At 36.2% G+C, this 72,089-nt stretch overlaps 2 protein-coding genes, 1 long non-coding RNA gene and 1 pseudogene across 6 annotated transcripts; 3 read left to right on the top strand and 1 right to left on the bottom strand.

Annotated features, from left to right (window-relative positions):
* The first annotated feature begins 20,669 nt into the window (after positions 1 to 20,669).
* Positions 20,670 to 21,423, top strand: LOC127122191 (uncharacterized mitochondrial protein AtMg00810-like). The gene is made up of 2 exons (XM_051052570.1): positions 20,670 to 21,020; positions 21,289 to 21,423. The coding sequence occupies exons 1-2, from the start codon at positions 20,670 to 20,672 to the stop codon at positions 21,421 to 21,423; spliced, it is 486 nt and encodes a 161-aa protein (XP_050908527.1).
* A 2,026-nt stretch (positions 21,424 to 23,449) lies between these two features.
* LOC127118417 (uncharacterized) lies at positions 23,450 to 25,487 on the bottom strand. Of its 4 annotated transcripts, XR_007802208.1 has the most exons (5): positions 25,274 to 25,486; positions 25,078 to 25,139; positions 24,771 to 24,814; positions 23,902 to 24,400; positions 23,450 to 23,697 (listed from the first exon to the last, which is right to left on the bottom strand). It is a non-coding gene; the product is annotated as an uncharacterized LOC127118417 (long non-coding RNA). The 4 variants fall into 4 exon arrangements; XR_007802206.1 differs by having other exon boundaries at positions 24,771 to 25,139; positions 25,274 to 25,487; XR_007802207.1 differs by lacking the exon at positions 25,078 to 25,139 and having other exon boundaries at positions 25,274 to 25,484.
* A 16,828-nt stretch (positions 25,488 to 42,315) lies between these two features.
* On the top strand, positions 42,316 to 42,415 carry LOC127124306 (uncharacterized; annotated as a pseudogene).
* Positions 42,416 to 69,647: 27,232 nt separating this feature from the next.
* On the top strand, positions 69,648 to 71,288 carry LOC127122192 (uncharacterized). The gene is made up of 3 exons (XM_051052571.1): positions 69,648 to 70,172; positions 70,302 to 70,583; positions 70,626 to 71,288. Exons 1-3 carry the CDS (start codon positions 69,648 to 69,650, stop codon positions 71,286 to 71,288), a joined length of 1,470 nt encoding a protein of 489 aa, XP_050908528.1.
* Positions 71,289 to 72,089: the final 801 nt, after the last annotated feature.

The following is a 72,089-nucleotide window of genomic DNA, read 5'->3' on the forward strand; positions in this document are numbered from 1 at the left end:
ACCAAACACAATCCTCTAAAGAGTTAAACCAATAACACGACCACTTACGAAAATTCTTCCTCACAAGTAAAGTTTCACTTAAAAGCAATAAGCCAATATCAAGTGAAAGAAATATTTTCTAGAGAGAGAGAAAAAGAAATTAGAGAAATAAATTCCAAAAAAATATATAAAAAACGTTCACTACTACAAATATTACTTTTTATGACAATGTTTTCACCTCATGTAACAAAACAGTGAAGTATAGTACCTTAATGCACCATGTTTTTTTTTCTTTTTAAAATGAACAAACTACTCTCTCAGTTTTCTAGAAAAACTAAGAGGTAAACTAATCGAGGTTATCCAAGCAACTTTAGTTTATGCTTCGAATTAGTTTACTCATCAATTTTTATAGAAATTGAGGGATAAACTAATTCAGGGTATAGACTTCGAATCCCAACAACTTCAGTCTCTCTCTCTCTCTCTCTCTCTCTCTCTCTCTCTCTCTCTCTCTCTCTCTCTCTCTCTCTCTCTCTCTCTCTCTCTCTCTCTCTCTCTCTCTCTCTCTCTCTCTCTCTCTCTCTCTCTCTCTCTCTATCTATATATATATATATATATATATATATATATATATATATATATATATATATATATATATATATATATATATATATATAGCTTAGCTTGTAGCGTTCAGTTTCACTTATCTAAAAAACATATACTAAAAAAATACCCACATGATCTAACGAAGAGCTCTAGACAACGAGAGCCTTAAACACATATCATCTTACAACTCCTGAAAAAACAAGGAAATACTAAGATGATATGTATTTAGGGCTCTTGTTCGCTTTTTCTTCTTCTTCTTTTTCTTCTTCTTCGTATAAGTGGTATGTCTAACATCACTATTCATGCTACATTAGTGTTGTTGTTGTTGTTGTTTGTTGTTGTTGTTTTTTGTTGTTGTTGTTGAGACCCAAAAACTTAGAGGTTTAATCTTGTTTTTATTGTTGTTTAAACTAATATTTATGTTATATGTTGTTGTTTTTGTTGAGATAAATATGTTATAAGTTTATTGTTGAAGTTAATATGTTTTTGTTGAGAGATTGTTTTTTTAGTTGTTGTTTAATGTTAGTTGTTGTTTAGATTGAGATCATGTTAATGTTATTGTTATTTATTATTGTTTTTGAGTTACTGATCTTATTGTTGTTGTTGTTGTCTAGTTGTTATACTTAGCAAAGTTTTGAAATCTACATGTTTAAGGTTTAGTTGTTGTTATTGAGTTTGAGTTTGAGTTTGAGTTTGAGACTAAGATTATATTTTTTGTAATTCTTTGTGCAACTCTCATCTTGTTCTTGTGAATATGTCAAAAGGACATTATAGTAACAAAAAATACAATTGAGTTTATTATATCTTATGTCGATTGCTTATTTCACTAACCCCTCTTTGAACATATAATATATTAAATTTATTTTAGAAATAATAATATGAAAAATTATGTTGTATTTGAAAAACATCTAACATTAATCAATATTCTTCGAGCATTCTATAACTCATCATTCATCTCACGTTCTTTAATGGTTAAGATATCTCCAATACTTCTAGTTTTTGTTCAAATTTCTTTCATACTTGTTCATTGAAAAAGTATGGAAGAAAATTAAACGAAAACAAGAAGCATTGGAGAGATTTTAACCATTAAATAACATGAGATGAATGATGAGTTGTGAAATGCTCGAAAATAATTAACTAGTATAGTTTTTTCTTCAAATATTGCCGTTTATATAATTATTTTGTAAACCAATTTAAAAAGTTATATGTTAAGTTAAGGCAGAATTTTATAAATAACTCATATTAGATATAACAAACTCAAGCTTGTTTACTTGTTCATTATATTTCAAAAGGGATATGTGTTTTCGCCATTTAAAAATTACAAAAAGGATTCGTTTGGGGATCGAATCCAGGACCATTTCAACTATTCCCTAAGTTATTCAGAAACCGAGGGGTAAAGTGACAAGTTTTCATGTCATCATTCATTACCTCGCCTGTGTAACAAGGGTACAATCTACTTAGCGTGTTTTTTATTGTAGTGGTTGGAAATGGTGTAAAATAAATAGGAGGCGAGCCTCCTTTATATAGGAGTTGGAAAACTAAAAAAGGAAATAATTCATGGGATGAATTAATGAGTCAATCGATTGGCATAAAGGTTCAATTGATTGACCAACACATTTTTAATCAATTATCAAGTCCAAATATAAAATATTGGATATAGAGTCATTCCATATCATTAATATGTGACCATATTCTCTTGGTTAATCAATTAGAACTTCTTCAATCGATAGGCAGGCTCATAAAAGTTTTTCCAATCGATTGACACAACTCACCAATCGATTAGTTAGTTCAAAAATAGTTTGGAAAAAGTTTGGGCATATTTTAAATCACTTGGCTTGACTTAGAAAATAATTTGCAAGATAAAAACATTTGAAAATATATTTTTAGTTGTGCATGTGGGTGTGGGTGTGGGGGGGGGGGGGGGGGCGTGTATGTATGTATGTGTCTTTGTGTGCGCGTATGTGTGTGTGTGTGTGTGTGTGTGTGTTTGTTTCTGTATGTGTATGTGTGTGTGTGTGTGTGTCTGTGTATATGTGTGTGTGCATGTATGTTATGTGTGCGTGTGTGTATGTGTGTGCACGCGCACACATGTATGTGTTTGTTTATGTGTGTGTATGTGTGTATGATAGAGAGAGAGAGAGAGAGTGTGTGTGTGTGTGTGTGTGTGTGTGCACGCGTATGTGTTATATGTGTGTGTGCGCATGTGTTATGTGTGTGTGTGTATGTGCGTGTGTGTATGTATGTGTGTGTGTTGGGGGGGGGGTGAAAGTTCGCTTAGTACTTCTAATATACTTCCTTACTTTTACAATACTCGGGTCACACAAACATACATACATACATGATCTGGTGAGCTTTTGCACTTTATTTGAGGCTTCAAGATTCCTTGTTAGATTGCCCATGATCATATAATACATTTGATCTTGAGTCTCCATTTATTGATGAGGTATGTGATATTTCTCTAGTTAGATCATCGCCATCAGGGTTAAAAAGTTGTTGCTATCGACTTTAATAAGTATTGTCATCATCAAAACTTCAGATGTATCTTTTACGAGATTTTAAACTTTATATATGCAAGAACGTAGATCAACAACCACAATAATATCGTGTTGTCTCCCAATATATTATCTCCATGAAAACACTTATGTTCGAGAGGAAAACATCTATCAATTATAACATAAAATAAATTACTCATAGATTCCATAAGTCGATTGCGCCCTTGTATTTGTTGTTAAACTGATCAGCATGAACAAATATGTGATGGGTGGTGTTCTAGATGATTTTACACAGTTATTTGTGGATCTATGTGGTTGTAGGTATAAAGCTGATAATCCCTTAAAAATATCCTTTCTGAAGTTTTCATGACGACGACACCAATAGAGTGTCAAACATGGGCGGGGGACAATCCACTAGCGATAGTAGGCCAACATCATCTACAAGTGTCCTAACCTTCTCCAACATCTGCACCGCCAAGAATTCATTCAACTTCTGACCATGAGTGGGGACCTTTAATGGGTCGCATTCCTGTAATAATTAAAGCATAAACCATTAGTTACTATCAATTAACCACTAATACGTAAAATCAACTTAAATTAAAATATTTATATATCTCAGTCATACTCTGAAGGAAAAGTGATCGGCTTACTTAATTAGAAATGTAAGTTTGGAGGGGCCTCTAAGGAACCCCTCATCTGCGAGAACATCATGATCACCGCTTGCATCAGTCTGATTACACACTTTTGTATCCTCCTTTGGCCAAAGATAATCAGTCACAATAACTTTTTCCTATTAACCCTGTAACGGCCGACTCTACCTTATTTATAGCAGTGAGTATGTGGTCCACGAGAATATTTGATCCTAAGAACCGGTGTGAGATATTATACCAGTCATAGTGCGTAAATAATCATCCCCATCATCCTTATTGTCTCCGTTAGAGCTCTTCGTAACATCCCTAATAGGTTTGTCGCTCAATCTTTATATGATTCCACCATCTCTTCCTCTTGTCCGCACTAAAAAAATAAACCAATTAAAAAATTAAAAGAATTCTACCATAAAGTTTTTAAAATATCCGTTTGCATATGGTAAGTACTCACCAATTTTTTTGAAAATGATGGTATAAATCATATGAATTCTACCATAAATTTTGAAAACAAATGGTATAACTTATGAATTTATACCGGATATTTCTTTAAATGCGGTAAAACATAAAATTTGATATCAATCTTTCTATCCGGTATAAATGCATGCATATATGCCAGATATTTCATGAGTATCTAAAAATTCGATAAAAACTTATCAAACTAAAAAAAACATGTTTACTTGTGAATATCCAATAAAGTCTTCAAAAATCCCAAACTTTACTATATGTTTTGAAAATTTTGAAATAGTAAGTTTTAATCTTACAATTTTATTTATTTTTTGTTCAAATTTAAGTTACCCAAGATATAAGGTGCTAGGTTGAAAGCAAGTCCATAAATCCAATTAAGACATGTGATAAAGATCACATCATGATCTACCAGAAGTGTTACCCAAGACAATTTCCCAATTAGGATTTTCATCTAAGAAATCTTAATATTCCTCTTATAAATATTAGATCTCATAGCTCATATCTAGGTACACATTTCTTAAAATCTTTCAGTCACACTTTCCATTAGTGACTTTAATTATAAGTGCTTGCAAATATTTTATCTCCTATATAAAGGAACCATCATGTTAGAAATAATTCATATTCAGTAGTAGTAGTAGTAGTAGTAGTTTTTGTTAAACTTAACTTAGCTAATGTAAATTAGCATTTTGTCTACGTGGTATTATTGTTGTGTATATATAAACAGTGTAGCTGTCAATAATAGTGTGGGCAGTGTACTGAGTGTGTGCATTATGTACAATGAGTGTGCATAACCATTTGTTGTAACCATTTTGTAAGAGTAGTGAAAGTTTGTTATTTTCTCTCTTATCTCTTTTCTTCCATCTTCATCTTCTTTACAATGTGCGCCAATAATTGGTACCTAAAGCTTCGGTTCAGATCCACAGGGAAACACTGGGAAAAACGAGTGAACGGTAAGGCATTATATGATTGATTTCGTTTCTTAAATTTGTGTTGAATTATTTATTAGAATCGTAACAGAATCATATTTATTGATTCCGTGGGATTGGGAAACACTAGTTTTTGGTGAGATCTGAGTGATTTGCACAAGTTTGAAGATGAACGGAAATAGTAATCTGAATACTAAGCTTCCAGTGTTCGATGGCAAGAACTGGAATCGGTGAATGATTCAGATGTATGTGTTGTTTGGCGCTCAAGATGTTCTTGATCTCGTCAACGAAGGTTATGTTTCGGTTTCACTTCCAGGAAATGCAGCGGATGCAGAGAGGAATGCTCATCGTGATCTAAGGAAGAAGGATCAGAAGGTGTTGTTCTACTCCATCAATGTGTGGATGTGAACGTGTTTGAGAAAATTGTTGATTCGACGACAGCGAATGATGTGTAGGACCCACTGGTACGGTGTTACGGAGGTGATGCATCAGTTAAGAAGGAGAAGCTTTAGTCTCTATGTAACCATCATGAGAATCTCAGTAAGAAGAACAATGAGAAGGTACCTGGCTACATCTCTAGAGTGATTCTGATCATAAATGAGATGAAGTCGTGTGGAGAAACTCTATCTCAAGAAAGGATCATTGAGAAGGTACTTAGATCTCTTACTCCTCAATTTGATTACATTATTGTAGCAATTTAACATTCTAAGGATCTTACCACCGTGAGAATTCAAGAGATGCAAAGAAGTCTAGAGGTACAAGAGTTGCGTCTGACTAAGAGATACTCTAAAATAGAGGTAGAGCAGCAGGCTATGAAAGAAGCTTCTGGTAATAAATATCATAAGCAATCTTGGTTAGAAGCCAGGAAGAAATTTAATGGTGTTTAGAATTCATAAACCTCAACTTCTGAAAGGCAGGACAGTGCTCAGAAGAGTAAGGAGATGTATGAAAAGAGGAAGGTCCAGTGCTACTGTTGTAATAAATTTGGTTACTTTGATGCTGATTATTGGTCAAACAAGGAAAGGAAGTCAGAATCAGAAAATGTAGCCATGGGAGATTCTAAGGATGAATTGTGCTATTGATGGCTTATGAATTTGAAGATGCGTATTTCACAGACTGGTGGTATATGGACACTGGCTTCTCAAATCATCTTACTGGAAACAAGAAATAGTTGGTTGATTTTGACTCTAGAAAGTGGACAAAGATCAGATATGTTGATTGTTAGAACAAGATTTTGATTCTGTAATATATCTCTAAGTTTTGATGATAACAAAGATGAAACAATTTGGTACCCTAATAATTTTCTTAAGCGTGCAGGATTCTAAGTTAAAATGACTCTAATGAAACAAATATTTGACATCTTTATTAGTCCATAAACGCTAATCCAGCACAAAGAGAAATCAGATCTAACTCTGAACAGAATACATCTGAAGAGCAATAAATTGAAGAATCTGACTATGTAGCTCAAGCTCTGATTCTAAAGACTCTGCAAGAGATATCTAAAGACTCTACAAGAGATATCTGAAGACTCTCCAAGAAGATATCTAGAGACTCTAACTTTGAATACTCTGATCATGCTCACTCTGACACATGCTCAGATACACGCCATCAGATACCGCCTGATCAGAAGCTTAGGTTGAAAGCATTCAAATTGCAGTACAATTCTCTTTAAGGAAAAAAAATATTATATTCTAATACTACTATGGAAAGGATAAAAAATTTACTACCTTTAACTCCCTCAGTTTGCACGAAATCTCTATTGATTTCCCCCTAACGGTATCATCTCAAGTGCTATAAAAAGGAGTCTTTACAACTTACTAAATAAAAAAAACTTTAACACTGCAACATTCTCATACTCGAAATATTTTCACCATCATTGTTGTAAGAAATAGGTTCCATACAAGAGTTGTTGCTCAATATTGTGTGGTTGTCTCTTTTTGTTCTTAAAGTGTGTTTATACTGCTTATCTAGAAGCATCTAGTGAAACACTTGTAATTCTTGAAATTGTTTGTAATTCCTCAAGTGACTTGTTTAGGTCTGTAGACTTGAGAGGGCTAAGAGGTTGTTAAACTCTTAGACTAATTTTGTAATTTGTTGAGATTAGTGGATTAAGTCCTTATTGAAGGTGAAATCACCTTAGCCGGGTGGACTGGAGTAGCTTTGAATTTCAAGTGAACCAGGATAAATCATTTGTGTTCTTATTATTTATTCTGCGTGTGTTATTGCAAAAAGATTTTAATTCTTGGGAAAACAATTCAAACCCCCCTTTCTTGTTTTTCTCTACCTTCAATTGGTATCAGAGCTTCGACTTTGTTATTGATTTTTGAATCAAACACTTAACCGTGTAGAGAGACTCAGGGTAAGAAAAACTTTATGGCTAACACAATAGAAAGAGATAGCTATAACACAAAACCTCTAGTTTTTTATGGAGAAAAATTTGACTACTGGAAGGACAAAATTGAAAGTTTCTTCCTAGGCTACGATGCTGATCTCTGGGATATGGTTACAAATGGTTATGAACCACCCATCTCTGCAATTGGTATTCCTATTCCAAGAAGTAGAATGAGTGACAATCAGAAGCGTGATTTCAAGAATCACCATAAATCAAGAACCATTTTGTTAAACGCTATTTCCTACAATGAGTATGGGAAGATAGCCAACAGAGAAACAGCCAAAGAAATTTTTGACTCCTTAAAAATGACGCACGCAGGCAACAATCAAGTTAAAGAGACTAAGGCTCTGGCCTTAATCCAGAAGTATGAAGCCTTCAGAATGGAAGATGATGAAGCTATTTAAGTGATGTTCTCAAGGTTCCAAACCTTGGCTGCAGGACTCAAGGTTCTGGATAAAGGATATACTACAACAGATCACATCAAGAAGATAATCAGAAGTCTTCCCAAGAAGTGGAGACCTATGGTTACTACTCTGGATTTATCCAAGGATCTAAACAACATAAGTCTTGAAGAACTTATCAGCTCCCTCAGAAGTCAGGAAATAGAGCTAGAAGAAGACGAACCTCAGAAGAAAAGAAAATATGTTGCTCTAAAGTCTAGATTAGAAAGAAGAAAGCCAGAAAGGAACAAAGCATTTCAAGTTTAAGAGGAAGAAGCTGATGACTCTGAGAATGAAGATTCTGATGATAAATAAGAATTATCTCTTCTTTCCAAAAGAATCAAACAACTCTAGGGAAAAAACAAAACAACTTCAGAAGGCCCAGACAGAAGGGAGATCGTCCAGATTCAACCTCCAAAGGCAGACCCAACAAGGAAGTAACGTGTTATGAATGCAAAGAGCCTGGACACTACAAAAATGATTGTCCAAAGCTAAAGAAGGATATCTCCAGAAAAGAAAGCTTCAAGAAGAACTCATTCAAAGCAAAGAATAAAGGACTCATGGCAACATGGGATGATTCTGAATCTGAAGCTCCAGAATCTGATTTTAAAGAGGAGCAGGAAAATGTAGCATTCATGGCCACCACCTATGGAAGTTCATCTAAAACAGAGTCTAACTCTAAAGAGGTATTCTCTGAATTTTCTCGTTCTGATCTGGAAGCCTGTTTGTTAGAATCTCTAAGCTTGTATTAGAAGCTTCGACAAATATTCAAGAACCTGAAAAAAGTTCATGAAGAAATTGTTGAAGAATGTGATAAGCTTGAGAAAGAAGTTTTTGAACTTAAAGAAAATAATTTTATTCTTGAAAGAGAAAAAGATTTTTCAACTAATAAATGTTCAAAACTTGAGGAAACTCTTTCTAAAGCTCCATTTACTTCTGACACTATCATATATAAATATGATAAAGTCTTTTAGAAATTTCTGAACAACAGCCTAGACAGAAACAAAATGGCTTCTATGATCTATGGTGTAAGTCATAATAGAAAAACAGGAATTCGTTATGACTCTGATGACGATGATCAAAAACCTACTATAGAAAACAAACCAAAATCTCATTTTTCTTACCATTATACACCTACACACACACATAAGTTCAGTAACACTAGAAAACCTAAAGTTTTCGGAAACTCTGGGAAAACTAATCCTAAAGGACCCAAAAGATTTTGGGTACCAAAAGATAAAATAGTGTATGTTACAGATATCCTATGCAGTAGAATTAAAACACCAGTCATGGTACCTGGACTCTAGATGCTCACGACACATGACAAAAAGAAAGCATATGTTCCAAGATCTGGAGCTTAAAGATGTTGGTTTCGTAGGTTTTGGAGGAAATCAGAAAGGAAGAATCAGAGGACCTGGAATAGTTGGTAACGAATCTCTTCCCTCCATTTATGATGTTCTTTATGTTGAGGGATTAATGCATAATTTGTTATCCATAAGTCAATTAAGAAGTATGGAATTGTCATTTTTGATGACTACAATCGTTGGACATGGGTGAAATTCTTAAGGCACAAGAATGAGTCACATTATGTGTTCACTATTTTCTGTTCGAAAGTGCAAAATGAATATGACTCTAAGATTATCAGAGTCAGAAGTGATCATGATGGCGAATTTGAAAACAAACTTTTTGAATAGCTTTTTGAATCTAATGGAATATCCCATGATTTCTCCTGTCCTAGAACTCCACAAAAATATGGAGTTGTAGAAAGGAAGAATAGTACTCTCCAAGAAATGACCAGAACCATGATCAATGAGACTAATGTGGCTAAGCACTTTTGGGAAGAAGCTATGAATACAACATGTTACATTCAGAATAGAATCTCTATCAAACTTATTCTGGAGAAGACTCCTTATGAACTGTGCAAGGGAAGAAAACCCAACATTGGTTATTTTCAGCCTTTTGGATGCTCTTGTTTTATTTTGAACACTAAAGAAAATCTGAATAAGTTTGACTCTAAGGCACAAAAGTGTATTATGTTGGGATACTCAAAACGTTCTAAAGGATATCGAGTATAAAATACATAAACACAAATTATGGAAGAATCAATTCATGTCAGATTTGATGATAAGCTTGACTCTGAAAAGTTAAAGCTAGTTGAGAAATTTGCAGATTTGGAGACCACACTTGCAGGTTCTGACGAAAAGATAAATGATTCTAAAGAAGATAAAAGAGGAACTTCAGAAGCACCTGAACGCATAATCAGTCAAAAAAGACAAAGAAATAGGAAGAATGTTTCTGCAGAAATGATTCTGGGAAACAAGGATGAACATGTCAGAACAAGATCAACATTCAAAGTCTTTGAAGAAACACTTCTAGGACTAGTATCTCTGATAGAGCCAACATCCAATGAAAAGGCTCTTCAAGATACAGAATGGATTCTTCCAATGAAAGAAAAACCTGGTCGGTTTTCCAAAAATGATGTTTGGGATCTTGTACCAATACCCAAGGGAACCCATATGATTGGAACTAAATAGGTCTACAGAAACAACCTAAATGCAAAGGGTGAAGTTGTCAAAAACAAAGCACGACTGGAGGCACAAGGTTATAGTCAACAAGAAGGGATCGACTACAATAAAACCTTTGCTCCAGTCGCGAGATTAGAATCTATTCGTCTCCTTGTAGCCTTTGTTGTAAACTATTCCATTAAATTATATCATATGGACGTCAAAAGTGTGTTTCTGAATGGTTACATTTTTGAAGAAGTGTATGTCCATCAACCTCCTGGCTTTGAAAATTCAAAACTTCTAGAACATGTTTTCAAACTTAAGAAATCTCTTTACGGTCTGAAACAAGCTCCCAGAGCTTGGTATGAAAGACTTAGTTCATTTCTTCTGGAAAATGATTTTATCAGAGGCAAAGTGGACTCCACTCTCTTTTGCAAAAACATCAGAAATGATCTTATGATTTTTCAGATTTATGTTGATGATATAATATTTGGCTCTGCTAACCCCTCTGTTTACCAAGAATTTTCTGAGTTAATGCAGGCAGAATTTGAGATGAGCCTAATGCAAGAATTAAAGTTCTTTCTGGGCATCTAAATCAATCAAACATCAGAACCCACGTATGTCTATCAAAGCAAATACATATAATATCTTCTGAAGAAATTTGACATGTCAAAAAGCAAGTCAACCAAGACTCCCCATGCATCATACTTGCATTCTAGAGAAGGAAGAGGTAAGTCAAAAGCTTTGTCAAAAACTCTATTGTTCTATGATAGGCTCTCTCCTTTATCTGATTGTTTCTCGTCCTGATATATTATTTAGCGTATGTCTGTGTGCTAGATTTCAGTCAAATCCAAGGGAATCTCATTTAACTGTTGTTAAGAGAATCATTGGGTATCTTAAAGGAACATCTAATCTCGACTTGATGTATAAGAAAACATCATAGTACAGGCTTTCTGGGTATTGTGATACAGATTACGCTGGAGATAGGTTAGAATGCAAAAGTACATCTGGGATCTGTCAGTTTCTGGGAGGAAACCTCATCTCATGGGCAAGCAAAAGACAATCAACCATTGCAATGTCAAATGCAGAAGCAGAGTATATCTCGGCTTCACTTTGCAGCACTCAGATGCTCTGGATGAAGAATCAGCTTGAGGACTTTCAGATCTATGAGAATAACATTCCTATATATTTTGTGATAATACTGTTATTATCTGCTTAAGTAAGAATCAAATTTTACATTCCAGAGCGAAGCACATAGAAATTAAACACCACTTTATTAGAGATTATGTTCAAAAAGGGACAATTATTTTAAAATTTATAGATACATATCATCAATGGGCTGATATCTTTACAAAACCCTTAGCTGAAGATATATTTCTCTTCATTCTAAAAATTTTTAATATGGCAGATTGCTCATAATGACTCTGAACCTGTGCTTCTCATCTCTGATGTAAAATTAAACTCTGACTCAAGCATATGATGTTTATCTAGTTCTGATTCTGATACTTTTATAAGTTAGAAGATATCTTTATCAGAAACCTCTCTAGTCAGAAAGCTTTTGATATTCTAGACTCCAGATACATCAACATGTGGTCCCTCAAATGTGTGGCTCTGGCTCTTCTAGATACCTGTCTAGCTCAGAACTCAAGGGCCAAACTGTTGAGATCCCCTTGAATAGTGTGTAAATCTTGAGATTAGACCCCCATCATTAGTTGCATTTAATTTCTCCCATGATTGTCAAAACTCGATTTTAGCAAAATAAATTTTTGTGTTCCCTCTCAGCTAACGATGTCGTTTTTACAATCTTTTAACTTGTGTATAGATACTCCCATGACTCCCACATTCACACTTTCACTACTCACTACTTACACAACCCAAAACCTCTAACTTTCTCTGTAACTTCTCTTCATCTCCTTCACAATAACTTCTTCATGAATCCTCAAGAACAACATGTCTTTGAATTCTCTCAACAAATGAACGCCATTGAACAACAGGTTGAATCCTCTCAATAAGTTGCATCTACAACAGGTATTCCAATAACAACTCCATACCAAGAACCCCATGTTCTTAATCGTCCTACCCATATAAACCTTTCAACTCTATTTGAACAGGTTGAAGTTCTCTATGAGTTACTGGTGGACTTTGACAACCTCAAAGCAAATGATATGGACCTAACACCAGAACTGAAGAATCAAAGGTGGCTCACATACTTCAATTGTCTTTATGGCTCTATCTACACAAACCTGGTGAAGGAATTCTGGAGATTCGCTGACTACGATGATCACTACATTGTTTCTCATGTTCTGGGCATCAAGATAGTAATCACTGAGAAATCCATAGTTGCGCTTCTGAATATGGAAAAGTTGGGGGAAGAAGAATCTACAACATAAACCCTAGGAATAAGTACATGTCCTAGGAAATCATCCCCATCATCTTCTCTCAGAACCCTGAAGGAAGAACATCCAAGAACCAAGAGCTTCACCAGAATCTGAGGGTGTGGCTCAAGATCATTCTGGGATGCATCCACCATCGTCCTTCATCCACCTCTTCTGACTACGTCAACACAGATCAGAAGTGCATCCTCTACTGTCTACATAAAGGTCTGAAACTCAACCTACCTTCTCTCCTCTTCAAATATCTAAGGGATTATGTCAGGGACACAAGGAACAACATGAAGCCAAGGAACTACATCCCTCTGGGAAGATTGATCTCAGATGTTCTGATAGAGAGTGGTCTAGTAGATCCTCTCATCTCTCTAAATCTGATGGAAGACATCAATGTGGATGTTGGGAAGCCTCACAATGGGAGGAATCTGAAGAGCATGGGTATAATTGACAAAGTCCGCATCAAACCCACCAGAAACACCTCTTGGGAAGCATTGAATGTAACAACCCAATTTTAGCATTTAATTATTTATGTTATTACTATTGTATTTTATTTTTTTTATTTGGAGTGTTAATTAATTAATTGGTTATTAGGAGTATAACAATTGATTATATTAATTGATTTAGTGTGTTAATTAATTATTTAGTGATATGAGATATAATTGAATAATTAATTATATTAATTAACTTGGTGTATATTGAATTGGTTTAATTTATTTGAATTAAAATAGAGATATTTAAATATTATGTCTTATTGGGCCTATTAATTAAAGGAGAGATATCACTCTTTAAGCCCAAATATAATACTATAAATAAGAGATAGGAGAGTGAGAATTATGATTCATTTGATCATTTGAGGCAATAGAGAAAAAGAAGAGGAAAAGTAAGGAGAAGCTAGGGTTTCTAGAAAATTGAAGAGGTAAGGGGGGAATCCTTATTATTATGGGTTAGTATGATTGGGTCAATGGATAGATGTATGTTTAGGTTAAAATCCCTAATTTTGTATGGTTGTTTGGAATTGTTAGGTTTTGATGAGTATGCTTGATTGTGGTGATTGATTGTGCTAAAACTGCAAATTAACGTTATATATTTATAGTATTGTGTGAGTTATAATTTTCTGAATGTTTGGCTTTTTACGGAATTGAAATCGGAGGTCCGAAGGTCCTCCGACGATGAAAACCGCAGAAAATTCTGCATGCTGTCCATCACAATCGCGGCCCTTTTTTATGTTTTATTGTCGAAATCGTTTTGGTCATAACGTTTGATCCGTAAGTCCAAACTGAGTGTCGTTTGAAGCGTTGGATAGATGAAACAGAAGGCTATAACTTTGTTTCAGGAATAAAATAATTTTGGAGATTATTTCATGGACGTTTTTGGGGTTGAAGAAGATGAAAATTATGTTGGAAAATTTAGAAAACAACAACTTTTTAGTAATGCCTTCGTACACGGTTTTATTCATAACTTTCAACTCGTGAATCATTTTGGGTTGGGGTTTAAAGCATTAGAAAGGTGACTCTAATAGATATTATGTGAATGGTGTATTTGTTATGAATGTGTATATGTACCATTGGTGGATTGTGAATGATATATTGTTATGAATGTGTATATGTATCATTGGTGGATTGTGAATGATATATTGTTATGAATGTGTGTATGTACCATTGATGGATTGTGAATGATACATTGTTATGAATGTGTATATGTACCATTGATGGATTGTGAATGATATATTGTTATGAATGTGTGTATGTACCATTGGTGGATTGTGAATGATACATTGTTATGAATGTGTATATGTACCATTGGTGGATTGTGAATGATATATTGTTATGAATGTGTATATGTACCATTGGTGGATTATGAATGATATATTGTTATGAATGTGTTTATGTACCATTGGTGGATTGTGAATGATATATTGTTATGAATTTGTATATGTACCATTGGTGGGTTGTGAATGATATATTGTTATGAATGTGTATATGTATCATTGGTGGATAATTCATAGAGTTGAATTATGGCGATATGTGGAATGTTAAGATGGTAGAGATGATCTTAATTGCATATGTATTGGTATCTGTACATTCATTCATGGCATGCATGGTCGGCTTCATAGTGGAAGCGGTGAAACTGTGGGTTCACATGGTAGCACACGTTGATCCTTGATTGGAAATAGGCGTGGTAGATAGACGTTGATCCTTAATTGGAAATAGGCGTAGCAGATGTTGATCCTTAATTGGAAATAGACGTGGTGGCTTGGATTCTAGATGTTGAATCGGAAAGCGGTGGAACGTTGGGTCCATATAGACGTTGATCCTTAATTGGAAATGGGCGTAGCAGACGTTGATCCTTAATTGGAAATAGACGTGGTGGCTTGGATTCTAGATGTTGAATCGGAAAGCGGTGGAACATTGGGTCCATATAGACGTTGATCCTTAATTGGAAATAGGCGTAGCAGACGTTGATCCTTAATTGGAAATAGACGCGGTGGCTTGGATTCTAGATATTGAATTGGAAAGCGGTGAAACGTTGGGTTCACATTAAGGTACCACATGCATAGAGTCACATGTCTTGCATTGAGTCACATTAGAGTCATGTGATAATTGAGTGTATGCATTGTTGTGATTGTGATGTGTGTATGAGATATGGAAATTGAATTTGGTGATGTTTGGATACATAACTTGGAAAAATATGTGATTATGTGATAATTGTAGTTATGTGTATATTTGGGAATATAGTATTGAATTTTAATATTATACTCTTTGAGTTTTGATGTATGTTTGAACATGTGAAATAAATATTGGTTAGTATTATTTACATGGTTATACGAAGTGTGATGAATTCCTTTAATTGTTGATTTAATCATTGTGCCTTGTTATACTTCTTCATAATGATTTGAATTCTCACCCTTTCTGTTTGAATGTTACCTTTACATGGGTATCGTGCAGATACTCAGGAGTAGTATCGCTGAAGTAAGTGAAAGGTAGCTCATTCGAGAGTTAGCCGGAGAGCTTCCGTATTCTAGTTTGGAGACTAGGTAGTGAGTCGATGCTCTGGTCATGTAACACTGGGTAGATTAGTAGTATTGAACTCATATCTTATTTGGATATGAATCATGTTATTACTTGTTTTATTTTATCTTATGGTGATTATTGAGAGATGAGCATGGTATGGGACATGGATCATTTTATGAAATACATGAGTATTCATTATTTTCCGCTGCGAACGCATATTCTTGAATATTCATGAGAAGTGAAATGTGTTATTTTAAATGACCAGGTGTATTGTATATTGATGATGAATGGTGTTGGTTTTTGAAAGCTTTTAGTTTTTGAAAACGTCGATGTGACGCCCTTTTGGTTATACGCGTGCCTATTTACTCTGATTATATGTTAAGTATTTTGGGGTAGAAAAAAGGGGTGTTACACTGAAGGACCATAGAGAGAGAGAGAGAGAGAGAGAGAGAGAGAGATAGCTAATGAGATGTATCTCTTCTCAAAGATTGACCCTTTAGAAGTTATAGCTTGTTATCTGCAAGATATGGAAGCTCAAGGCTTAGACATCTCTAGTTTCAGCTTGGACTGGCTCCTAGATCAGCCTCCTAACTTCCTGAAGAGAAAGAGGTAACCTTCTTAGAAGACGAAGAAGAAGATTCTCAAGCTGGGAGAGTATTCAACGACCCATAAGAAGTCAGTGCCTCTGACCTCTTCATCACCTTCTGGTAAGTCATATATCTCAGAAGCTCCTCGTCCCTCTGACTCTAGGTAACTTGCCTCATCACTCCCTCTACCACCCCCCACACTCTCAACCACTGTTACAACATCCTTCATCTCACCTTTCACACATACTATAGCTCCCAAAGCAAAATCAAAATATCAACAACAAACAACCTGACTCCCTTCCTCATTTGAACCAACACCTTTTATACCAATCCTATTTGAACCAAACCCATCAAAACCCCCAACCTCTGACCATATGACATCTTCATCTCCCTTACCTCTCTTCAACCTTCAAACAACATCCATCCCTCACTCTGAAGCCATCATGTTCAACGAACCCTTATCATCATCCCTCTCCTCTAACCCTAATTCCCCTTTTTATTATGAACTCACTTCTAACTCTGAACACTCTGATAACCCTTATCCAACCTCCCTAAACCATGAAGAACTTCATGCCACAACTGACTCTGAACATACTCCCCATGCACCTGAACCATCTGTACCTGAACCTTCTGTACCTAAACCCTCTGAATCCATTACAAAACACTCTGAACCCATTCTCGAACCCTTTGAACTTGACCTTACTATACTTACCTTTGATGAGGCACTAGCCAAGTTCTCAGAGAGTTCAACTTCCAGGTTCAAGAAGCTCTCTGATGAATCCAACATTAGTGACAATCCTTTTGAAGTAAGGACCAACTGGAACGGATTCATCAGATGGATGACTTTTGAAGTCTTCAAGTCGAAGGGCCTATCTGAACAAGTCAGAAATGACTTCATCAGAGGTGCTTAGGAGAAGCTAGAGGCTCGTATGGAGAAGGAAGAAACTGAGAAGGCAGAAAGGGAAGCTACGAAGAAAGCTGCTGCAGAAGCTGCTGCCAGGGAGGCAGCTGAGAAAGCTGCTGCAGAAGCTGCATCCAGAGAGAAAGCTGAAGCTGAAGCAGCATTGGCCTTTGAAGTTACTCAGAAAGTCGTTAAAGATAATGAGAAGACAATTGAGGTTGCTCTGACTCAAGAAGAGTCATCAACAACTGATCTTGCTCCTCTAGTCATCAAGACTTTGGAAAAGTTGCAGAAGGAACAACAACTGGTCAAAGTCAGACTCGACAAACAAGATCAAGTCAACTCCAGCATTCAAAGTCTGCTAGTTGAGCTACTTCAGAGGATACCTCATCCACCGAACCCTTAGACACTCTAGGATTTCTTTGTTTTTTTTTTCTAAGTGTTTTTGCCTCTTAGGTTTTATCTTTTGCTTCTATCTGTACTATGTAAGTTTTTCTCTTATTTATGAAATTTTGAGTTACTTACTTTTTGAGTCTGACAAAAAGGGGAGAATTAAATAGAAGTCTTTTGATGAATTAATTTATCTAACTCTCAGAAATGCACTGCTTACATTCTAACATAAAATTATTTCATATACTAAGTCATTTTTTCAGGATCTATCTGAACCAAGGGAAACTGAATCCATATCTGAGAAACTACTAAATTAAATCAAGCAACCTAATAAAATCTGGTAAGAAAATCTCTACCCCAGAAACCCATATCTGATACTAAATATCGTTAAAAAAAATTAAGTATCAGGCTTAGGGGGAGATTGCTAATCTCAAGGGGAGTCACTCTCTATCGACTCTGATCATTTTCAATTTAGTATCTCTGAAAGTACTTATTATTTCATCAAAATTCTAATTTTTATCATCATAAAAAAGGGGGAGATTGTTAGAACAAGACTTTGATTCTGCAATATATCTTTAAGTTTTGATGATACCAAAGAATGAAACAATTTGGTACCCTAATAATTTTCTTAAGTGTGTAGGATTCTAAGTTAAAATGAATCTGATGAAACGAATATATGGCATCTTCATTAGTCCATAAACGGTGACCCAGCAGAAAGAGAAATCAAATTTGACTATGAACAGAATACATTTGAAGAGCAATCAACTGAAGAATCTGACTTTGTAGTTCAAGCTCTGATTCTAAAGACTCTGCAAGAGATATCTGAAGACTCTACAAGAGATATCTGAAGACTCTGCAAGAAGATATCTGAAGACTCTAACTCTGAAGACTCTGATCATGCTCACTTTGACACATGATCAGATACACGCCATCAGTTACCACCTAATCAGAAACTTAAGTTGGAGGCATTGAAATTGTAGTACAATTCTCTTTAAGGAAACAAAAGATTATATTCCAAGACTGCTATGGAAAGTATAAGAAATTTAATACCTTTAACTCCCACAGCTGGCACGAAATCTCTATTGATTTCCCCCCAACGGTATCATCTCAAGTGCTATAAAAAGGAATCTTTACAACTTGCTGAATAAAATAAACTTTGACACTACAACATTCTTATACTCAAAATATTTTTCACCATCATTGTTGTAAGAAATATGTTCCATACAAGAGTTATTGCTCAATATTGTGTGGTTGTCTCTTTTTGTTCTTAAAGTGTGTTTATATTGCTTATCTAGAAGCATCTAGTGAAACAATTGTAATTCTTGAAATTGTTTGTAATTCCTCAAGTGACTTGTTTAGGTCTGTAGACTTGAGAGGGCTAAGAGGTTGTTAAACTCTTAGACTAATTTTGTAATTTGTTGAGATTAGTGGACTAAGTCCTTATTGAAGGCGAAGTCACCTTGACCGGGTGGACTGAAGTAGCTTTGAATTTCAAGCGAACCAGGATAAATTGTTTGTGTTGTTATTATTTATTCTTCGTGTTTTATTGCAAAAAGATTTTAATTCCTGGGAAAACAATTCAAACCCCCCTTTCTTGTTTTTCTCTACCTTCATTGATGATAAATACATTAATGCTGAAGGTATGAGAAATGTCATAGTAGTTCTGAATAATGGTAAAATAACATTGATTCGGAATGTGTGGTATGTTCCTAGCATGTAAAGTATGATGAGTGTAGGTCAATTAACTAAGAAAGGATTTTCAGTTACCATGAAGGACAATCTTTTGAATTTGTATGACTATAATCAGAAGTTGGTTATGAAGTTAGAATAAGGGAGGATTATAACATTCAAAGTGAATGTTAAAATTGCAGACTGTTAATGTCTTAGTGCAATAAGTGTTGTAAAGGAAAGTGAGTTATGGCACAAAAGATTTGGCCATCTGAACTTCAGAAGCTTAGGGAATATGAATTCAAAGAAGTTCGTACATGGAATTCCTGCAATTAAGAAGCTAGAGAAGTCATGCAATGAGTGCATGATAGGGAAGCAACCAAGATTGCCATTTGCATCTGAAATGCCTCCAAAAGCAAAGCATGTCCTGGGTGTGGTGCATTTTGATGTGTGTGAACCATTTCCAGTACCTTCACTTAGAGGGAATAAATACTTTGTCATTTGTTGATGAGTTCACAAGGATAATGTGGGTATCCCTTATAAAGTTCAAACACAAGGTGTTTTCTGAATTTAAGAAATTCAGAATCAAGGTTGAGAATCAGAGTGGCCAAAAGCTGAATGTTCTCAGAACTGATGGTGGAGGCGAGTATAACTCTACAGAGTTCAGAAAGTTCTGTGAGGAGAATGGAATTGAGCATGTGGTGACTGCTCCATACACTCCTCAACAAATGGTTTCAAAGGACAAGAAAGCCATTAGCGCCAGATGGGTTTTCTAAGTGAAACTGAAGCCAAATGGATCAATAGGAAGACGCAAAGCAAGGTTAGTGGCAAGAGGTTTTCCACATAAAATTGGGTTATACTACTTTGAGGTGTTTGCTCTTATAGCGAGACATTAGACAATCAGACTTGTGATTGCAATAGCTGTTAACAAGAATTGGCCTCTGATGGATCTAGATGTGAAATCTGCATTTTTCAATGGTCCATTGCAAGAAGAGGTATATGTGTCACAACCTCCTGGATTTATGAAAAAGAATCACTAATGGATGGTGTACAGGTTACATAAAGCGTTGTATGGACTGAAACAAGCTCCTAGAGTTTGGAATCTGAAAATTGATTTATTTTTCAAGCTCCAAGGATTCATAAAGCGTGAGATAAAATATGGCGTTTATGTTTAACATACTTCTGAAAGCAATATGATTCTAGCGTGTACGTGTGTTGATGACATATTGCTAACAGAAAGTTGTGAACATGAGATAGCTAAGTTCAAGAAGGTGTCGATGAATGAGTTTGAGATAATTGATCTAGGAAATATGACATATTTTCTAGGGATGAAGATTTTGTACTCTGAGAAAGGTATCATTTTGCACCAATTGAAGTATGAACTTGAGCTTCTAAAGAGATTTCAGCTATTGAATTGTAAGACTGCAGTCACACCTTCAGAAACAAATCACAGATTGAATTCTAATCCTGAACGTGATGATGTAGATGCTACAACTTTCAAGAAGTTAGTTGGCTCTTTGAGGTATTTATGTAATACCATATGTGATATTTGTTATGTAGTTGTAATGGTTAGTAGGTTCATGAGTAAACCAAAGTGGTCATTACCAAACAACTATCAGAATTCTAAGGTATATTAAGGGAACTCTGAAGTATGGAGTTTTGTTCCCTTATAGAGAAAAAACTAATTCAAAGCTGATGTGTTACTCATACTCTGATTGGTGTGGAGACATAATTGATAGAATAAGTACTTATGGATATTTGATTAAGTATTTGGGAGGTCATTTTTCTTGGTGTTCCAAGAAGCAACCAATTGTTGCTTTGTCAACATGTGAAGTTGAATATATTATAGGTGTTGTGGTTGCATGTCAAACTATTTGACTTCTGAATATACTGCAGGATCTGAAGATCAAGGTAAACAAGCCTTTGAAGCTGATGACTGATAACAAGTCTGTAATCAATCTTGTCAAGAACTCAGTGTTGCATGGGAGAAGCAATCATATTGAGAATAAGTATCACTTTTTGAGAAGGTAGATTCAGAATAGAGTGAGAAATTATGCACTGTAGCACTTAGAAGCAGCTGACAGATGTTTTGACGGAAGCAATCAAGACAGATCAATTTTTCCGCTTAAGGGATGAAATTGGTGTTGTTAGTTTTGATTGACTAAATATGAATTAAAGGATAATATTAAAAGTAATTTATATTCAGTAGTAGTAGTAGTATTAATTTTTGTTAAATTTAATCTATCTAATGTAGGTTAGCATTTTGCCTACTTGACATTATTGTTGTGTATATATAAATAATGTAGCTGCCAACAATAGTACAGGTAGTGTAATGAATATACATAACTGTTTTGTAAAAGTAATTGAAATTTATTATTTTCTCTCTTCCCTCTATTCTTTCATCTTCTTCACCTTACACATTATCCTCCGTCATTCAATTATATCTCGGATGACCGATCATAATCCTGTACGTATTAGAATAATACCAACATAAAAAATATCTAGGACTAGTACTCAATATGTCTCAAATAAAACTACTTTTATGTTGAGAAAATCTAATAAAAAACAATATCTTCCACAAAATACTTCGAAACGACAGTGCAGTTGTGCATTACACGAGACTTAAAGGGAAATTAGGCGAAGATAATAAAGTTCATTCACCACACCACACGAATGTCAAACAAATTGTCTCTAGAACACTATAGCTCCAAGTTCCAACCTCTAGCTTAGTGGTACACGAAACGAAAAGGTAAGGTTTTAAGTTCCAATTGCGCGGCTAAATAGAGTATTTAATTCTAGGAACTGCAAAGTTGTTCAGATTCCAGAAGATTGATCGGTCATGCAATAACTACAATAATTTTATACTCCACACAAGATAAAGGAATATGGGTCTATGACATTCATGTTCAAAAGTTTACAAAGAAAAATGACACCAACACATGCTTCATTCGTATTATTTTAGTTTAATACTCTCTATTTTTATATACATTATTTTAAAGGAAATATTGTACTAAAAAATATAAATAGTTATAAACATCAATAAGATAATATTATTTGTTATCTCTTTTATTAATTGATTTTAATATATTATTATAAAAAAATTTAATATAATTTTTTAAATAATTATATATATTTAGACAATATTTTTTCTATAAAAACTATTAATTTAATAATTATATATATTTAGACACCCTAAATGTAGCTAGTTATGCTCGTTTTCTACCCTAAATGTAGCTAGTTATGAAACTGTTTTTCAATCTTTTAAGTCTGCATTTACTTGATCAATTGAAGAAATTCTATGACTTATGAAACCACCAACTCACTATGATTGGTGTCATTTGTACGAGATATTGTAGTATTTGTTGTCCAGGTAAAATCGCACTTGACTGAAAACTGTGTAATTCAGATATCCATTGCCTATAACCGACCGAGAGATACTATCTATTACCCTATGGTGTTTCTAATGCTGCTTCGTTGGTTTTACATTTTACACTCCGGTGAAAAATACGTACCTGATGATAATGACAGAGCAGAATGAGACAGCCAAAAAGTGTTGTAAATTGAAATGAGCAGGCAACATGGTAAGCAAGCAAACACTATTTTCATCGAAGAAAAGCGTGCGTGCGATGGGGACAAGTTTGTGTATTTATTCGCTGTTTTGTTTTCGGAATAAAGTAACCGACAGACACATACACTGCATGCAACATTACACCACAATCAACGCTGTCATTCACATAGTTCTAATCTAACCATCACTTCACAACCAACAAACCCCCCAATCTCAGTATATACTAGCCTCTTTTCAAGGGTAAGCAAAAAAAAAATATCTAGAGAAACATTTCAAGAGTTCAATAATATGTGTGAATGTTTTGTATTAGTGACACAAAAATGACATAGTTTCTTTGCTAATAACATAGGGCTGTCTTTCAAAATATGCAAAAATAAACTACAACACAGTTTCTAATGTAGATCTGGAGCAAAAGGATGGATGACAATAGGGTTAATATGCAACTTTGAATTATAGTTATCATCATATAAAAGTAATGAAATAAGCAAATATTATAAGAAGTTCTCATACATATATATATATAAAGCACTTGAATTCATTGTATTCCACTTCCACAAGACAATAAGGTCTACTTTAACATCTAAGAAAATAATATTACCAAGTTACAAAACTTTAGAGCATGTATATACATGCATGAGTGATGTAATTTATTCCATCATTTGATTTGTACAATTACAAACCAAAAACATTGGTGTCATTCTCTCTATAAGGTTTAGTCATTCCGGATCTAGCTACCCCTGCAAGAAAAATTAGTTCATTGATTAAAAAAATACTATTTACCGTCCTTCCAATCCTATTTATAAGAGAAAATTTAATTTCTAAATACATTGAATAATAAATATATTCGATATATCAGATACATTGATTATTCATTGAATCTAAAAAATATATTTGAATATGTTTTGGCAATCATGCATAACACAATTAAGCTAGAACATTACCACAAAAATCCTTGTTTACAATCTGGCAGTACTTGAGGTTCATGATCATATACAAGACTTCTTCCAGAGCAAAAACCTAGATGAAATTGAGAGTTCACTGAAATAGAAGTATGTTAACTAACTAAATTTTTGTAATATACATGTAATTATTGTTAAATGAGGTTAGATCTCATCTCAATAGTGCCCAACTCCACCCAGCAGCTCGAAGATCTTCGCATTATGGCTCAAGAATATTAGCAAAATATACAACTTTAGATAGTTACAATCAATTATAGGGAAGAATGAGAAGTAAAAAATATTATTAAAAACGGAAAAAGGGAGCTCCCTTCAGTCCAAGCAAAGAGAAGAAAAGGAAGAAATTTACCTCCTGCATCATTCACACATTCACAATAGCATTACATCATTCCTTATCTATTGTGTTTGAATCAATGAGTCAGCAGGTAATTCTAACCCCTTACCCTTCCATGAGTGGACTGAAGGAAGCTCTCTTCATCTATCCCTAATTCCGTATAATATTAATATTTTAACAACATTTCAACAGATCTAATGAAACAATATTCATATATAATTGCAAAATATTTGTTTAAAAAATAATGTAAATGGCTTTCAAAGAACCCTAACCCTAAATCTTAAAAACTTCCAAAAGCAAAAAAAAAAAAAAAAAGATTTTCTCACTTACATCTCCTTTAACCAAAGGAGAATTTATTAGCCCTTAGAACAGTATACACATCTACTACCAGTTTAAATTATGAACATAATTAAAAACCAAATAATAATCATAATTTAAATTAATTTTTTTAATAAAAAGTCAACTTAGGTATTACAAATCAAATCAACAAGAAGTTAAACTTACTTAGTTAGAGATTTACCATTCTCATAATGTCATAAATCCAAAGCTTCAAGTGATGATAAGCTGAAAAAAGTGAGAAAAACATGATAGGTTATAGATTAAAAGGGTAAGAAAATAGGAAGTAATATGAGAGAAAATATGTAAAATATAATCAAATTAGAAACAAAGAAAGTAAAATTTAAGAGATGATAAAAGGGGTAAGGAAAGGAAGGGAAAGGAAAAGAGAAGAGATGAAAGGTCAGATGAAAAATGAAGAAGTTTTAAAAGGAAAAAATATGAGAGAGAGAGAGAGAGAGGGAGAGAGAGAAGTGTCACTATCTTCATACGAGTCAGAGATTAAAGGAAAGCGATTGAAGATCTTAATAACCACACAAATCTGGAAAAAGCACTGTTTTCCAAAAGAAATGAAAACAAAGGTAAGCAAAGATTAACTTTATCTTTTTCACAGCAAGGGAATTTATGACTTTTGCAAAGTTATATACAAGATAAAAGAGAAAACAAAACTAGAGTTATTTATCTTACTTGTTTCAACAATTCCTTATAACAAATCAATCAACTCCTGAAACTGAAAGAGACCATTACCACACTCACACACAATCCAACCTATATCTTAGTACTGTTTAAGTAGTGTAGAGAAAAGAGATAAAAAATGAAGATAGTGGGATGAAAGGTGGGGTTTCTTGTTTCCACTTTAAGTCATTATTCATTCTCTCTCTTCTTTTCTGCCACTCAACTCTAGTACAGTACTGGTACTAGTATTTTCTATTACACTCTACTATGACTACTCAATAATTTTTTTTATTTAACAAAAATATATTATCTCTATAAAGATCCTTTTAGTAATCTCATATGGATGTTATTAAATTAAATTAATAAATTAAAATATAAATATAAATTAAAATAAATACATATTATTTGTTTCGGTTTAAATTGATTTAAAATAAATTTAAATTTAATCTCATTTGGTATATTTCATAAAAATAACATCCAAACATATCAATAATTTCCTATTTTTATAATTTTAATTTTTTCATTAATTTGTGATTTTAATTTGGATTGTTAGATATCTAAACACTTCTATGAAACATTATTCTATTCGTCTCATAAAAAATATCTTATTTGAACAATACGCGGTTTTTAAAAAAAGATTAGATACGTTGATTTTAATGAAAAAATTAATATTATTATTAGAATATTTTTATTAATTATGATTAATAAAATAATTGAATAAAATTAAAATTAATGAATATGAGTATAATAATTAAAAAATAATAATAAATATTGTATGAATAATTATTTTGAAACAAAAGAAAAAGTGTAAATAAAATATTTTTTATGATAGAAAGTACAAACATTACTCCTTTAGTCTATAATAAAGTGTTTCGTTTAAAATCTTAAAAATAATAATTAATTATTATAATATTATATTTGTGAGAGTTCTAAGCTGGGATGACTTCAGGATCCCCTCTTAGAGTAGTGTCGTCCAGACGACATCCGCACAAAATGTAGGGGTTCATCTTTACGACATGATGATGTGTATAGTATTGTTATCCTTCGTTAGTTATATGAGAAGGACCATATCATGACTTCCTATGAAATAGACAGCCAACGGTCTCCCCTAATCAATGAGGAGTGGTTATTGCCTGTAAGGATTTCTTAAATCCTAGATTTTTCTAAACCCTAGATCCAAGAGGTCTCTATATATACTTCTCCATCAACGGAAGAAATGGACAACTCTTAATTCATATGCTTATACCTAAACACCAATCTGAGATACAAAACATCTCACCTCACGTGAGTAGGTCTTCTAAACCACCATAAAACCATCGTACATGACTTCTCGCCGTCGTGGACAAATCCTAAGCATCACAAATTATTATAAAACTACTAAGGCCTATGAGTGCCCATGCCCTTGCAAGGGTAATATGCACACATGTACTTTTTGACTAGTACAGTGGCGTCCATCGTTGGGCTCCGACAAAACTAACTTGGGTCACACTTTTTTCATCACAATCACCATATTCACCTTCACTCTCCACTATTGGAACAAAATTGGTTGATATCATAACCTTGGGTTTTGATGATAACAAAGTATTTAAAGAACAATTGGGTATTCTAACATTTGTTCAAGTATGCATGATTATATGATTAAGAACAAATGAAGAGAAGCTTGAGGAATTAACTCTAAAGACCAGACTCTGGCTCTGAATATCACTTCTGAAGACTCTGGCTCTGATGGAAGATCCAGACTCTAAAGAAGTCAACTCTGAAGACAGACAACCTCTGGTGACCTAGACTCTAAAGCTTCAGAAGTCAATAAGTGGACTCTAATGTGATCAGCCTCTGAAGAGTGAAGTTTGAAGAAAGGCAACCTCTAAAGTAGAGTCTCTTCAATCGAGGCAACTCTGATAGACTCAGAGACCTTTTGATCACGTGAAAACTTAAGGAAAAATCTCTCATATTATGTATGAGCTTCAACGGGTAATTCCACTTGCATAAAGTTATTTTATTGATGTGTTTAATCGAGTAGAAAGGTTATTCAACCTTTTGGTGAAAATCTTCAACGTCTCTTTGTCTTATCTCTATTTAAGGAGTAACAGACCTAAAGAACAAATACAATAATACAACATACTACATTCAAAGAGAAGTTACTCTGTCAAAAACTAGCTAGACTTAGAACATCTTAACATTGTGTATATTTTAGAAGTTCTTAAGTCTTAGAGTATTTCTAAGTTGTATTTTATCTACACCGCTAATTGTGTATCAAGTGTAGTGTTTACCCAAATCTCTTAACAACTTGTTATAGAGTTAGAACTCTCTGCTTTAGTGCTTGAGAATTTGAAAGTCTCTTGCTTGTGTGCTTGAGCATGGAAGTCTCCTACTTGAGGGTTTGGCGGTTTGAAGTCTCTTACTTGTGTGCTTGAGCAAAAAAGTCTCTTACTTGTGGGTTTGTGCAAATGAAGTCTCTTACTTGTATGGTTGAGTATTGAAAGTTTCTTACTTGTTGCTTGAGCATTGGTAATTAGTTTGGTTATAATGCAAATCCCTTGGAATTACAAGGGGACTTGACTACTCTAAAGTTATGAGAGGAACCATGATAATTGCTTGTGTCTTCTACTTCACTTCACTTGCTTCTGAACTATATTCTATTGTTATCATTTGCTTACCTCTGAGTCATATTCTGTTGCAGATTCTTATAAAGATATTCAAGAGTTCAGACTCTGAGTGACTTTGATTTAGACTTTGAACTGAGTGTTCAGAATCATATTAAGATCAATTAGAAGTAAAAGAATAAAAAGGTTGAGAAAAGCCAACACAATTCAGCTAGCATCATAGCAAGGTTTGTGTTAAACACTTAACAGTGGTGCAGAAAAGATCATGAGAAAAATACATATTCTTTCATGGCTGATGAATCTAGAATTGGTTCAAGTGGGGGCACTCCCAATCCTCTTGGTGTTGTTAATTATGATTATAATACTTCTGAGAAAAATAATTATACAGCTAGATGTCCTACTTCCAGTGGAGATTCCACTGAGTTTGAGTGGTGGAAAAGAAATATGTATACTCATATCATAGGTCTTGATGATGAGTTGTGGGATATCTTAGAAGATGGCATTGACATTCAAGTCAATGGTGTTGGAATGATGTCTGGTAGAAAATCTCTCACACATGCTCAGAAAGAGATCTACATAAAACGTCATAGAGTTAGAGGCATCAACCAAGATAGGATGAACTTAATGATGATGAAGAAGCTGACAAGAATGAAGAAGAAGCCAATTTAGCTTTAATGGCTTCAATATTCTCAGACACATAATCAAAAGATGATTCTGACTCAAATTCAGAGGATACATATGAGGTATTCTCTAAACTATCTCTATATGATTTAATTACCTTTTGTCAAGATCTTATATATAGATGTCAGCAGAAAGCCAGACGCATGAAAATATTGAAAAAGCAATATGATCTTTTGAAAGATGAACTAAAAGCATCTAAAAAAACTGAATATATTGTAAGAGATCGTATTTCTCAAGTAAATAAAGTGTCTGATAAAACGTTGAGTGAGCATGAAATGACTCTTCAAGAGTTTATCATAGCTAGTTTTGAAAGAACTAAACTTGCTTCCATGATCTATGGAGTAAGTAAGAGCAAAGGAAAAGGTCTTGGTTATCATCATAAACTTTTTAATCCAAGGATTGAAACCTTAATTAAACCATCAGATCATTCTTCTTCAAGTTTTGCTAAAAAAGGGTTGTAAACTAGTCAAAACCTATAACAGTAGAGTCAGAGGTTTTAAACTAGTCAAAACCTATAACTAAGGTTTTAAACTAGTCAAAACCTTAACATTAGATTTTTAAACTAGTCAGAGGTTTTAAACTAGTCAAAACCTATAACTGTAGAGTCAGAGGTTCTGAAAAAAATCAGAACCTGAGACCTCAAGGTCAAAAGTTCTAAAGAAATCAGAACCAATGATTCATAAGTCAAAGGTTCTAAAAGAATCAAAACCTGAGACCTCAAAGTCAAAGGTTCTGAAGAAGATAGAACCTAAGAAATATAGTTATAAGGTTCTGAAAGATCCAAAACCTAAGGATAAGATTCATTCAAGACAAAAAACTTTTAAATATAAATTATTGAATAATCCAAAGCTTTATTACAAAGAAAAGACTCAAAATAAGAGGAAGCATAGTAAGACTAACCTCAAAGGACCCATAAGAGTATGTGTACTAAAAAGTGAAATTATTTTTGCCACAGATATGCTGAAAGGAAAGAACAAAGCAACAACTTCAGTTCCAGAACAATGGTTGCTTACAACATATAACAACAGGAAAGCCTATGTTCCAAATCCTAACTCATAAGGAGGAATAAAATATGGAGTATAGAAGAAACCAGTAAGAAAAGATTCCTGGTACTGGGAGGACTGAAGCTTATTAATCGGGAGTTGGTGCTTCAAATGCTTAACAAACCTCTGAAGCTCATCCAAATGGTCTGTGAAAAGGCTCATGATAGTTATCAGAAGACCATTGTTGGAACAAAGTATTTCTTCAAGAATAATCTCATTAGCAGATCATAAGTTTCACAAAGAAAGGTATGACAATTTCTTTGTTTACTCAAGAGTTTCCAAATCTGATATTCTAAATATCAGTCAGTAGAACTTCACATTTATGAAAGTAGAATTAAATTTCACTATGATAATACTACTTCTATCTAAGTTGAAAAGAATCTAATTATATCTCAAAGTCAAGAAATTTAAAAACCTTTTAAAATTTTATGGTTGCATCTAAGTGGAGAATCAGAGTCTGATGATGATCAGAAGCTACTGTGATCAAAAGTTCTGAACAAACTTCTGGTGAATAGTAGCCTCTTAAGAATCCCAGTCTCTAAAACTTTGAATAAGATTATCTGCCTTTGATATACACAAGAGCGGGCAAAACTTTTCAACTGCCTTTGGCACCTGTCCACTTAAATATCATGAATGTGAAATGTCTTCTGACATGTGGCTTGTAACTGTTGGGTAAAAACCCTTCAGATTATGATGATTTATCTTATGATACTGTGCATTCCGCCTCCTTTGTCTTTAAGTTTTGTTTTGATCAAAAAATTCATTTTCACTCAAAACACACTACTTAGTCATACTCACACACTTCTAGAACCATTAATATCAATAAGGAGGATCTAATGCTCATTATGGAGCAGATTGTAGATTTTGATTATTTCAATCTAAGTGGTTACCCCCTCTGAAGTTTCTTCAGAGTGCAATAATGGTCTTCATTATTTGATATGTTGATGTTCCAACGTACCCTCATATGGTCAAGGACTTCTAGGTAAGAGCTGAAGTATATGATGAACTTGCTGCTTGTATAGAAGAAAATCAGATGGTGTTGAAAGACAAATCCTTGAAAGGGAAGAGTATAAAGGAAATGGGTCTTAAAGAATTCGAAGAAGTGGAGATTAAGTTAGTTTTGATGGGAGTTGAGGTTACCATCACACAAAGGATTATTGCAAAGCTTCTTTGTGTGTCAAATACACGAAGATTCAATCTGAACACTAAGGAAAGCAGTCCAGAAGATGATGTGATCAAGACAAGGTTGTTTGAGTTATCAGAAAATACATCAACCTCTTCAGACTTTATAAAGGTAAAGAACATGAATACTCCTCACAAGATTTTGTTCAAGATCCTCATTGGTTGCCTAATACCTAGAGAAGGTAGCACTAATCAAATCTCTTAGGATCATAGACACTTCATTTGGTATTTGGTCAATAAAGAAAACATCAATCTTCATGGTTACATCTTCCATCATCTTTATGAGGATATCAAGGATAGCAAGAAGCATAAAAAGAAGAATGTACCCTATGATAGACTCCTGTCACAAATGTTTCGTCAGGGTCATTTAATTGACTCCTTGAAAGTTGATTTTGCTTATGAGGATCTAGAGGAGATTCATGGAAACATTCTTGATCGCTCGACTGTGTGAGTCGAGAATGGGATACAAACTGCAAGTGCACAGTTCTATCGCGTAGTTTTAAAAGATATCGATCCCACAGGGACTTATGAATCGATATACCGTTATCTAAGGTTACTACGTAAATCTAAGGTGCAAATGTTTGATTTTTTTGGGGAAAAACTAAGAGCTAAACTAAGATCTAGATTAAATATTAATAAAACGGATATCGGTATGTAGTTCGTCAGAACTAGGGAATCAAGTCTTTGTCGGTTTCTTGGTTTTAAAATAAATCGTTTCGGTTAACTTTATTGGTTAAAGGTTTTATCTCAAACTCTCGCTCTGTTGAATAAACCATGATTTTATATTAATGTAGCTGTCACTTATAATTAAGTCAAAAATCATATTTTGAAAACAATAAAGTTGCAGAAACTCTTTTTAAGAAAATACTGACCGTTTTAAACACCCTTATCTCAAACTCTCGCTCTGTTGACTTAGGTTATATAATCAAATCCAAATGCTTAACTCTCGTCCTCACATTCAATCTTTAAAAATACTTTTTGGAAAAGGTCAGAATTTAATTAACTCTAAAACTTGCTCTCGCCCTGATCTAGAATTAATGCCTAACTTACACTGTCCAGTTAAAACCTCAAACTCTCGCTCTGTTGATTTTAACTTCTTTATGTCCTTTACTTTTGTAAAAAATCTTGTTATTAAACCTGTAAGTTGAGACCGTAAAAAGATTGATTTTAATTTTAAGTTTAGATAGACCGACTCAGTCTTGATCCCTTATTCTGCTTGCTTTACATACCGATACCTAGGCGAATTAGCCAGACATGCTAAATAAACAAGAATACATATCGTGCATAAACAGACTCATTCCAGGCAGCTAATATAGATAAATAATAAAACAAAATATTAAATAATGATTAAAGAACCTGAATGCGTAATACAATAGTCTTGAACACTCCACCACAAGCCGGTAGGATTTGTTCTTCGATTCTTCGATTAAACAATAAATTAAACCAAGGAAATAAAACTAGAATCTAACGTAAGGTTAGATCCGATAAAGAGTTGCACAATAGTTTCCGGTGTAGAAGCTATTATGCGAAAAATATCTAAATGCCAAAAAGGGAAAGGTAAATTGCAAGGGAAAAAGAATGTAGAACTTGCAGAAGAAATAAATAAAATAAACAATGTTAAGTGCTGGAAAAGAAAAATAAGCAAAAGCGTGAAAAGAAAAATGGGCAGAGCTTCGGCAATCTGAGCGTGAAAAAAACCGGAGCGGCTGGAACTTCCCAATTAGCTGCTATTTATACAGCTGCTGGTGTAACTGCTTTCCAAGGGTTTCCGTATGCGCGGTCTTTTCGTTCCGAGGGTTAAGCGTGCGTGGAAATAGATTTCAACGTGGTCAGTTGAGTTCCTAGTGCCAAAAATATAGGGGAATGGTGTGACGTCCGTCACACCATGTGTGACGCTCGTCACAAGAGTGTGCTTAGTGTGACGCTCGTCACAACCTTTGTGACGCCCGTCACAGGCATAACGTGCGCTTTCTTTGGGCTGGGCTTTGTCTTTGTTATTTGTTTCCTTTTTATTCCTTTTTACACCTCCTTTTCTTCCCTTTTTCACTTTTGCTTCAAAATGGATGCCTGACATAAATAGAAAGGAAAATACCGCATAATATCTGATAAAATGAGATAAATTAAAGTAAATGATAATATAATCTAATTGAATTAAGTCCTAAAATGTGATATAATTTCAAGTTATCAAACTCCCCCATACTTAGATCTTTGCTTGTCCTCAAGCAAAATACAGTATAGAAATCGTTTTAAAATTTTAGCCAGATGAAATTTCAAAACACACATCAATTCGTAATAGGTTGCAAGTGGATTTTGTTTAGAAGCAACTTGAGTTAAATCTTGATATCAACAACTACCGTCACAACCTGCCTTGTGCAAATCAGTTCAAGTACCCTATTATAGCTATCCTAGTTCCTTTACTCTTATTTCACCCGTTTTCATTCTAGCGAAATCACATTAAGCCCTTTATCTTTTCGCGCACATAGTGGAGTAACCGGTTAGTGATTATGATCCGCTTTTAGCTAGAAGTTCTGGTACATAAGTCGGATAACTTCGTTATTCAGTCCATTGCAAATTGTGGGGGATCGAACCGTAGTCCGCCCTACCGAGTTCAGTACCAGATACCTACTGAACCAACTCATAATGGATTTTTCATATTGTGTTTTTGCATGATCTGCAACCTTTAGATTAAATGATCTGGTAAGGATCACCTAATTTAATCAGTGCATTTCCTGATATATTCATATATTTTATGTTACTTTGGGGATCATTCACTTATACTCATCGGCTCTCCACGTAGTTTGCTATTAAGATGGTGCTGACTTCTCGTATAAACTACTCGGGGTTACTATAAAACTAAAAGTTCAAGGGATTGGTATAATAGGTACTAATCCCGATCTAACATGTTGAGGTTCTCAGAGCGTTGTTATGGTAATGATTTTTTGTCTTGATTTCACTCAAGTTTTATGAGGTAAGCAACCTTTATACTTATTGGGTGTGTTAAAAATTTTTTTTTTTTTTTTTTGTTATGGCTCAAGAAAATTGAGGGAATAGATAATAGAAATTTTCACACTCTTAACTTAAAATTATAATAAATTTTTTTTTTTTTTTTTATAAATAATAATTAAAGGGAAATAACAATGAAAGGGAAAATAACATACTTGAAAAATGGAAATAGGAAGAACAAGTTTTCCCCCCCATACTTAAATTAAACATTGTCCCCAATGTTTTAAGGAAATGAAATACAATATGGAAAGGAAAAAGAAACTACAACTAAGGTTGTCTTCCGCCTCTGGTTCTTGGACCTGGTGATCTCTGACGTAAGTCTAAGTTGTCGAACCTGCTGAACAACTCAGTAAACCGCTGGTCGGTTATGGCATTCCTAGCATCCTGTTGCTGTTGCATTTGATGCATCATCTGCAGCATTTCGACATTCTGTGCCTGCATGCCATCGATAGCATCCATAATGTCGTCGTTGGTTGCAGGCCTTCTTCGTCGACGACGTTGGGAGGATGGGCCAGTTGTATTGCCGGAAGGGTTTAGCGGGACTGACTGTTGTGTAGGCGGATGATCACCTTGTTCCATTTCTTCAAACTCATCTGTTTGTGGGTTTGTTTGTAAAGGCTCGGTGGTTTCAGGAGCGTTTAGATCATAAAGGTGGCGGTCGGGGTTTGTGACATCAGTGAGGGCAGTATTTGGTAGAACAACGCTTGGGACTGCCTGGTTGTTCACCATAAGATAATATCCTCCGCCTACTCTGTTCTTAATCAAGCGGCTAGATCGACAGTAGCTGATATCCATAGATAGGGGAGGTAGGGATTCTAAAGTTTGGAGTTTATCCCCTAGGTTTAGGCCAAGTGCGATGGTGGTTATTAATCCACCAATTATAAAAGGTTGTCGGCCTCTAGCACATAAGGTGCGGATGTGATGAAATAGAAAGGAGGCGGCGTTTACCTGAGTATCTGGTTCGAAGACGCACTGGAGGAAAAATAGTTCCTTTGAGTTGACCTTGCTGTTGTTTGGCCTTCCAAAAATTGTGTTTTGCAAGATGCGGATAAAGTACCGGATAGTGGGGTTATGTATATGGGAGAGAAGGAGCTCTTCCCAGTTGTAGGTATCTATACCGGAAATTTTCTTAAAAAGGCCGAAAACACCAACTGTGTTCCAGTTTGAGGTTGGAGGGATTCTGGCATGCAGCAGACTTTCTGTGGGAAATTGTAACATGGTACTCAATTGGTTTTGGGTTAGAGAGTACTCGGTGTTAAACATACGGAAGGTTGCCGTACCGGTTAGAAATTCGTCTTCACCGGCGGGGGTGGTGTAGTCGTAGGAACTTAAGAATTCTAAGGTTAGGGATGGGTAGGTGGGTTGATTATGGGTGCAAAGGAAGGTTAGGTTGGCTTGACGGAGCATCCATTCGATACCTTGGAGTAAGCCTAATTGTTGTAAACAAGGTAAATCGGGGTACCTGGTGGAAACGACGCCTCGCTGTTGGAAACGCTCGAATTGCTCCCTCTGATAATTGTCATCTACGGATCGGAAGATGATATTTCCGAAATTTTGATTTCCCGCCATTGTGATGAATTTTGAAGGGATGATTTGGAAAGAAAAAGAAATGTATTTGATAGGAGAGAATTGTTTTGTGGTGAATGAAGGAAGGTTTGGTGGGTATTTATAGGAGAAGAATTTGGAAGGTGAAAAGAAAAAGTGGTTGGAAAGTTATTAAGTGTGGTTAAATGAAAAATGAATGGGGAAGGTAAAAAGTTAAAGGTGTAACGTTCGTCTCCAACGGCTCCTTAACGTTCACTAGTCTGAGGAGTGTTACGCTCGTCACAGGGGTGTGACGCTCGTAACAGGCACTAAGCGTGCCGTCCGTTATGGATAGTGTGACGCTCGTCACACATTCCTTTTTGGAAAGGCTTAGTGGCGCTTCACAGAATTACTTGTAGCCTATTTTAATGTTTTGTTTTGCTTATGATCAGTTTAGTATGCAGTTTAATTTATTGTGCACGCTTAATCTGCTTGTATAGTAATAATTCATAGGAAGCAACAGTAGAGCATAATAGCTTTTGCATAATAAAATTAAATAAACAACTTCAATAAAAATTGATCATAATGTAATACAGGAAAGGAAAACAATGAAATGAAAGAGAAATAAACATGAATTCAAATAACATGAATAAATAATCTGACGTAAAACTAAATAACTTAGAAATATAACTAAATTCTATCCCTCTGTACGATCTCTGGCCGGTGGAGCAAAAGAGTTAACATGATGTAGCAACTCGTGAAACTGATTCGTCATACTGCTCATGTATCCTAAAACTTCGTCTCTCATGTTAGTAAATTCTCCTCTGAGGGCGTCTTGTTCTGACATCAAAGCTTCAATGGCGGTGTTATAATCAGTTCCGGGCATATGATGTCGGAGGTCAGGTATGGCTGATTCTTCGGTCGGAACAGGCTGAGGAGGAGGGTCAATATCATGATAGCCGGATGGTGTCTGAGGATCAGATTCAGCATGAGAGATCTGGTCAACATAATTCTCATAGTCATCACAAATCTCATAATCCTGGATGGATTCAGTGGATCCAGCAGGAGTTGGGGTTTCATTCAGGTTATAGAGCCAGTTCCTTTGGTTATGAACACTAGTCCTAGGATCGGGCATGGTGAATAGGCAGAGAACCTGGTTATCAATAATAAGCTCAAACTCATCAGACCCTATGTTTGCTATAAACATAGTGTTGAAGAGGAAAGGTATACTCATAGTAGTAATGCCACAAAAAGGGCTAAGGTCAAGCATAGGCTGACGTAATCCAATAGCATTACCTATCATAGTTATCAAACCGCCTATTCTAATGGGTGCTCGCTCATCCTGGATAAGGTGGTCCAAATTAGCTAACATAAAAGTAGCACCGTTTACTGGACGGTTCTGGGAAGCACAGAATATGATGAAGAGTTCATCACGTGAAACTGAAGTACTATTTGGCTTCTTCCCAAATAAAGTGTGGGTTAGGATCTTATGGAAATAGCGAAAAGCCGGGTTATGTATGTTTCCAGAGAGAAACTCATGTTCTTCGGGCTCATCATTTCCAGTCAGCTTACCCTAAAAGTGTTCAAGCTCTCTATATTCAAAAAGTTCTTCCTGGCTTACAGTGAATGTATCAAAGGAGGTAGGAAAACCCAAAAGGTTGGTAAAGTCTCTAATATTAAATTGGTACTCCATATTGAACATTCTGAACTGGATAAAACCTCTGCTAATTCCTTTTCCATGGCTGGGTAGATAGATTAGTGAGCTAAGGAATTCTAGTGTGAGTCTCCGGTAGGTGGTGAAATGTCTCAGAATAGGGGATGTCTCCCATCCTATCTGATTCAGCAAATACAGGACACTCTGTCTCAGTCCAAGGGCAGTCATAGCCCAATCATCAGCATATAAACTAGGTAGCATCTCTCTAGCGGCTAGTTCTTCAAACTTTTGTTTCTGAGCCATTCCTCTGAACTTGATACCCATACGATCAAAATGTCCCATTTGGTTAGTGTTAGCTAGAGAAAAGAAAACATGAGTTTAAGTCAGGATTTGGCCAAATGCCGAAAGAAGAAAAGATTATTATTATTATTATTATTATTTTTTTTTTTTGAATAAATCAAGAATGAATACTAAACAGAAATTAAAAGAATAATTAAGAAAGAAATAGGGGAATGATAATAATAGAATAATAAAATAACAAATTAGTTTGTGGGTTGTCTCCCACTAAGCGCTTTGTTTAAATGTCGCAAGCTCGACAAAGAAACTGTTAAATATAGTCTATAAGTCCTGGGGGCGTTTCGTCTAAGTGTAGAATTTGCGAATCCTCGTTGGTTTCCGCATAGTGATAGTGTTTCAGACGTTGCCCGTTTACGGTGAACGGTTCTGTAGATTGTCCTTTTATTTCTACCGCTCCACTGGGAAAGATTTTAGTGATATGAAAAGGCCCTGACCATCTGGATCGTAGTTTTCCCGGGAATAACTTTAGTCTAGAGTTAAATAAAAGTACTGCGTCGCCTTGCTTGAAGATTTTCCTTGATATACGCTTGTCATGCCATTGTTTTGTTCTTTCTTTATAGATTCTGGCATTTTCATAGGCGTCTCTTCTGAGTTCCTCTAATTCGTTTATGTCAAGGATTCTCTTTTCACCGGCGGCTTTATAATTCAAATTTAGGTTTCTAATAGCCCAATAGGCTTTATGTTCTAATTCTACCGGGAGGTGACAGGATTTTCCATAAATGAGCTTAAATGGGGTCGTCCCAATGGGGGTTTTATAAGCAGTTCGGTAAGCCCACAAAGCTTCTGGTAATTTCAATGACCAATCTTTCCTTGAAGTGGCTACCGTTTTTTCTAGTATTTGCTTGATTTCTCTGTTAGATACTTCCACTTGTCCACTGGTTTGAGGGTGGTAAGGTGTTGCTATCCTATGTCTCACTCCGTATTTAAATAGTAGTTTTTCGAGTACCTTGGATATAAAGTGTGATCCACCATCACTGACTACTATTCTTGGGATGCCAAATCTCGGAAATATTATATTTTTAAAGAGTCTAGTTACTACTCGGGTGTCATTTGTTGGAGAAGCTACAGCTTCGATCCATTTTGATACGTAGTCAACTGCCACGAGTATGTATTTGTTACCGAAAGAGGATGGGAAAGGTCCCATGAAGTCTATCCCCCACACGTCAAAAATCTCTACTTCCAAAATACCTTTTTGTGGCATCTCGTCACGTCTAGATATGTTTCCCGTGCGTTGACATCTGTCACACTCCTTAATAGCCGCATGTACGTCCTTCCATATAGTTGGCCAATAAAAGCCAGCTTGTAGGATTTTAGAGCAGGTCTTGGATGTACTTGTGTGTCCACCATAAGGAGCGGAGTGACAGTGTTGGATTATATTTTCTACCTCTTCTTCGAGTATACATCGACGGAAAATACCATCGGGGCCTCTTTTGAAAAGTAAGGGATCATCCCAGTAATAGTGTTTTATGTCGTGGAAGAATCGTTTCTTCTGCTGGTAAGATAAAGTAGGTGGAACTATTCCGGCAGCTAAATAATTGACTAGATCAGCGTACCATGGTGTGACAGATATAGCTAAGGTGGTTTCTACTTGCATGTCGGAGTTGTTCTCTTCCAAAGTAGCTATAAGTTTATCATACGAGAAATCATCATTAATTGATGTTCTTTCCGGTTCAAGGTTCTCAAGTCTAGAGAGGTGGTCTGCTACTACGTTTTCAGTTCCTTTCTTGTCCTTGATTTCTAAGTCGAATTCTTGTAGTAACAAGATCCATCTTAGGAGTCTAGGTTTAGCATCCTTTTTTTGTTAAAAGGTACCTGATAGCAGCGTGATCGCTGTAGACTATTATTTTGGCTCCTACCAAGTAAGAACGAAATTTATCTAGTGCGAATACCACTGCTAGGAGTTCTTTCTCGGTAGTGGCGTAATTCATTTGCGCTTCATCCAGGGTTCTGCTTGCGTAATATATAACGTGAAGCTTTTTATCCTTCCTTTGTCCTAAAACAGCTCCTACAGCATAATCACTGGCATCGCACATTATTTCGAATGGTTCATTCCAGTCTGGTGTCTGCATAATGGGTGCTGAGATCAATGCTTGTTTAAGAGTTTGAAATGCTTTTAAACAGTTATCGTCGAATATGAATTCAGCATCTTTCATCAATAGTCCGGTTAGAGGTTTAGTTATCTTAGAGAAGTCTTTGATGAATCGTCGGTAAAAACCGGCGTGTCCTAAAAAGCTTCGTACTTCTCTCACGGTCCTTGGGGGTTGAAGATTTTCGATTACCTCTATTTTGGCTTTGTCTACTTCAATTCCTCTGTTCGAGATGATGTGTCCTAAAACAATTCCTTCTTGTACCATAAAGTGGCACTTTTCCCAATTAAGTACTAAGTTTACTTTTACACATCGCTCAAGAACTCTTTCCAGGTTTTCAAGGCATTCTTCGAAACTTTGTCCGTATACAGAAAAGTCATCCATAAATACTTCCATGGTGTTTTCGAGAAAGTCGGCGAATATTGCCATCATGCATCTTTGAAAAGTTGCAGGGGCATTACACAGACCAAACGACATTCGTCTATAAGCGAAGGTACCAAAAGGGCATGTGAACGTTGTCTTTTCTTGGTCATCAGGGTGAATTGGTATTTGAAAGAAGCCTGAATAACCGTCTAGATAACAGAAATGTGAATGTTTTGCTAATCGTTCTAACATTTGGTCAATGAATGGTAAAGGAAAATGATCTTTTCGGGTTGCTTTGTTTAGTTTCCTATAATCAATGCACATTCTCCATCCCGATTCGATTCGTTTAGTTATAGTTTCCCCTTTTTCGTTTTCAATAACGGTTATGCCTCCTTTCTTTGGTACAACGTGTACAGGACTAACCCATTTGCTATCAGATATAGGATATATAATACCTGCTTCCAATAACTTGGTTATTTCTTTCTTTACTACCTCACTTAGGATCGGATTTAGTCTTCTCTGGTGTTCCCTAGAGGTTTTACAGTCTTCTTCTAACATGATGCGGTGCATACAAATAGAAGGGCTTATTCCTTTAAGATCGGTGATGTGGTATCCTAGTGCGGTTGGATATTTCCTTAAGATATGTAAGAGTTTTTCTGTTTCGAGTCTTCCTAGATCTGCATTAACTATCACTGGTCGTTCAAGTTCTAAGTCTAGGAATTCATATCTCAGATTTTTGGGAAGTGTTTTCAAATCAGGGGTTGGTTTGTTAAGACATTGCGTAGGGTCCGGTGTTATTGCTAAGCATTGTTTAGATTTGTCCTCTAAAAGATAGTCTGATGCTTTGTCTTCTCCTAACTCTGCTTCTTTTATGCATTCATCGATGATATCCATGAAGTAACATGTATCTTCTATTGCAGGTGCTTTCAAGAATTGGGAAAGAATGAATTCAATTTTCTCTTCACCTACTTCGAAGGTGAGTCGTCCTCGTTTTACGTCTATGATTGCACCGGCAGTTGCTAAGAATGGTCTTCCTAGTATAATGGGTGTAATATCATCTTCTCTAATGTCCATAATTGTAAAGTCGATGGGAATGTAAAACTGACCTATGCGTACGGGAACGTTTTCAAGGATTCCTACAGGATATTTGATGGAACGATCTGCTAGTTGCACGGACATTTTGGTTGGTCTTAATTCTCCCATTTCCAGTTTCTTACATATGGATAAAGGCATAACGCTAATTCCGGCTCCTAAATCGCATAAGGCTTTGTCGATGACAAATTTTCCTATGTGACAGGGTATAGAGAAACTACCCGGATCCTTGAGTTTAGGTGGCATGTTTTGGATTATAGCGCTACATTCGGCAGGGAGTGTAACGGTTTCGCTATCCTCAAGTTTCCTTTTATTAGAAAGAATTTCTTTTAAGAATTTAGCATATGAGGGCATCTGCGTAATAGCTTCGGTGAACGGAATTGTAACGTTTAATTGTTTAAGGAGATCAACAAATTTTCTAAATTGGCTCGCATCTTTGGTTTTAACAAGCCTTTGAGGGTAAGGTATAGGTGGTTTGTAAGGTGGTGGAGGTACATAAGGTTCCTTCTTTTCTAGGGTTTCCTTATTTCTCTCTTCCTTTTCCTTAGGTTCACTTTCCTCAGTTGATTTCTTAGGGTTTTGGTTTTCTATCCTTGGATCAGACGGTCCTTCCACTTCCGTTCCACTTCTTAATATAATTGCATGAGCTTGGCTTCTCGGATTAGGTTGGGGCTGTCCAGGGAATGTACCAGTTGGGGCAGCAGTAGGTGCTTGTTGTTGAGCTACTTGAGATATTTGTGTTTCCAGCATTTTGTTATGGGTAGCCAAGGCATCTACTTTGCTTGCTAGTTGTTTAAGTTGTTCGCCAGTATGTATGTTCTGGTTTAAGAAATCTTTATTGGTTTGTTGTTGGGAAGCTATAAAGTTTTCCATCATGATTTCCAAGTTGGATTTTCTAGGGGTATTATTGTTAGGTATGGATGGATTCGGTTTCTGATATCCCGGAGGTATAGATGGGGCTTGATTTGGAGACTGTCCAGGTGCGTATAAAGCATTATTACTCTTATATGAAAAGTTTGGATGGTTCTTCCAATTTGGGTTATAGGTATTCGAATAGGGGCTTCCTTGAGCATAGTTTACTTGCTCTGCTTGGATTCCAGTCAAGAGTTGACATTCCGCAGTAGTGTGGCCTTGGATTCCACAGACCTCGCAATTCTGAGTTATAGCAACCACGGCGGCTGGAGGTGATACGTTTAAACTTTCAATTTTCTGGACCAAAGCATCCACTTTTGCATTAACGTGATCAAGGTTACTTATCTCGTACATGCCAGTTTTCGGTTGAGGTTTTTCCACCGTTGTTCGTTCGGTTCCCCACTGATAGTGGTTTTGGGCCATGCTCTCGATAAGCTGGTAAGCATCAGCATAAGGTTTGTTCATTAGTGCACCACCTGCAGCGGCGTCTATTGTTAACCTTGTATTGTATAAGAGGCCATTATAAAATGTGTGAATTACTAACCAGTCTTCCAAACCATGGTGTGGGCAAAGTCTCATCATGTCTTTGTATCTTTCCCATGCTTCGAAAAGAGACTCGTTGTCTTTCTGTTTAAATCCGTTTATCTGGGCTCTTAACATAGCTGTTTTGCTTGGCGGAAAATATCGGGCAAGAAAAACTTTCTTCAACTCGTTCCATGTGGTGACTGAGTTGGAAGGGAGAGATTGAAGCCATCTTCTAGCGCTGTCTCTTAATGAGAAAGGAAAAAGACGAAGTCGAATTGCCTCTGATGTGACACCATTAGCTTTAACAGTATCAGCGTATTGGACAAATACGGATAAATGAAGGTTTGGATCTTCGGTAAGATTTCCAGAGAATTGGTTCTGTTGCACAGCCTGCAACAGCGAAGGTTTTAGTTCGAAGTTGTTTGCTTCGATTGCGGGTGGAGCAATACTTGAATGCGGTTCATCTTGCGATGGAGCGGCGTAATCTCTAAGAGCACGAGCTGGTTCTGCCATCTCGGTTAAAGAAGGAAGATCTTTGAGATCAGGAAAGTCTATAGGAGGGAGATTGTTTGCAGCACGATATTCCCGAATTCGTCGTAAGACTCGAAGATATAGTTCGATATCGTTGATTCGTAGATAGAGCGGTTCACCTTGTGAGCGAGTGCGTGGCATACAAATCAACGAAAGAAAGAATAGAAGAAAAAGAAACCTTAGTCTCTACAGCGTAACGGAAGAGTTACGATATCGATTAAATAAAAATCCCCGGCAACGGCGCCAAAAACTTGATCGCTCGACTGTGTGAGTCGAGAATGGGATACAAACTGCAAGTGCACAGTTCTATCGCGTAGTTTTAAAAGATATCGATCCCACAGGGACTTATGAATCGATATACCGTTATCTAAGGTTACTACGTAAATCTAAGGTGCAAATGTTTGATTTTTTTGGGGAAAAACTAAGAGCTAAACTAAGATCTAGATTAAATATTAATAAAACGGATATCGGTATGTAGTTCGTCAGAACTAGGGAATCAAGTCTTTGTCGGTTTCTTGGTTTTAAAATAAATCGTTTCGGTTAACTTTATTGGTTAAAGGTTTTATCTCAAACTCTCGCTCTGTTGAATAAACCATGATTTTATATTAATGTAGCTGTCACTTATAATTAAGTCAAAAATCATATTTTGAAAACAATAAAGTTGCAGAAACTCTTTTTAAGAAAATACTGACCGTTTTAAACACCCTTATCTCAAACTCTCGCTCTGTTGACTTAGGTTATATAATCAAATCCAAATGCTTAACTCTCGTCCTCACATTCAATCTTTAAAAATACTTTTTGGAAAAGGTCAGAATTTAATTAACTCTAAAACTTGCTCTCGCCCTGATCTAGAATTAATGCCTAACTTACACTGTCCAGTTAAAACCTCAAACTCTCGCTCTGTTGATTTTAACTTCTTTATGTCCTTTACTTTTGTAAAAAATCTTGTTATTAAACCTGTAAGTTGAGACCGTAAAAAGATTGATTTTAATTTTAAGTTTAGATAGACCGACTCAGTCTTGATCCCTTATTCTGCTTGCTTTACATACCGATACCTAGGCGAATTAGCCAGACATGCTAAATAAACAAGAATACATATCGTGCATAAACAGACTCATTCCAGGCAGATAATATAGATAAATAATAAAACAAAATATTAAATAATGATTAAAGAACCTGAATGCGTAATACAATAGTCTTGAACACTCCACCACAAGCCGGTAGGATTTGTTCTTCGATTCTTCGATTAAACAATAAATTAAACCAAGGAAATAAAACTAGAATCTAACGTAAGGTTAGATCCGATAAAGAGTTGCACAATAGTTTCCGGTGTAGAAGCTATTATGCGAAAAATATCTAAATGCCAAAAAGGGAAAGGTAAATTGCAAGGGAAAAAGAATGTAGAACTTGCAGAAGAAATAAATAAAATAAACAATGTTAAGTGCTGGAAAAGAAAAATAAGCAAAAGCGTGAAAAGAAAAATGGGCAGAGCTTCGGCAATCTGAGCGTGAAAAAAACCGGAGCGGCTGGAACTTCCCAATTAGCTGCTATTTATACAACTGCTGGTGTAACTGCTTTCCAAGGGTTTCCGTATGCGCGGTCTTTTCGTTCCGAGGGTTAAGCGTGCGTGGAAATAGCTTTCAACGTGGTCAGTTGAGTTCCTAGTGCCAAAAATATAGGGGAATGGTGTGACGTCCGTCACACCATGTGTGACGCTCGTCACAAGAGTGTGCTTAGTGTGACGCTCGTCACAACCTTTGTGACGCCCGTCACAGGCATAACGTGCGCTTTCTTTGGGCTGGGCTTTGTCTTTGTTATTTGTTTCCTTTTTATTCCTTTTTACACCTCCTTTTCTTCCCTTTTTCACTTTTGCTTCAAAATGGATGCCTGACATAAATAGAAAGGAAAATACCGCATAATATCTGATAAAATGAGATAAATTAAAGTAAATGATAATATAATCTAATTGAATTAAGTCCTAAAATGTGATATAATTTCAAGTTATCAATTCTCTCTGCTTCTGTTCTGGCCAACATGAGGCTTCTGAAGAAGAATGGAGTGGTGTTATCAAAATACCCTATTAGAATTAGAAGTTCAAAATCTAACTATCTTAAGGACTATCATGTAATTACCAAGCATGACAATCCTGAGGTAATTAGTGTAGCGGTAAAAGTTTTAAGATTAAGTTATTGATTAACTTAACTCATAAAGCAAGAGTCGCCACCACGCTTTTATTGTTTCCAAAGGAAAGGGAAAAAGAACGAACAAAATCAAAAGAAGTTTTAAAACAACACTAATAAAAAGAGACAAGGATTCAGGGCTTAGTTATGAAAAGAGAAGGTGTTAGCACCATAAACATCTATGGTACTCCATGGGAACTTCTGTAAAAATGTGTACATTTTGGTTCGAAAAGGGTGTTGTTTGCAAAAGATTGGAGAGATGGGAAAAGAAATATTTTTTTTATGATTTTTGTGTTTGCCAAGACCTTTTGAAGTCTCATGCCTACATATAAACAAAGTGCAATGGAGGATCAAAACCTCGTAGTTCGTGGTAAAAATAACAAAGGTGTTTGTTTTGATTCATTTTTTATGAAAAAGAAATTTTGTCATTTTAAGGAGAACACTCGACTAATCACCCACAAGTATGAGAACTTTGCATCACCATGAGAAGAGTTCCAACTTGGATAAAGATCAACAAGTATGTCACTAGCTCTCACAGATGGAAAAGAATCATCATCAATACAATGGGGATATGAGAATTATATCTCAATTATGGAAATGACTCATGTCTAATCTTTGAGAAAAGCTTTTAAAAGGAAAAGTGCATAAAGGGCACAAAAATGATTTAAATGAGTTAGGTATTTTTTAGTCTTTTGAAATTGCTCTGAATATGCTTAAGATGGATTAACATTTATTAAGAGAAAGTTTTGAAAATCACTTGACAACAGTCAAAGTTTATTGAGAAAGTGGTTCAAGTTTTAAATCACGAAGATTTTTAAAAGGGGGAGAAGATTTGAAAATTAAAGAAAGGGAGGAGAAGAGTAGACTATACTAAAGCATAAAGTAAAAGCTAAGGAGGAAAGATCTAACCAAGAGATAGCAAGCTTTATGACATAAGTCAAGCAAGAATTCCCTCCTTTGGTTTAATCCTCAAACAAGCCAAAAAAAAGCAAATAACAATCCATGCATCAGATGAAACCAGAATGACCAGATCAAATCTTCAAAGGAAGTCTCCAAGCCAAAGATACCAGACGAATTCGAAGGTCTCAAATCACAAGTCCTAGAGCAAAGGTCAAGATCCTAATTCTAAGTCCATAACTCCACAACATTATTAAGGATAATAACCACAAGTCCATGAATCAAGAGAACCAAGTTTCTTTTTTTTAGTTTTTCTTATTAGTGTTTTCTTTACAATGACGTAAAATAAGAAGTCCAAATGGATAAAGAACAAATGACAAAATCACAAATAATATGATATGAGATGTTAAACATAAAGTATAAAGTAAATGGCATTAAATAAAAGAGCATAAAGTAAATGACTTTGAAGTAAAACTTAATACAAGTAAAATGTTAGTAAGCAAAATGAAAAATGGTTTGGTCATTTTTTGGAGAACACTCAACTATTCACTCACAAGCATGAAAACATAAACCTATAAATCATTTATGAGAAGGGCTCATACTTGGATGAAATCAACAATATGCCACTAGCTCTCACAAATGAAAAGGGAGTAATATTTTCACACAATACCATGAGGAGTAGGAGACTTACAATCTCTCTTATAAAAATGTCTTAACTTTTGGGACAAATTTAGCCATATATTAAGCAATCATAATGTAGAAGTCACAACTATCTGAGGCCGGTCAATAATAATGTTAGTGTTAATACATGCTAGAGAAATGACATGTAAATCATTCTTCTAAAGTCATGCCACAAAAAAAAAGAAAAGAGGGAATGATCAAGCACAAAGGCTAGGAGGATTGTCCACTACTTCAATCCACACTTCATGACACTTGGGACAAACTTATGCATAAATACAAAGTACCTTAAATAATTCATGATCAATTATGAGGTAGATTTGAAATGATGAAAGTTCATCGTACCAATACACACATCATGAACAAGATGGACACAGGCCATTCAATTGATCAAAGGGAAAAGAAGGAGATGAAGAAGAAAGGGACAAGAGAGGTCACACCCAAATCGGACCAAAAGTTTGATTAAGTCATCATCAAAATCAATCATCCATTTTGGTGGATTAGGGTTTTCACCCCATCAACATCCAAGATCCATTGAGTTTGATGAGACCCATGATCCAAACCGTCATGATCCAAGGCCAACAGAAGTTCCCAAAGGTCACACAAATATAAGATAAAATAAAATGAAATAAAAATGTACCAAAAGTATTTTTAAATGAATTTTAAAATTGAAATAAAATGAAAAATCCATAAAGTCCTTCAAACACCAATTAAATGGCCAACACAATTACGGAAGGTTAGAAATAAAATAAGAAGCATATAATAAAATTTTCAGAATTTAAAAATATAGAAAAGTACTTTTTTAACCAATTAAAACAAAGGAGAAAAGAGAAAATTCATGGAAAATAGAAAATTAGTGAAATAAAATGTGAAAAAATAAAAATCAGATGAAGAAAAATAAAAGAGAATTTTAAAAATTATTTTGGGATTTTTTGGATGAAAAATGAAATTACTATGAATTTTAAAAGAAAAGGCAATTAAACATAATAAAATAAAATAATTAAAATCATAAAAAACACGGATCGTTGGATCACGCCTCATTAATTGACGTGGCAGATCCAACAGTCCTTAGGTTAGAGAGCACGATGGAACGCACTACAAGCAACACACATAATCCAATTCAAATTCAACCAACCAGAACATTTCAAATGTACAACGTATCTGGCCAAACCCAGACGACCTGGAACACTCCAGTCATCTTCTCCGGTGAGCTCTGACCGTAGCTTCATCGTTTGGTAAATTCAGAACACGAGACCACCACCGTTGTGATCCTCTTCTCATCCCGAATTCAACCTCATGCTCCAAATTCATTTATCTAAATCGAGAAGAGGGAACTTCAGAGAAGTTTTAGAAGCAAGCAATGTTAGAACAAGATTTTGGGTCTATAATTTATCTCTAAGTTTTGATGATAACAAAGGATGCAACATTTTGGTACCCTGATAAAATTCTCTAAGTGTGCAGGGCTCTAATGATTAATGCATTTAAAGAAACAAGTCTAAGCGTCAAAGCAGGTCCAAAAAAGTTGAACGCAAAGCATCGCTCTGATGACACAAGGCTCTGACACTCTGCATCTGAAAGATCCTTCTCATCTGAAGCCTGTAGAGCTCGGCACTATGAGGAATACAAGTCAAACACTTCTGAAGAAAATAACTTCTAACAAATATCTGAAGAATACATGTTCTAATAGAAGATCTGGATTTCGCGCACTCTGATTCACGCCTAACATATCAACTTCAAGACTTAGCAAAGAAGTATTCCAAATATTGTATTAATCTTTATATGGAGAAGATTAAATACTCTCCCAAACTGCTTTGGAAAGAACAACAAACTTAATGTCAATTAAGTTCCATCATTGGCAAGATATCAACATCAATGCTTCAGCCAACGACATCATATCCAAAGCACTATATAAAGGCTCAACTATCATCATACAACATACGAAGCAATCACACAAGAATACTGCAAATCAAATTCAATATTTCACTAATTCTTGTTCTATTTTTTTCACATGAGTTATTTCTCTTTGTGTGAATTTTTACTGTTCTTACTGTGTTCTAACTGCTTACCTAAAAGCACTAAACACCTTCTTGTAATTCTAAAATAGTGTTGAATATCTCCTCAAGTGACTTGTAAAGTCTGTAGACTTGAGAGGGCTAAGAGATCATTATACTCTTAGATATTTGTTGTAATCTTTCTAGATTATTGAATTAAGTCCTTATTGAAAGTGAAATCACCTTGGCCAGGTGGACTGGAGCAGCTTTGAATTTCAAGCGAACCAGGATAAACTTCTATGTTGTTTGCTTTGTTTTTCGTATGTGTGGTGTTTGCAAAAGTTTTTATTTGTAGTGAAAATAATTAAAAACCCCCTTTCTTGTTTTTCTCTACCTTCAATTGGTATCAGAGCTTCGGCCATGTAATTGATTTTCAAATCAAACACTTAACAGTGTAGAGACGATCCAGCGTGAGAAAAACATAATGACTAACACTAATGAAAGAGACAGGTACAACGCTAAACCTCCAGTTTTTGATGGAGAAATTTTTGATTATTGGAAGGACAAATCGAAAGTTTCTTCCTAGGATATGACGCTGAACTATGGGACATAGTTAGAATTGGTTATGAACCACCTATATATGATGCTGGCATCGCCATTTCCAGAAGTAAAATGACTGATGATCAGAAGCGTGATTTCAAAAATCATCACAAAGCCAGAACAATTTTGTTGAATGCTATATCCTACAATGAATATGAAAAGATCACCAACAGGGAAACTGCTAAAGAAATACTTGATTCCTTAAAGATGACTCACGAAGGCAACACTCAAGTCAAAGAGACCAAGGCTCTGGCCCTAATTCAAAAATATGAAGCCTTCTAAATGGAAGATGATGAAGCTGTAGAGGTAATGTGTTCTAGATTTCAAACTTTAATTGTAGGACTCAAGGTTCTGGATAAGGGCTACACAACTGCATATCATGTCAAAAAGATTGTCAAAAGCTTGCCAAAGAAGTGGAGACCTATGGTCACTGCCCTAAAGCTATCAAAAGATCTGAACAATATAAGCTTGGAAGAACTCATCAGATCCCTCAGGAGTCATGAGATAGAGATAGAGGAAGACAAGCCCCAAAAGAAAAGAAAATTCGTGGCTCTGAAGTCTAGATCAGAAAGACGAAAGCCAGAAAGGAACAAAGCCTTTCAAGCTGAAGAAGAAGATAATGATGACTCTGAGAAGGATGATTCTGATGATGAAAAAGATTTGTCTCTTCTAACCAGAAGAGTTAAAAAAACTTTGGAGAAAAAGGAATAATAACTTCAGAAGATCCAGACAGAAGAGAGATTGCTCAGAATCAACTTCCAGAAGCAAACTAAACAAAGAGGTAACCTGCTATGAATGTAAAGAACCAGGACACTATAGAAACGGATGTCCAAAGCTCAAGAAAGACAGTTCAAAAACAGAAGGATTCAAGAAAACCTCTTTCAAAACTAAGAAGTGTTGATACCTCAGGATTGGCATTAATTTTAGAAAACAAATAATGTATCCACCTCTGTTGTTTTAATATGTTGGGTTGAAGAAATTCAACATCTGGACCAACATGTCATGTACGATGTCACGACGTCAGGTCTGTGACATCGCACATGTGTAGAAGACTGAATTAATTAATTCAGTATATGTCAAGGGATCAGCAAGGATATCTGGTGAATATCCTAACTCCCTTGTGGAGGACTTGAAGACTAATTCAGAATATATATAGGCTCAAAATATGGAGATATATATGGAGAGAGATTAGGAACTTGAAGACCTTGTTTTTAGCAGAATTTTTCTGCTGAAGTTGTAACAGCAAAGAACAAGTCTGCTGCAGCTTTCTGAAGGCCCAAATCCAGTTGGGTGATTAGGTTATAAATAGCTGATTGTAATCTAGTTTTTGTAAGCCTCTTAGAATGAATTTTTAAGGGTGTGTGTAAGGTAAACCTCCCAATCTGTGGGAAGGTTACCATGTGTCTCTCAGTGGTAAACCTGAGAGTGTTTGTTACTCAAAGCCTGTAGGCAAGAGTAATTATGTTCTTGAATGAAGCTGTGAAGCAAGTTCAAGGTGTTTGCACATTACATTGTATTTGTAGTGATAGGAATGGAAACTGGAGGTTTCTATCTAGGAGTTCCTAGGTATAGATTGCATTGGGTAGGGATTAAGTGAGGAGTTGTAAACGGGGGAGTTTAACTCTGAATTGATACTACTAATAGTGGATCTTCTTCCTGGCTTGGTAGCCCCCAGATGTAAGTCATGTTGGACTGAACTGGGTTAACAATTTCCTGTGTTTGTTTACCTACTGCATGTTATAATCATGTCTGTCATAATTCAGGTTGTGTTACAGTCTGCCAATCAAGTTAATAACAAACCTGATACATAGCCTTCTGTTGGAATGTCAATCAGAATGTTTTGACACTCATCAACAACAGCACATACTGTTTAATAAGCTGATGAATTCAGTTCAGTATGTAGTGAAGTCTGGTTTTAAAAAGCATATCAGACCTGGCTAAAAGAGCAGTGTGAAATTGTCAAACTGGATGTCTTGACAGTTCTTCCAGTAAGCTGACACTGAAGTAGAGACTGGTTGGTCTTTTACAGTACAGCAAATTTAGCAGTCTGTGTTCAGGAACTAAACAGACTGAGCATATGGTTCTGGGTCTGGATGTCAGACGGAATGTTGTGACATTCATTCCTGACAGCATATGCTATATTGTTGGATGGTTAGTTTTTCTGTTTCAGGATTTTTCTCAGACTATTCTTCAGGAATCCACCAGCTGATCTAAAATCTAGGAAACTAACAACTAAGCTACAATTAATGAACCTAACAAATAATCGATTTGTTAGCTCCTTAATAAGTGGAGATTAGTTTAACTTGTTACAACCTTTAATCTAGGAAATACAAGTACATGACCAACAAACTGGAACAATGTAACAGATGATGTCCAAAACAGGATTGAGACATCGTGCTGATATCTGTGTAGGAAAACAACAGAAGTGAAGGTTATGGTGCACATAACAAATTATTCCTCCTCTATAGGATGACATAGAAGGAGAGGTTGTGACACTGTGAAAAGGTGCACAATAGTACAGAGTGTAATAACTGTCTTGCTGTAATAAGTACAATGTTAGATCAGATGTCATGACTTGAAGTAGAACATCTGAATACTGACTACACCAGAATTTCAATTGGTATCAGAGCAGGCATCCTGTTCTGTCTCTGGATGAGATCCATGGGTGATACTTTCTGGTAGCTGGCAAGGAGTTATGTTAGTACTGAAGCTGGACCCTGTGTAAGGTTCTGCAATTCCCTGAATGGTCCCTTGAAGTAGGTGGATGGACTGTTCATGACAGGAATGATGTGTTCCTGTCTCTGGAGATTGGCAATTGGCCTGAGTGTGAGACAGCTGTGCCAGTACTTAATCACATTCAAACCTGGTATGGTCTTGGAGGCCAATCTGGTGAAGTGTGTGTTCACAGGTTGAGTTGTATTATGATTTCCGCTGCATAATACCTGGCAGAACTCAAACTCTGATGTAGTTTCCCCTCATGTGGATGAAAGGCTGCTGTGTTCAAGATCTCATCATAATCTACTGAAGATGTCAAAGATACTTGAGTCTCCTCAAGTCCACTCATCATGACGTTCTCACTTCAGGATGGTAAGAGTCACTTAATTACTGATTCTCTTACTCTCTTGAGTAGTGTATATGAAGACCTTGAAGACCTTCATGGAAGGTTTGTTCCAAGGAGGTGGAACCAATGTTCTATGTGATGTTAGAACATGTTGTTCAACAAGTATGCAGCTACTGGTTGAAGAGCAGATGTATTAGGGTTCAAACAAAGGGATAATTCTGTTTGGAACCTACTCCTGACCTGGAAGAGGAGACATCTGTGTGTGCTAAGTTGACAAGAGCAGGGTCAACTGGGTGTGTGCTCAAGAAGGTCATCCCTAGAAGTTGAGCTGGTTGAGATGTGACATTGTGCAATCTCCTGCTGTTAGGCATCTTCCTGCAATTTGATCAGGATTGGATAGTTGTTCCCTGAAGTACTATGATGTGTTGGAAGACAAGCCTCCTGGATGTTAGCAGTCAATAATGGGGTAACCTGATTGTGATATCATTTAAGGGGATTGGAACCATGAATCTTGTTATTCAAACACCACGTTCAGAAGTGGCAGTTCTTACTAGGAGTGAGAATATGAAGATTCAGAGGTTGGTTGAGGTAATATGCTCTGGCAATGCATATCTACTATTGACTGGTGTGTGTCTCACAAGTACTTATGATCAGCTGAAGCCTGATTGGTGTGATTGGAGGAGTTAGTTGCCTCTGGTAAGGGATGGTGGATGTCATGTTGAGACATTTGTGTACAATGCATGGATATTGGTGTGGAGTTTCCATGATTGTTGATCTGAGGGGGAGTTTTGGTCAACCCCCTCACGTTTGGTCAGCCTAGGGTCAGGTTGGCTGTTGACCTGTGTCACATGGGTTCTGGTTGATGTGTGACACATTTGCAAGGAAGGATTCATCTCTCTCATTCCTAAGGGTGAATCTAATCTGGAAAGAGTCTCAAGACTGTTGAGGTGCTTGCAAGCAGAAGATGTTGACACTAGAAGAGTATTTTCAAAGTATTCTTATGGTGGAAGTATCTGAAAGGATAATTGGGAAAGGATTTAAGATCAATGTCTACTTGTGTCAAGTACAAGTATCTAATTGATTATCCTTGGAGCTCAAGACAACTGATGTTCTTAAAGATGTTGGAACATCTCTTCTTCAAGACCCTGTGAAGAATCACAGGAAGGATAGTACATTGAGTTATGATCTATCTCTTTGGTGGCAGCAAAAGCGTATGATCTCTGACAAGGTTTCCTGGCAAGAAACATGTTCAGCCGTGGCATGTCCAAGAAGAAGAAGACATCAGAGCCTTGATGGTGGTTACTTGGATCAGTTTATTTCTGATCTAGGTAAGGAAGTGCATTGGCTAATGCACACTGTGGAGTCAAGAACAAGTGACAGCATTCTTGACATCATGGAAACAGCCTTGCTTTAGGAAGTGGAATCCTTGGCAGAGCTGAAGGGTTAGTTTCCAACTGGTCCTTCTGAAGACTCATACATCAGAGTGTCTGATGTCTTTGGAGAAGAAGCAGGGATTCATCAAGGTGTGAGCTTGGATGACTTAACTGCAAATCTACAGGATGGAGGTTGTTTGCTCAAACTTGGTTCCACAATCAAGTCTATGAGAACATTGAACTCTTGTTCTGTGAAGGGAGGAAGCTCTTTCAAGTGGCAGAAGAAGGAGCTGAATTCAACAGCTGGATGTCAAGCACAATGTTGTGACATTCGGTTCTGCATCAGATTCTTAGTTGATGAAGTGGCACATCAACTTGAGATAGAAGGATCTACAGGGTTGTAGATTGGACACTTCAAGTTCAAATCTCACTTGAAAGGTCAGAATATCTTTGGGAGAAGTCTGATAAACTTGGGAAGGTCAAAAGGCAGCATTTGACCTTGTCATATGAGAATTCATGAAGGAGGTAATCAACCGGTGGCATTTGGTCTATCTCAGAAGTGAGTTCGAAGAATCAAGATAATCAACATAAGGCAGCTGATTATTCTTGAGGAAAGTCTAAGACAAATTACTTTTGGGCAGAAAAGTATTAAGTTGAAGACAAAAGGAGGTGGTTCCCATTCATCCCTTGGAGCTTGTGGTAGGAGTTCTGAGCTATCTATGGAAGACTGTCTCTGGTAGTGGGATGAGAGTGTATATATCCCAATGTATGTCTGGGTTCCTCTGGCCCAAGCTGAGGACTCAGTAATATCTGAAGTCTATCAGATAGTGCTCCCTGTGATGCTGTGAAGGAAGTCTCAGCTGATGTTCAAACATCTTGTGAAGTGCTCTTCTGTTCTGGTTAGAAGAGAAATTGACACAGAGTGTGGATGTGTTCAGCCAAGAGGGTTGGACAGAGGGTGCGCTCTTGAAAACATGAAGATGCGTCTTATGTTTTCCTTTCATCAAGTGGTCTGGAATCTCTTTGAATCAGGAAGTATGTGAAGGTCCAACCTTGGGGTGTTGGATATGATCATGTGTGACCTCCAAGAGAGTAGGTTGTCCATGACAGGGGGAGTTGTGCCTTTGTGCTGCAAGCAATCACCAAGCTTGTGGTCTATGTGTTCCCAGATGACTAGGTAGCTATCAGGACGCTGTGATGTGCAGCAAGGCTGAGTGAGCAGAAGAATGTCTGATCGGATGTCATGACATTGCCCTGGACATTGCTGTTGATTCCTTCTGATTTTTCAAGTCATTAGGAATTATGAGGGTGGTGTGGCTAAGTCTGATAAACCAGAATAAGACTAATGGCTACAGTTGTGTGGTACAGGGGGAGTAACCAGCAACTGAAGTGTGAAAAGTGGGCTGTAGCAGTGCTAGGTGTCAAGCCTCTACTGGAGGAATGACAGAGGTCTTGGGAAATGTTGAAGACTGGCTGAATGCAGGAAGGTTAAGACATCGAGTGCAACGTGTCTGACTGCATATATGGAATGGTCTCCATGCACTGGAACGGCTGTTTTGAAAAAAGAAACAGTCAAGAGCTATAAAAGGCATTCAAAGATAGTCTGAGATTTTGTTGGTGATTCTCTGACTGTTTCTCAGCAAAAATAAATGCATCTTGACCAAGCATTTATTTCTACCGGATATTCCTAAGCACAGGCTGGAATATTTAAAGGCTGCAAGAGCCCCCCCCCTTCTCCCCACAACAGATACACTCCAATCCCAGAATCATGGGGTATGTTAAGGTCTGGGCAAGCTGCGCCTGGATCTGGTTTTGTGAAGGGTGCCTTTACAAATGTTTAGCAAAAAAGGGGGAGAGAAAAGAACGTCAGAAACGTCCTGGGCCTGGGGTCGAGAAGCAAACAGATCACTGTGGTAACAAACAGAAAGTTGGGGTACACAAAATTCACCAACTGAAATACCACTTGTGTCTTGTGATCTGAGTTAAGAGAACAGTTGTGCCCTGTGATCTGAGTTACATTGTCTATGTACTCAGCATTACATACTCTTCAGGAAGCTCTCCTGTTGAAGGGAAGGGTTCTGGAACAACTGAGCCTTGTTTCTCATCTTCCTCGTGTACACCAACATTGGTGTTCATGGTGGGGGGGAGATAATAACAGAGGCCTATTTGTTTTAGCTAAAATTTGCCAAAGGGGGAGATTGTTGATACCTCAGGATTGGCATTAATTTTAGAAAACAAATAATGTATCCACCTCTGTTGTTTTAATATGTTGGGTTGAAGAAATTCAACATCTGGACCAACATGTCATGTACGATGTCACGACGTCAGGTCTGTGACATCGCACATGTGTAGAAGACTGAATTAATTAATTCAGTATATGTCAAGGGATCAGCAAGGATATCTGGTGAATATCCTAACTCCCTTGTGGAGGACTTGAAGACTAATTCAGAATATATATAGGCTCAAAATATGGAGATATATATGGAGAGAGATTAGGAACTTGAAGACCTTGTTTTTAGCAGAATTTTTCTGCTGAAGTTGTAACAGCAAAGAACAAGTCTGCTGCAGCTTTCTGAAGGCCCAAATCCAGTTGGGTGATTAGGTTATAAATAGCTGATTGTAATCTAGTTTTTGTAAGCCTCTTAGAATGAATTTTTAAGGGTGTGTGTAAGGTAAACCTCCCAATCTGTGGGAAGGTTACCATGTGTCTCTCAGTGGTAAACCTGAGAGTGTTTGTTACTCAAAGCCTGTAGGCAAGAGTAATTATGTTCTTGAATGAAGCTGTGAAGCAAGTTCAAGGTGTTTGCACATTACATTGTATTTGTAGTGATAGGAATGGAAACTGGAGGTTTCTATCTAGGAGTTCCTAGGTATAGATTGCATTGGGTAGGGATTAAGTGAGGAGTTGTAAACGGGGGAGTTTAACTCTGAATTGATACTACTAATAGTGGATCTTCTTCCTGGCTTGGTAGCCCCCAGATGTAAGTCATGTTGGACTGAACTGGGTTAACAATTTCCTGTGTTTGTTTACCTACTGCATGTTATAATCATGTCTGCCATAATTCAGGTTGTGTTACAGTCTGCCAATCAAGTTAATAACAAACCTGATACATAGCCTTCTGTTGGAATGTCAATCAGAATGTTTTGACACTCATCAACAACAGCACATACTGTTTAATAAGCTGATGAATTCAGTTCAGTATGTAGTGAAGTCTGGTTTTAAAAAGCATATCAGACCTGGCTAAAAGAGCAGTGTGAAATTGTCAAACTGGATGTCTTGACAGTTCTTCCAGTAAGCTGACACTGAAGTAGAGACTGGTTGGTCTTTTACAGTACAGCAAATTTAGCAGTCTGTGTTCAGGAACTAAACAGACTGAGCATATGGTTCTGGGTCTGGATGTCAGACGGAATGTTGTGACATTCATTCCTGACAGCATATGCTATATTGTTGGATGGTTAGTTTTTCTGTTTCAGGATTTTTCTCAGACTATTCTTCAGGAATCCACCAGCTGATCTAAAATCTAGGAAACTAACAACTAAGCTACAATTAATGAACCTAACAAATAATCGATTTGTTAGCTCCTTAATAAGTGGAGATTAGTTTAACTTGTTACAACCTTTAATCTAGGAAATACAAGTACATGACCAACAAACTGGAACAATGTAACAGATGATGTCCAAAACAGGATTGAGACATCGTGCTGATATCTGTGTAGGAAAACAACAGAAGTGAAGGTTATGGTGCACATAACAAATTATTCCTCCTCTATAGGATGACATAGAAGGAGAGGTTGTGACACTGTGAAAAGGTGCACAATAGTACAGAGTGTAATAACTGTCTTGCTGTAATAAGTACAATGTTAGATCAGATGTCATGACTTGAAGTAGAACATCTGAATACTGACTACACCAGAATTTCAAGAAGGGACTCATGGCTACCTGGGACGACTCTGAACCTGACGCCTTAGAATCAGACTCTGAAGAGGAATAGGCAAATGTTGCATTCATGGCTACCACATCTAGAAGTACATCCGAAAGAGAATCTGATTCTGAAGAGGTATTTTCTGATCTCTCTCGTTCTGACCTAGAAGCTTGTTTATCAGAATATCTAAGCTCATATCAGAAGCTTCAATAGAAATTCAAGGTCCTAAAAAGGGTCCATGAAGAAACTATTGAAGAATGTGATAAGCTTGAGATAGAAGTTTCTGAATTAAAAGGCAACATTTTTGTTTTGGAAAAAGAAAACGATTTTTCAACTAAAAAATGTTTAAAACTTGAAGAAACTCTATCCAAAGCTCCACAAACTTTTGACACAATCATATACAAATATGAAAAAGCGTTTCAGAAATTTCTGAAAAAATGGGCTAGAAAGAAGCAAAATGGCTTCTATGATTTATGGAGTTAGTCAGAATAAGAAAAGAGGAATTATATATGACTCTGATGAAGATGAGAAAATACCTGCGGCAGATGATAAACCTAAATCTCCTTTTTCTTATCATTACACACATGCACAAACACAAAGTTTTAATAATGCCAAAAAAACCCAAAGTTTCCAGAAACTCTGGGAGAACTAATCATAAAGGACCCAAAAGATTCTGGGTACCAAAAGATAAAATATTCTATGTTGCAGATATCCTATGCATAAGAGTTAAGACACCAATCATGGTACCCGGACTCTGGATGCTCGCGACACATGACAGGAAGAAAACATATGTTCCAAAGCCTGGAACTTAAAAATGATGGTTGTGTAGGATTTAGAGGAAATCAAAAAGGAAGAATCAGAGGTTCCAGAATGGTTGGTAATGGATCTCTTCCCTCTATTTCTGATGTTCTTTATGTAGAAGGATTAATGCATAACCTATTATCCATAAGTCAATTAAGTGATAACGGTTATGATATAATATTCAATGAAAAAATGTGCAAGGCTATTAATTAGAAAAATGACACAATTATTTTCCCTGGTAAGAGGAAGAACAACATTTACAAAATTAAACTTTCAGATTTAAAAGATCAGAATGTAAAATGTTTAATATCGGTAAATGAAGAGCAATGGGTATGACACAAACGCTTGGGCCACATTAGCATGAGGAGGATTTCTCAGCTAAATAAACTTGAGCTAGTCAGAGGCCTACCTAATTTGAAGTTTTCTTCAGATGCTCTCTATGAAGCATGCTAGAAGGGAAAAGTTTCTAAAATGACTTTCAAAAATAAAATGTTGTTTCAACCTCTAAACCTCTAAAACTTCTTCACATTGACTTGTTTGGTCCTGTTAAAACAACCTCAGTTAATGGGAAGAAGTATGGACTGGTCATTGTTGATGTTTATAGTCGTTGGACATGGGTAAGGTTCCTTAAACACAAGAATGAGTCTCACTTTGTGTTTACTAGTTTCTGCTCAAAAGTGAAAAATGAATTTAACTCTAAAATCATTAGAGTTAGAAGTGATCATGGTGGGGAATTTGAAAACAATTTTTTTGAAGAACTATTTGATTCTAATGGGATATCCATGACTTCTCCTGCCCTAGAACTCCACAACAAAATGGAGTCATAGAAAGGAAGAATATGACCCTTCAAGAAATGGCCAGAACCATGATCAGTGAAACAAATGTAGCCAAGCACTTCTGGGCTGAAGTAGTGAATACAACCTGTTATATTCAGAATAGAATCTATGTTAGACCTATTATGAAGAAGACTCCTTATGAACCGTGTAAGGGAGGAAAACCCAACATCTCTTACTTTCATCCATTTGGATGTTCTTACTTTATCCTAAACACTAAAGATTATCTGGACACGTTTGATTCTAAAGCACATAAATGTATTATGTTAGGATACTCAGAACACTCTAAAGGTTATAAAGTATACAATACATAAATATTAATTGTGGAAGAATCAATACATGTCATATTTGATGACAAGATTGACCCTGAAAAGTCAAAGCTAAGTGATAATTTTGCAGATTTAGAGATAGCCCTTGCAGGCTCTGAGGAAAAGACAAAAGAATCTGAGGAAGCAGAAAGGGAAACATCAAAAGCACCTGAAATCTCAACTGCACAGAAAAGATGAAGAAATAGACTAAACATTTCTGAAGAGTTGATTCTGAGAAACAAGGATGAACCTGTCAGAACAAGATCTATATTCAAAGTATCTGAGGAAACCTCTATGGGATTAGTATCTCTGATAGAGTCAACATCTTGTGAAGAGGTACTTCAAGATAAAGAATGGATTATGGCAATGAAAGAAGAACTTGATCAATTTATAAAGAACGATGTTTGGGATCTTGTACCAAAGCCAAAGGGAACCCATTTTATTGGAACCTGTAAGACCCAAATTTTGATCCTAAGATCCCTCATGCTATCTCATCATATGCATTAGCATTGGGATCACAGCTTGGCATCCTCCTTACTCCTCATTCATTGGGTTTGCATTGGGATATATCATCAAGCACATTTGATTGTATCATACTTCATTTTTATTTGTTTACTAACCAAAATACCAAAAATATGTCAATGTATAGTTTGTTGCTTTTGTAGGTAGTGTGTATGCTCACCTATGATCTATCAAGCTCATATATAGGGTTTAAGACCCTCAATGCAAGGAGCATAATCAAGAAATGGTTCACCTTGGATCTAAGCATCATATATGGACCCCCATGATCTTTACATCTTATTTTGATCAAGAAATCATCAAGAGTTTGGAGTTGGTTTGCCTTGGAAACCCTAATTCACCTGGGTATCTTGTGTGACTTCTTCAATAAGTTTCTTCAAAAATTAATCAAATATTTCAAGGGATACTTCACATTACATCATATCACACATATATGATCCCCCATGAGTCCCAAATATCAAGATAATGCCAAGCTAGCAAGTTGGTTCATGGTGGTTGACCAGAGAAAGTCAACTGGTCAAAATTGGGGTTCCCTAGACCCTATCTCCTACAATTTGTGTCATATGAAAATTATTCAATGAGAAACTTTACTCAAACTAATATTCCTAACAACTTTAATGTTGAAGTCAAGAGCTAGTTTTGCTTGGAAAGTCATTTTTTATGGTGAAAGATTATAGGTCATTTTGTCTGAACCCTAGTTTAGAGGTCAACTTCCCAAGGCCATAACTTGCTCAATTGTTACGAGATGGAAACAATTCAAATTCCATGATCAAATTGAAGATATCTACTTCAATGTTTATGTTTGGAGGAATTTCAAATTCAAATTGAAAATGCATGTGCCAAGAGGAAACATTATAGGTCATTTTGGGCCAATACCATTGAACAAGTGATTTTCCTCAACTTCTAAAATGCATAACGCCTTCATGCCAAATCCAAATGAGGTCAAATATATGACCGAATTGAAGAGGTTTTAAAGAGCTTAAACTTTAATGAAGAAACGTTTCTCATTTAAAGTCCATAGAAAAAGTTATTCAAGGTGGAAGAAGTGAACATTTGACTTGGGACTTAGAAAATTTTCAAATATGTTTGATTTCCCAAACTTCCACATCAAAATTAATCATGATCCAAGCTTCAAATAAAATAGTTTTCAACATGAAAGTTGTTCCCCTTGATCTCACCTTTCCAAAAAGTCCAAGATCAAAGTTGAGGGACATGCGTATGGCTCCATTGTGGGAAGTGTTTTGGCAAGTTTTGAGCTCAAATGACCACTCTTCTTTGCATTCTTCCACATGATAAACTCAATACACTTTGCATACGAATTGGAAGTGGATTACATCGTTCCTTAGGCCCAAACCATTTCCCATACACCCATGCAAGAAGGTTTCCAAATTTGGCCAAAATTAAAGTGGTGCAAAAATCAAATGCATTGCCTATTTAAACAAGCTCAAGGCTTAAAAATCAACATCAACACCTTGCCCAAGCTTTGCTAGACTAATTCAAACCCTCACTTCCATAGAATTTTTGAAGATTTCTCTTGAAATCAAGCTTGAACTTTATCTTCTGTTTGGAAGTTCAAACTCTAGAAATTCACTTCCCTTTTCATCTCAATTGGCTTCTGCAAGCAAGAGGAAGAGAAGGCAATCAAATCCAAATCAAGATCAAGTGGAATTGGATCAACTCGAAGGTGATTTTTCAGAAACTTCATCTCTTCGATTCTCTCTCAATTCTTCATAATTCTTTGTGATTTTTGGTTGTCTGAAGTCCTATCAATGTAGGAAAGAAGATTGAGTTGCTTTGAGGTTAAATCGAAGTAACTCAGTTCATGATCCTTAAAATTTAAATCCCTGTATCTTTATATATACTTGGAGTTGGAGAAAATTGAGGTCAGATTCGTGCTCCTGAGCATTTTCCCTGCAGCGCGTTTGACTAGTGACCATGTGGAATGCACGCTCTTGGCCATCTGATCTGCCACCTCAATTAATGAGGGAGATCGGATGGCCCTTGTTTTTTTTGATTTTTTTGAATTTTCATTTAAACCTTTTATTTTGATTAATTCATATTAATTTCATTTTTAATCCCAAAAATATGGAACTTTCACCAAAAAATTCCAAATATGATCCTCTTTCATTTTCTGAATTAAAATTATTTTTTGGATTATATTTGATATTTTTCATGATTTAGTTGTTTTTGTGCATATTTTTAAATTTTTAAAAATACTTCTAACTTTTCAAAAATTATGAAATTTTTTTCTTAGGTCCTTTGACCTTGTTCGACCTAGGATAAATCTCTTGGCCATTTATTTGGTGTTTTGAAGAGGTTTTAGGTTTTTGATCAAACATAATTCAATTTAAATGAATTTTAATTTGATTTTTAATTGATTAATTGTGTAGAAATTATGTTGAGCTATTTTTGTTGACTTGTGAAGTTTGACTATGTGTTTGGGTCTTGGTCAAGGTTGATTTGACTTTTGTTGGATTACAATCATAGGATTTAGGGGATTGATGAAATGTATATTTCATCTCCAAAAATGAATGAATAATTTTAATTTGATAAAATTCCTTCCATGATCAATTTGTGTTTGTCTCATCTCCCCTCCCTCTTCATCTTCACTCCCATCCCTCTTATTGACCAATGAAGAGTCAATATCCTAAGGCTAATTGGTTCATCAATAACTTTGTGTTAGATGAACCAATACAAGTATGGATGAGATTAGGTACATCCTTTGATCATTTTCTTTTTGAGTGTGGTATATTTTAGGAGTATGGTTCATTATACCATATCTTTAACATGCATTAACACCAAAAAATTTATTGCCCGGGCTCAGATAGTTGTGACTTCTACATAAGTCCAATTACGATTGCTTAACATAGCGCTAAATTTTGACCGAAAGGCATAACATTCTAGTAAGTGAGATTGTAAGTCTCCCCCCTTTCATGGTATTATGTGAAAACATGATCTTTTTTCCTTCCTTTGGAAGATGTCTTCATTCAAGGATCCATGTTTGTGAATAGAGGGTTGAGTATTCTCCGAAGAATGACTTAATCAATTGAAAAGCAAAACTTCACTAACATCTAATCAACTAACATTTAACTAACTTTTATTATTCTTTCTTTTAATTTTAAGTCATTTACTTTATTCCATTTAAGTTCAAGCCATTTACCTTTTCATTTGTCATTTTACCTATCATTTAACTTGTTTATGTTTATGTTATTTTCACTTTGCTCACTTGAGCCATATATTGTGATTGTATATATTAGTTTGTGTATATTGTTTGTGTTGTGGTCTTAGGACCTTAAAATACTTAATAAACAACAAAAATCATAAAAAATATTTGTGTGGACTGTTAGATTTGATCAGAGCTTTAGACTTAGAATTAGGCAACATTCCCTATGCAAAAAGACTTGGCCAATGCCAACATTTCTGAAACCAAGTTATTATGATTTAAGCTTTCATCTGATACAAGTATTGTAATCTGTAGATGTTTTTGATTGGCTGCATTTTATGTTAAAACACTTACTGTACTTAGATGTCTTGACTGATGTCATGACATGCTTAAGTAGTATGCTGCAGGATTAGCTAATACAGGATTTACTGGATGTCAAACTGAATGTTATGACATTCATTCATGACAACATTTTCTGGATGTCAAACTGAATGTTATGACATTCATCCCTGACAGCAGATGCTAAAGTATAGGCTAATTTTTCTGTTATGTTTCAGTATTTATCTCAAGCTGATTTTCAAGAAACTAACAGCAGGCTGATTTTCAGGAAACTAACAGCTGTGCTAAAATTAAGAGACCTAACATATAGCCTATTTGTTAGCACCCTAATGTGTGGAAATTAGGTTAACTTGCTTAACCTTAATTTTAGGAAATTCAAGTACAAGGCCAAAGGACTGCATTATAAAAGGATGGCAATCCTACTTTTAGATTTTCAAGGGATTTGAAGCGTGAAGAATTCAATATATCATTATATATCCTTGATGTACTTTCATTGTGTCTTGAATTAGGTTTTACTTGTGAGCCAAACAATTATCACCTAGATGATTGCATTGGACTAGGGTGTTTATTGAGTTGTAATTGTTGTGTCACTCTAAGCTTTTAAGCGTGAGTGTTGTGTTTCTTGATTAAAGTTTTTAAGCACAATCAAGAGTTCTTTGAAGTATATCTTCACCACTGACTTTAAAATTCTTAATGGTTGTAATCACTGCTGTGATTGAGGGGGAGTGAGTAGGTACTCAGGTCTTAGTTTAGATTGAAATTGCATTGGGTAGGTCTTAAGTGATAGGATTAAACTGGTGGTTTAAGTCCTGAATTAATACCTCTTATAATGGATTTCCTCCCTGGCTTGGTAGCCCCCAAAGTAGGTGTGTTTGTCACCGAACTGGGTAAACAATTCTCTGTGTCATTTACTGCTTTTTACATTTACTTTTTGCATACATTACCTGTCTGTGCAGAATTGGATGTCATAACATCCAGTGTGACATCGATAGTCTGTTACTAGAATTTCAATTGGCATCAGAGCAGGCACCCTGCCTGTTAATTTCTGGGTGAGATCTAGGGACGTTACTTTCTAGTACCATGGACAAGGATGTAGGATTCTCAAATAGACCACCCATGCTGGATGGTTCTAACTATGATGACTGGAAACCTCGTATGATAGCCTTCTTGAGGTCTCTGGATAGCAAGGTCTGGAGAGCTGTCAACAAAGGATGGGAACATCCAACAAAGACAGGTAAAGATGAAATCATTATGCAAATTCCTGAAGAAGAGTGGGACAAAGAGCAAGGGGCATTAGCCCTTAGAAACTCTAAGGCTTTGAATGCACTGTTCAATGGGATAAATAAGAACATTTTCAGACTGGTGCATCACTGTGAACTGGCTAAAGAAGTTTGGGATACTCTCAAAACAACTCATGAAGGTACCTCCAAGGTAAGGATGTCTAAACTCCAGATGCTGACTACTAAGTTTGAAAATCTGAGGATGAAAGAGGATGAGAGTATTCATGACTTCCACATGAATGTTCTTGAAATTGCCAACACTTCTGGAGGCTTAGGAGAGAAAATGTTTGAAGAAAAACTTGTAAGAAAGATTCTCAAATCATTGCCCAAGAGATTCGTCATGAAGGTTACTGCTATATAAGAGGCTCAAGATATCTGCAATATGAAGGTTGATGAGCTTATTGGTTCTCTCCAAACTTTTGAAATAGGCTTGTGTGAGAATGTTGAAAAGAAAAACAAAAGCATAGCTTTTGTATCAAATACCGAAGAGGATTCAGAAGAAGGAAATATTGGAGGTGATGAAAGTATATCAGAAGCTATAACCATGCTTGGAAGACAGTTCAACAAGTTCATAAAGAAGATTGATAAAAAAGGTAGACCAAATGTCAAGAACACTTCATCTGACATCAGTAGAAGATCAAAATCTGAAGAAAAGTCCAACCAAGGCAAGGGAATCCAGTGTCACGAATGTGAAGGTTTTGGACACATTAGAGCTGAATGTCCTACCTTCCTCAAGATGCAAAAGAAGGGACTATCTGTCACCTGGTCTGAGGGAGACTCTGAGAGTGAATCAGAAGGAGAATCTGCAAAACATGTCACTGCACTAACTAGTGTCTGTGCCTCTGATGATGACTCAAGTGGAGATGAACTTACATTTGATGAACTTGCTGCTTCATATAAAGAGTTATGTGTCAAAAGTGCAGAAGTGTGTCTACAAGGAGAAAAGCAGAAGAAACTTATCAAGGAGATGGAAGTTGATAAGGAGAAGCATCTGACAGTCATAGATGATCTAAATGTTATGATAACCTTGCTGACCTCTAAGCTAGATCAAATGACAAAATCCATCAGAATGCTGAATAAAGGAACTGACACTTTGGAAGAAATTCTAAAGGTGGGACAGAAATCAGGAACCATGTCTGGTTTAGGATTTGTTAAGGAATCCTCATTTGAATTGAAAAGCTCAAAGGCTGAAGTTTAGAAAATCAAGCAGAAGTCACAACCAATGTCACAACATCATGGAAACAGGAGGACTAACCATCAAAAGAAGAAAGTTAAAAGATGGAGATGCCACTACTGTGGAAGATTTGGTCACATAAAACCCTTCTGTTACAGGTTGCATGGTTATCCTAACCAGACCCCTCAAGTCAGACCTAAGCAGAAGACACCTAAGCATAATGCCCCTATCAAGAAACAACAATGGGTTGTTAGAATAGCTCACACATCTCTAAGGGCATCTACCAAAGAAGACTGGTATTTTGATAGTGGTTGCTCAAGACATATGACTGGGATGAATAACTTATTGGTAGATATACAACCTCATACTACCAGTTATGTGACCTTTGGTGATGGAGCTAAAGGAAAAATCAAAGGTATTGGTAAGCTGGACAGTCCTGGAGTTCCAGAACTGAATAATGTGTTGTTAGTAAAAGGACTAACTACTAATCTCATCAGCATAAGCCAACTATGTGATTAAGGCTTCTATGTACAGTTCACTAAGGAAGAATGTGTTGTGACAAATGGAGAAAATAAGGAAGTTATGAGAGGATCCAGATCCAAAGATAACTGCTATCTATGGGAACCTAAAGTCTCAAACGACTCATCAATGTGCTTCTCAGCCAAGGAAGAAAAGGAAGTGAAGCTGTGGCATAGAAGACTTGGACATCTTCATTTAAGAGGAATGAAGAAGATCATATCCAAGGAAGCAGTTAGAGGAATCCCAAAGCTGCTTATTGATGAAGGAAAAGTCTGTGGAGAATGTCAGGTTGGCAAGCAAACCAAGATGTCACATCCTAAGCTCGGACATCCTACAACATCCAAAACTCCGGAACTTTTGCACATGAACTTAATGGGACCTATGCAGATTGAAAGTCTTGGTGGGAAGAGATATGCTTATGTATTTGTTGATGACCATTCCAGATACACATGGATAAGCTTCATCAGAGAAAAATCAGATGCATTTGATGTATTTAAAGATCTATGCATAAGACTCCAAAGAGAAAAGGATGGTAGTGTTGTCAGAATAAGAAGTGACCATGGAAAGGAGTTTAAAAATTCCAATTTTGATGATTTCTGCTCATCTGAAGGAATAAGTCATGAGTTTTCCTCACCTATTACTCCTCAGCAAAATGGAGTAGTTGAAAGGAAGAACATAACTATTCAAGAATCTGCTAGAGCTATGATTCATGCAAAGAAGCTTCCTATGCACTTTTGGGCTGAAGCTATGAATACAGCTTGCTATGTTCACAACAGAGATACCCTGAGAAAGGGAACCTCTTCCACTCTATATGAAATATGGAAAGGCAGAAAACCTATTGTGAAGTACTTTCATATCTTTGGAAGCAAATGTTACATTCTTACAGATCGTGAACAGAGAAGAAAAATGGACCCCAAAAGTGATGAGGGTATATTCCTGGGATACTCTACTAACAGCAGAGCATACAAAGTGTTCAACTCCAGAACAATGTCCTGATGGAATCCATAAATGTTATTGTTGATGATAAAGATGAAGAATTCAATGTCATAGAGGATGTTGGAACATTCCTTGAGACTTCAACAGAAAATGTACAGGATACTCTTCCTGGACTTGAGTTAGAAGCATCCAACAAGGTGCCTTCTATCAGGATTCAGAAAGACCACCCTAAGGATCTTATCATAGGAGATCCCAATAGTGGTGTGATTACCAGATCAAGGGAGAATAACTTAAATTCCTGCTTTGTATCCAAGGTTGAACCTAAAAATGTGAAAGAATCTCTGATTGATGAATATTGGATCAATGCTATGCAAGATGAACTGGAGCAGTTTAAAAGGAATGAAGTATGAGAGTTAGTTCCAAGACCTGAAGGGACTAACATCATTGGTACCAAGTGGATTTACAAGAACAAGTCTGATGAGAAATGAGTAATCACTAGGAATAAAGCAATACTAGTGGCACTAGGGTATACTCAAGTTGAAGGGGTTGATTTTGATGAGACTTTTGCACCTGTTGCAAGACTTGAGTCAATAAGGTTGCTGTTAGGTGTTGCCTGTATTCTGAAGTTCAAATTGTTCCAAATGGATGTGAAGAGTGCCTTTTTAAATGGCTACTTGAATGAAGAAGTCTATGTGGAACAACCTAAAGGGTTCAATGATCCTAATCTACCAAAACATGTGTACAAGTTGAGGAAAGCTCTGTATGGATTGAAGCAAGCTCCTAGTGCTTGGTATGAGAGGCTGACTGAATTTCTGACTACTAATGGTTACAGAAAAGGAGGGATAGATAAGACTTTATTTGTGAAGGATGAAGATGGAAAAATCATGATTGCCCAAATATATGTGGATGATATTGTCTTTGGTGGAATGTCAGATAAAATGGTGAAACATTTTGTTAACCAGATGCAATCTGAATTTGAAATGAGTTTGGTTGGGGAATTGACTTATTTTCTTGGACTGCAAGTTAAACAGATGGAAGATTCTATGTTTCTCTCCCAAAGCAAATATGCCAAGAACATAGTTAAGAAGTTTGGTATGGATAATGCTAGTCACAAAAGAAATCCTGCACCTACTCATTTAAAGTTAACTAAAGATGAAGGAGGTTCTAGTATTGATCAATGCTTGTATAGAAGCATGATAGGTAGCCTACTATATCTAACTGCTAGTAGACCTGATATTGCCTATGCAGTTGGTGTGTGTGCTAGATACCAAGCAGAACCCAAAGTGAGTCACTTAAATCAAGTCAAGAGGATTCTCAAGTATATTAATGGGACTTGTGATTATGGTATGCTCTACTCTCATGGATCTGAGCCTATCCTATCTGGGTATTGTGATGCTGATTGGGCTGGGAATGCTGATGACAGAAAAATCACATCAGGAGGATGTTTCTTCTTGGGAAACAATCTCATATCCTGGTTCAGCAAGACACAGAACTGTGTATCATTATCCACTGCAGAAGCTAAATACATAGCAGCTGGAAGCAGTTGTTCCCAACTGGTATGGATGAAACAGATGCTGACTGAGTACAATGTCACTCAGAATGTCATGACATTGTTCTGTGACAATCTCAGTGCCATCAACTTTTCAAAGAATCCTATCCAACACAGCAGGACCAAACATATTGACATTAGACATCACTTCATAAGAGATCTGGTAGAAGACAAAGTGATTACCGTGGAACATGTGGCAACTGAACTACAACTTGCTGACACATTTACAAAGGCTTTGGATACTACTCAGTTTGAAAATTTAAGGGGCAAGTTGGGAATATGTCTTTCTGAGGAATTATATCAACTAAGTATGTTAGGAATTTACTATTTAATATTTCAAATTATTAAATAATTGAACGTGTGCCCTGATTGGTCAACAGATAATAGCTATTTCACTTGCAACAAGTGTTACTTCTTCCACTCTTTCAGCTTCCATTCACGCAAGCATCCTCTCAGAGAAATTTTTCATTTCGTCTCTAAGATACTCATCATGTCTCAATAATCCAACTCTTCTCCTTCCAAGAACATGCCTTGTTCTCCTAACGCTGAACCAAGCAACCCTAACCGAGAAGATCCTGTTGCTGACTCTGTGAATACCCCACATGCAAGAAGACCTAAAGAAACTGTATCAGGCTTCTCCTCAGCCATCGCTCTTGAGGAACGAACCAAATAAGGTTCTAGGTATGTTCACAATGCCATTGCCACTATGGTGACTGGAATATTGTCTGGAAATCTTGAGGTCCCTGGGGTTTCCATTCCCTTAAACACTATTGAACCTGATAGTGTTGCTGATCAAGAAAATACTGAGTATTTAGGAAAGAATATCTCTGATGATGTTGAGCAAACTGATGCCCATAAGGAGTCAAATGTTGACAAACCCTTAGATAATGTGGCTGGTGAGGAAGTTCATGTCACTCATGATGTCAGTGACAACCCTAACTGTGAGGCTGAAACAATAGACCTGAAGGAATTTTCTAATAATGATTTGTTTTCCTCTGTCCTCCCTAGCATAGCCAAAAGGGTTAGGACTAGGAGAGAAAAGAAAAATGTGGCTCAAAGGTCCTCCAGAAAGAAGATTGATGTTCCAACCTCTTCCAAGACAGCGGTGGCAGTCAAGAGTTCCCTCAAGAGGAAAGTTCATGGTCCAACCAAATCTTGGAGCACAGTGGTGCCCAAGAAAAAGAAGACCAAGTTTGTTATTGTTGAGTTTGACTCAGATGTTCCTTGTAACGTCTCTGACATCCTGTCAAAGAAGAAGCCAACCACTAGCAAGCTTGCAGCTAGTGTCCCTGAGGTACCAATTGACAACATATCTTTTCATTTTGCTTCAAGTGTAAACAAGTGGAAATATGTTTATCAGAAGAGGCTGGCTTTGGAAAGGGAATTAGCTCAGAATGTCCTAGACTGTAAGGATATTATGGATCTTATTCAAGAGGCTGGTTTAATGAAGACTGTGACTCAGTTTTCAAAGTGCTATGAGATGTTGGTAAAGGAATTTATTGTTAATTTGTCTGAAGAATGTGATGATGGCAAGTCTAAGGAATTCAGGAAAGTGTATGTGAGAGGCAAGTGTGTAAATTTCTCTCCTTCAGTGATCAACAAGTATTTGGGAAGGCCTGATGAAGCTCAACCTGAGCTTGAGGTGACTGACAATAAAATCTGTCAAGTCATCACTGCTAATCAGGTAAGGAAGTGGCCTCTCAAAGGAAAATTGGTGGCAAGTAAACTGAGTGTCAAGTATGTAATGCTGCACAAGATTGGAGCTGCTAACTGGGTGCCCACCAATCATAAATCTACAGTTGCTGTAATGCTAGGAAAGTTTATATATGCTATTGGAACCAAAGCCAAATTTGACTATGGCTCTTATATTTTTGATCAAACTTTGAAGCATGTAGGAAGCTTCAGTGTGAAGGGTCCTATAGCCTTTCCTTCTCTCATCTGTGGTATTGTTTTGAATCAGTTTCCAAACATCTTAACTGAGAATGATTCTGTGAAGAAAAGAGACAACCCTATGTCTTTCAACCATAAGTTGTTCCTAGGTACCCATGTCCCTGACATTGTCATGACATCAGGTGAGACATCACGTGTAAGCAATCAGCTAGGTAAAGCTGTTGTCATTGCAATGCTCAAAGAAACCTGCAGGGAATTAGAGGCAAGGAAGCTGAACTTGGAAAAATTGATTAGCTCTTTGGAGATGACTGAAGGTGATGTGCTAGCTGATGGTGGAGAATTTGGTGAAGCTTCTGCTGTTTCAGAAGAAGCTGAAACACAAGGTGAAGAGGGAGAAGCAAATGCCAGTCCTGATGATGGCACCGATGATGATGCTGACTCTGAGTCAGATGATTAGAACATATCGTGTGTTTCTGATAATTGCTTGTATTTTTATCCTTTTTGGTCTGTAATATTAAGTGTTGCTTTGGCAACATTTTTGACAAAAAGGGGGAGTAACACTTGTACCCCAGGACAACAGATTTCTTTGAAGTTGAAGGTCCTCTAAACAAAAGGTTATGTTGCTGTTTGCTCTTTGGTTTGCTGCTGCTGTTTGAAGTTTAATTTCTATGTTTGCTAAGTGTATTAGCTAATTTGATTCTCTGCTTGGATGTGTGCTTTCTGCTGCTGTGAACTCTGTTGTGATGCCAAGTTGTTTTAGCCAAAAAGTTGCCAAAGGGGGAGTTTGTAGATGTTTTTGATTGGCTGCATTTTATGTTAAAACACTTACTGTACTTAAATGTCTTGACTGATGTCATGACATGCTTAAGTAGTATGCTGCAGGATTAGCTAATACAGGATTTACTGGATGTCAAACTGAATGTTATGACATTCATTCATGACAACATTTTCTGGATGTCAAACTGAATGTTATGACATTCATCCCTGACAGCAAATGCTAAAGTATAGTCTAATTTTTCTGTTATGTTTCAGTATTTATCTCAGGTTGATTTTCAGGAAACTAACAGCAGGCTGATTTTCAGGAAACTAACAGCTGTGCTAAAATTAAGAGACCTAACATATAGCCTATTTGTTAGCACCCTAATGTGTGGAAATTAGGTTAACTTACTTAACCTTAATTTTAGGAAATTCAAGTACAAGGCTAAAGGACTGCATTATAAAAGGATGGCAATCCTACTTTCAGATTTTCAAGGGATTT

The sequence above is a fragment of the Lathyrus oleraceus genome, chromosome 2 (genome assembly GCF_024323335.1).
Source record: "Lathyrus oleraceus cultivar Zhongwan6 chromosome 2, CAAS_Psat_ZW6_1.0, whole genome shotgun sequence".
Lineage (NCBI taxonomy): Eukaryota > Viridiplantae > Streptophyta > Magnoliopsida > Fabales > Fabaceae > Lathyrus > Lathyrus oleraceus.

Coding starts and splice junctions, on each gene's coding strand:
- LOC127122191 (XM_051052570.1), top strand. CDS start 20,670: ATGAATGAGTTTGAGATAATTGATCTAGGAAATATGACATATTTTCTA. Junction 21,021..21,288: donor ACAACTATCAGAATTCTAAG/GTATATTAAGGG, acceptor AATATACTGCAG/GATCTGAAGATCAAGGTAAA.
- LOC127122192 (XM_051052571.1), top strand. CDS start 69,648: ATGGTGACTGGAATATTGTCTGGAAATCTTGAGGTCCCTGGGGTTTCC. Junction 70,173..70,301: donor ACTCAGATGTTCCTTGTAAC/GTCTCTGACATC, acceptor TATGTTTATCAG/AAGAGGCTGGCTTTGGAAAG. Junction 70,584..70,625: donor AAGCTCAACCTGAGCTTGAG/GTGACTGACAAT, acceptor ACTGCTAATCAG/GTAAGGAAGTGGCCTCTCAA.